The sequence below is a fragment of the Sceloporus occidentalis genome, unplaced genomic scaffold, assembly GCF_023333645.1.
Source record: "Sceloporus occidentalis isolate IW3139 unplaced genomic scaffold, rSceOcc1.0.p SCAF_11, whole genome shotgun sequence".
In the NCBI taxonomy this organism is placed as follows: Eukaryota; Metazoa; Chordata; class Lepidosauria; order Squamata; family Phrynosomatidae; genus Sceloporus; species Sceloporus occidentalis.
The window spans coordinates 22,908,917-22,981,005 of record NW_028316991.1 but is presented as its reverse complement, the minus strand read 5'-3'; the positions used below and the strand labels follow the sequence as shown (position 1 = coordinate 22,981,005).

The window sequence follows — 72,089 nt, the reverse complement described above, 5'->3', positions numbered from 1 at the left end:
CCAGGGATGATATGGTTACTCACGTACCGCACAGGCTAAATGGCTGATTTTAATAATATTTGCAGTTCATCAGGATTTCGAAAATTGCCTCCCTCTACCGTTGGCTAAATTTAACCCCATGGTCAAAGGGATCATAGGATTAAAAATTAGTATCGGCCATTTTTAAAAAGGGAATGTAACTTTTTATAGCTATATGATCGCTGTGGTAACATTGGCTACCACAGTGATCATTTAGCTAGAATACTTAATTTTTTTTACTTAATATTTGTTATTCTTTTATTCTTCTATATACCGTTGGAAAGGTGAGGCGATTACCTTTCCAACGGTATATGTTGGGGGTCTGTAGCTGCTTAGATGCCTGAGATACAGGCATCTAAGCAGCATGCCCCCATACCTCTTTAACTGACAATTGTCAGTTGTTAATAAAGTTGCGCGGTGACGTCATCGCCTCATTGCGCGAGACGTCACCGGGTGGACCTCCATCAAGGTAGGGTAGTGCTAGTGACGGCACCATGCCGTCGTTAGCAGTCAAGGGGTTAAAGTCCCATTGCGGGACTGTCCTGGGTGGTTACAAATTCGGCGAGGGGGCAACAGGGGGGGCAAGGAATAACCTAGGGGGGGGCAATTGCCCCCCTGTAGCGACGCCACTGCTTACGAAGCACATTCATATGGTTTCTTTATTAGTGGGGCTGTGTTGGGCACTAGACAGTCTAGACTAGCCCTTCAATCTAAATAACAACAAAAATAGAGGAAATCTGCAAAAATACAACCATTTTGTAGTCTGGTCTTCCCGTTTCTCCTGCTGTAAAGACCCAAACCTTAATCAGTCGTTGGTCTCGTCTTAGATTCAGAAGCCATACGTCTATCCCGTGCATGTTTAAATACCCTTACTGTAGTAGCCTCTAGCTCTTCTACTGGGAGGCTCTTCCACTTATCTACCACCCATCACTAAAGAAAAACGTCCTTACAGTACATCTAAAATGAATTAGAAGACTAGCAGAGAATGCCTTTCATGTTCTCATGTAATTATGTTGGGGTCTTGCCGTAATTTTTGTGCAGTCATCCCTCCAGCGGAACACCAATAGTCATAAGGTTCTTCCAGTTTGGTAACCTTTGGTAATGAGACAGTTGGTAGGTATGCCTCAGGTGCATGGGACGAGCCCATTATGAAACCCATCACATTTTCCTTCTAACACATGTAGCCAAACACTCTGATTTACACGCATTTCTCTCCCAAATTACCTTTCATGTGTTTATACTGTTTAGCACCATTTTTTTTAGCATATTTATATGAGCAATCAAGATCTCAGGGTCTGCGTAATTGTCTAATTAGCTTTCAAAATATTGCAATTTAAATATAGAATACGTTAAAATTCATCCCCTTATGCTGCGTACCTTGTACTATGAGCACGGCAGCGCTTATAATCCGCTCTGAGATTGTATTGATGTGCAGATAGCAAGTTAATTTTGAAAATGAATCACTCGCTAATGTCATGAGCCAAAAACAAATTATAAATCATCACGAGAATGGGGCTGGAAACGTTTCTTCTATAATTTAGTCCATCCTAAACTAGATGATGATGCCGCAGTATGATCCTGTCCATCCATTGGTCTTTTTTTCTCCCCAATTTGTCTTATAATGTGCTTTATTTTGTTATCTATTTATTTATATAGGGGAGGGGTATAAGTATGTAAGCAGGGATCTGACATTTTTCCTTGAGCAGTGGCCAGTTGGTCTGACCATCTGATCAGCTGATCCATCTCTCTGCCTTTGTAGGGCCAGACTGGTGATTTAAACCAGACTTTCACCTTTGACTGTATGTATCCAGCCCTTGACCGCACATTACAGGACCCAATTTGCCGTGTTAGGGGCAATAATAGTGCCATCTTCCACCAGCCCACCAGATATTTTTGCCAAATTTGCCAGATGGCCAACGTGGGCCGGTGTTTGTCGGTCTACCCATCTGTCTACAAGTCTTTACGGTGTCCCGGTCGTCCTTCCTTCTTCTTGCCTGTCCGTCGATGTATATTCCTGCCTGTCTTCCCACTCGCCAATATGGCTACCTCTATATGGTCCAGAGTCCCTCTGCGTTGGTCGCCCTTGCAGCTGCATCTGTTTAATTTACGTTCTCTGCCTCGTATTGCAGACTCAGTGTTATCAAAGACAATCGACCTTGTTCTAACATTGCTATGGCATTATTTGAATTAAATAGGTACGCCGGCCCCGTATTATATTAGCAGATTTATTGTCGCTGCCTTATGTCTCCACCGTTGCTCGTTCTTGTCTGAATTAGGCTCTTAACATGCACCACCCTAAATTTCATTTGCCGCCATAATTGGTTCTGTAATTGGTTTTCAAAGGATCAGCGGAGTCTGACTCCGAAGTGGCATTCTTCTTCGCGGTAATTTCATTAAGCCCAGGATCTCTGAACCAGAACTCTGGCGTTATTGTCACGCATTCAACACGAGAAGAAATAAGCCTCTCCACATCAAGGTGAACAGGAACAATATGTACTTCGCATTGCGTATTTCTGATAAAAACTAAAAAAAATACAGAAAAATATTTGCCAGATGCATCCCTATTAAAACGCATTTATTTTGTGTTTGTTTTTGTTGTGTTGGACACTTATGTTATGGGGGTTTTTTTGTCCGTATAGAAAAAAAAAACTTTTTCACAGTAGAATTATGGGGTTTTTTGGCTCCTGAATCTAAGACGAGACCAACGGGTGATTAAGGTTTGAGTCTTTACAGCAGGAGAAACGGGCAGACTAGACGGGGGCCGGATGGCGCCGATCTGCCAGCAAAATTCTTTATTTCTATGAATTCATTTCAGGGCCACTGTGGGGGAACTCGAGTTGCTGTTATATTTTAGTTTCCCTCGAGGTAAACTATCCAAAGCAGTTCATTAACACCGAATTCCACGCGGTTTGACCTTCTTTGTGACTGCCAAGTTCTAAGTCCCGGCTTTTCTTATTCCAAAAATGACCTTTTTTTTTCAGGATGATCAAAATATAATTCCACTTGCGTTTGTGAATGAAGGAACATGAGAAATACTTGCTGCTGCTCTAGATTGATGCATGTGAACAGATTATCATTCATGCGCCCTTTGAGGTTCTCTCCCTGAGTGTACACAGAGTGGGTTAAAAATAAAATTGAAAAGATCTAATGAAAGGAGATTATACCTAAGAACTTAACTCTCTTTTCCTCAAGTTTCCCAAAATAATGAAATTATTATGTCTTAATTTTGTATCCATGTTAAATAAACATATTCCTCTTTTAAAATAATGTACTGTAGTTTTTAGTTGAGGGCCTTTAAGTGATGCCCCTTGATTGGTTCCCTCTGCACTGCTCTGCTCTGGCTGCCAATCACAGGCTGTCAATCACAGTAGGGGGCGTTTGCTTGCTATTAGTTTAAAGGGGACTAAGAGCTTTTTATAGGAGTTTAGATGGCTGTGATGTAATACATAGAGGAAGGGCTTTGGAAGAATGACAGGACTCTATTGCTAAGCAGCTCTAGTATCTCAATAAACATTTTAATACGGTTTTTAAAGGACAGGGAGGGTCCTACAGCTCTAAAAGCCCCACTCGCCTCTTCAACCCCTCACCCTTCATCATTTAGGGCAAATGGGGGGCTGTTGTGACAGTAGGGTGCCTGGATCAGGGGGGTCATATTTGAGGGGATAGCAGAAGGATTATTAAACACTAATATACACAAACCAGCCAGGTGGTAGCCCGGGTTAGCCATGCCTCTACTACCCCTTTACCCCACCATAACTTATGTTGTGTGTACAAACCAGCCCTTTGTCTGGAAATGAAATTGTACTCTGTTGTCACTAAATTCCTTTCTTGTACTGCATGTCAATTGCCTTGCGTTGCGATAAGGTACTTATTAACGTATGTAAATATTATGTTCTATTTAATTCTTTTTACTTTTGACAATGTAATGTTGGATGACCCCACCAAGCCACCAAATGGATACACATTGCCCACATTTTTATGCTCACATACAATACTTATCCAGCCGGCGGCCACTCATCGCAATCTGCTGCCGGACCGGAAGTATCCACCCTACTGGCCATGAACGCATCTGGCATTTGCCCGGTGCCCCAGATGGCCAGTCTGGGTCTGCTTTCAGAGATTATCCGTCTTCATCTTAGTCGTGATGTTCTCGTTTACCCTCAAACATTCTAAATGCTAGTTTCCATAACTACTTACTCAGATTTTTTGGGGATTTATTGTCCTTTAAGAATTTTGTTTTGTTACCAAGGAACGTCAGCCCTGCTTAATGTTCTTTATTAGCAAAAAAAAACAGAAAACAAAACTCAGCCAAGTCAATAGTATTTACTTTTCAGCTTTATCATAAGGTAATTTATTGTGGTGGTGTCACAACATCACCGTAATCAATCGGTATACAAATTCCCAGAATGAAAAACTGTTTCTCGACTGAAAGTGCAGATACAGCGTCTCTCCTGCTTAAGATGTAAATTTACAGAGGGTCCAATTGATCCAAGGTGACAGCTCTTGGGGATTTATTATCGAGAGGTACTTATTAACCCTAGCATGGGAACACCTTCTTAAATGGTTCCATAGTCTGGTGCAGATCCGAGTCTTGATTCAAGGCTGTATAACGTAATGTAGGTTAAACTCCATTTATCTGCAGACCTGGAGGCCGCCATTGTTGTCAGTCATGTGATATTTTGGGTGACTTTCACCACACTGAGCTGATGCTTTATGGCAATGCTAATGAAGTCCGTTCCTCCATAGACCTTCATTAGTCAGAGTATCCAGAGATAGTGGCCATCTTTCTGCCAAGGTTTTTCACAACAAATCAGTCCTCACCCATGTTATGCGGTTTTATATATGATGCTTTAAGTCACAGCAGCAGATAATTCCCCCTGGCCAGGGTTTTTGCAGGGGTGCTTCATGGTGTACTCCCATGGCATGTCCTACGGGCAGTTTTTGGTACCTCTGAACCTGCATACATGGCATTCTCATTGGGTAAAACTACCTACCGGGGCTCTTGGTGGGTTATTAAAAAGGTTATTTGATGTTATTGGTCAATGGAGACTGGTTGGAGATGTCATTGAATAAAACTTCGGCCAATGGTGAACTCCCAATATGTTTTTGAGGTTGGCTGAGTGGAGTTCGACAGGCCATGGCTTTAATGGCGTTCAGGGGGCATCTCTGGTGGACATACAGGAACCAGTAAAGAAGTCTACCCTGGAGGTATCTGATCACCTCAGATACCTGAAGAGAACTGTTCCCAATGAACAGGAAATAGTTAGACTACCAGTCACAGAAAATCATAAAAAAATAATAATCTTAATAAAAATTCATCCATCTTTAATTTGTCCATTGAAGCTCTTTGCTTATAATCTTCATTTCGTAAAATTGTCAAGTTCGTTAAGATGGCAAAAACTCGACATTAGGTTAAAAATCTAGACACTTTGATAACAAAGCACCTATTAATAAATAAAGGCTCCCCATGAGAATCTGTCCGTTGCAGTAAAGCAATCAAATATTTATGCAGACATTACCAAACAAGTCTTACGGATCGTGTCCTTCTGTTGTAGAACATAGACGCAGAGTCTTTTTACCTACATCTTAGGTCACAAGATAAGCATCAAAAGAAGGGTTGTTACCTGCCAACGAGTGCCTATGGAGTGTACTCACAATTAATTAGATAATAGAAGAGGAGTTCAGAACCGACCAGATTTAACCCCGAATCAGTGAAGCTTCCCAGGGCTTAGGGTTAGAGCCCTCCACCTTCAGACTTGGTTTTTCTAACGATCAATTAGCCTTTTAAACTTAAAGGGCCATTGGAACACAGGAGTGATGGGAGTGATAAAGGGCCATTGGAACACAGGAGTGATGGGAGTGATAAAGGGCCATGGGAACACAGGAGTGATGGGAGTGATAAAGAGTCATTGGAACACATGAGTGATGGGAGTGATAAAGGGCCATTGGAACACAGGAGTGATGGGAGTGATAAAGGGCCATGGGAACACAGGAATGATGGGAGTGATAAAGGGTAATTGGAACACAGGAGTGATGGGAGTGATAAAGGGCCACAGGAACACAGGAGTGATGGGAGTGATAAAGGGCCATTGGAACACAGGAGTGATGGGAGTGATAAAGGGCCTCTGTACGCCTATGAAGAGATTCCATTAAAAATCAGCTGTTTCCAGCTACAATAGTCATTTACAGCATTAACCTCAATCTGCGCTGGATTTATGATCCATTTCATGTTATTTGAATGGGAAAACCCAAGGACATTTCTAAGTGACCCCAAACAGTAGTGTATATTTTGCATATTTATAATTATAGAAACTGAACAGTCATATAGTACTGAATAAGTCTTCATTTACCTTTTGGGGATCAAATAGCTATTTTTTTCCTCCCAGTATTACTTTATTAACAGACAACACACAACTTGTATGTACATGTACGTTCAAATACAGCTTGCGAGCAGGGCTCTCTCCACCAAATGTATCGGTTTGTCTTAGTCTGTCAATTCTTGTCTTGTCAGATCCCTTGAATTTATGTATTGTATTAAGCGCTGCGTAAACTGTTGGCTCTATATAAATAAAGGATAATAATAATAATAATAATAATAAATACACATCATAAATATCATGTGCACATACGTTAGAATTGAATGCATTTGAGATAATCACTTTCCAGACTAAGAAAGGAAATTTGATTAAATATGCTATATTTGGAGACTCACCTTGCTTTAGCAATAAAAAATATTCATACATTATAATTGTAGAGAGAGGTTTTGCAAGGACTCCGATCCATTAATATCCTCGCTAATGATCTACTCAACCTTTAAGACATATCATTAATAAGTACCTTCCACCTGACATTGTCATAACCGAAAATGCCAGAAGACGAAGACATGATATGAATAGTTTTTCTAATTAAACATATCCTAGAACCTTTATTTCTACACCAGAAAAATGTATGCCTTGTCTTAAACGAATGAATACGTATAAAGCAGCATTATATATTACACCTAAAGCTTTGGCAGCCATACATGAGCTAAATATTTAGTATCTCGTCTGCACTCTTCTGAAATACAAGCAGAATTCTCCCAAGGCATTGGTGCTGTAAGGCAGTGTTGCTTAGGGGCTGCCATCTTGTCATAATCGCAAGAATCCTTCCCAAAGAACAAAGCAAAGGTCAAATAGGAGCACTAGGCGGTCATGTGGCAGTTGGGATTTTATGTTGACAAATGTAAGGTTATGCATTTTGAGAAAGAAATACATGTGTAAATTATAACTTAAATAGGGTCATATTAGGGAAATCATTAGATGAAAAAGATATGGGAATAAGTGTAGACAATAAACTTAGCAACAGTGCTCAATGTCAGGCAGCTGCCAGTAAGATGTTGCCATGTATAAAAAGATATTGAATCATTGGAGGAAATTTAGCATTTGCAGCTAAATTCAGTGAAGAGACAGTGATCTACATTCTCAGTACATTCTCCCATACACATGAGCATACCTGGGAACTTCTCGGCTCCGGGTACCCGGAGCCTTCCCTTGCTGGACACGGCCAGTACTGCACACTGACGTCAGCGGGCAGTCCTACTGACGTTGGTAGGCGGTCCCTCTGGCGTCGGTGGGCGGTCCATAATGGAAAAATGGGCGGGGAGCGGGGCTCACCCGGCAATCTCTGGGTCAAACCCGGAGAGTTCCCAGGTATGCACATGAGTTAGGTGCTCAGCTTGGCCGTCTGATGCTACATTACGTGACCCTGTGCTCAGTGATGCGTTTACCTTGAGCATTTTACAAGGTACAATTTTACCTGCCATATCCCAGTGATCCATGTTTAACCCCTTGATGACAATTGACGGTCCGGGCACGTCACCGGAAAACAAACGGTTAACGACAATTGACGTGCCAGGACCGCCAGGACTTTAAATGGGTGCAGAAAGCGGTCTACGTTCGCTTTCTGCACCCAAACAGTGTTGCTGTAATGCCTCGACCTCGAGGCATTCAGCAACGCCACGATCGCCACTAGGGGCCATGTCTGGCTCCTCCCCGGGGCGTCAACATCCGCCATACAGAAGGGACACCCGTTTTAAAAGCGTTTAGGAGGCGATCAACGATCACCTCCCAAACTTAAATGGTGTCGCTGGAATGCCTCGATCAGGAGGCATTCAGCGACACCAAACACTTACCCCAGGACGGGCAGCCGCAGCTGCACGTAATCTTCACCATCCGCAAGATGGCGGCGCCCCGGGAAAAAAAATAATCAAGATGAAAAAGTTTGACCATCTAGAGAACTCTGGCTCCACTTACAGGTTGAATACAGGAACTGCATTCAACCATGCAAGTCAATGGAGCCCAGCTTTCTAATCACTGTGTGATTAGTAAAAATAAATTAAAAAATAAAATTAATAATAATTAGAAAAAAATAGTTAAAAAAACAGTAAAATGTAAAAATAATTTCCCACTGATGTCACTATCAGGGGAACCTTCAAGTTGACAAAAATGTAAAAAAAGGCAAAAAAAAATAAAATATATACATATAAAAAATATATTTTTGTGATCAAGTCCTAAAATTAGCACATTAGCTCGCATGGAAAGCGTTAAAACCAATTCTCGCATGGAAAGAGTTAAAATACTGGCATATTAAATGCCCATGGGGTGTCTACTTTAAAAAAATGTATGATCTGATGGGGTAAATTGAATTGGCCGGGTTCAACAATGTCCCAATTAACACGGGGGGAAGCATGGCCGCACATCTAATTTCCAATTACAAAAATGCACACAAATGTGGCCTTTTAGTTCCCCCAAAAAATGACAAACCCATGCATGTGGGGTATCACTGTACTCAGGAGATGTTGCTGAACACATATTGGAGTGTCGTGTGACAGCGGAATATACCAGGAGCTGTAAATTCATACATAAAGTGTAGGGGGGGAAAATACACACAAAAAAATACTACTGCAACATTGAAAAAATGCTGGTGGTAAAATGTGTGCATGTAAAGAGTTAAAATACCATCATTTAAAATACCCTGGGGTGTCTAGTTTTCAAAAATATATGGTTTTATTAGGCACACCGAAATGGCCCGACTCAAAGATGTACCAAATAGGGAATGGGCAGTGGCAGGCCCGGACTGGGACAAAAAATAGGCCCGGGCGTTTAAGACTGAGCAGCCCACTTTTATTTATTTATTTATTTTTAAAGCCCACCCTTCATGTACCATCTTTGCATTTCCCCAAATCACTTAAACATTCATGATAGACACAAACACTTACTCATTCACACAAATCATTAACACATATTCATTAATGCAGTCTCACAAATCATTCAAGCAATTTATCCACACATGAATTCATTGATTCTCATACGCATTCACACAATTCATCCACACATTTATTCATTCATTCTTGTACGCATTCACACTACCCCCTCTCCCCATCCCCTTCTTATCTGCCCCTTCTAACTATGTTCCCCCTTATCACTATGTACCCCCTTCCCCATTTCTCAATATGTACCCCCTCTATCTCCCCCTTTCTATCTAACCCCTCTCCCCCCTCTCACTGCACCCCCCTCCCTTACCCTACTTATCTTGTTGCCGGAGTAAGCAGCAACTGCGACCGGGTCCGCCACTCTAGGAGGCCGGGCAGCCCCCACCAAGGCCGGCCTTAAGGGTGCGCGGCCGCACAGGGCTTAAATTAAAACATCGGGGGTTTTTTTTTTTACTTTTCTTAACATCCTCCATGTTAAATAAAGTTAAACAAACTTTTTTTAACATGAAGGATGTTAAATAAAATAAACAAAAAATCCCCCCCCGATGTTTTAATTTAAGCCGTGGGCGGCCGCGCACCCCTAAGGCCGGCCCTGGTGGGGGTTGCCCGGCCTCCCAGAGGGGCGGACACGGTCGCAGTTGCTGTGGGCTTAAGGGGCAGGTGCCCCTTATGCCCTGCGGTAATGCGGCCGCATAGGCCCAGTCAGTCCGGTTCTGACTGAGCCTATTTTAAGGTAGGTGCCTGGAGCTGCAGCTCCATCAGCCCCTACGTCAATCCGGCCCTGGGCCGCCCGGCCCACCGAGAAAATGCCCGGTGTGCTCGATGGCCAGTCAGGGCCTGGGCAGTGGATCCCCAAATGCCAAAGTTCAACATTGAAAAATGCACATACCCCAAATGTGGCCCTTTCCCCCCCAAACAGCCAGGCAAAATCATTCATGTGAGGTATCGCTGTACTCGGGAGATGTTGCTGAACACATATTGGGGTGTTTTATGATAGTGACATATACCAGAACCTGTTTATTCATACCTGAAGTAAAATGTGTGTGAAAAAACAAATGCCACAAAGTTTGACAAAGACTGTAGGTAGATATGGTGCATGGAAAGAGTTAAAATACTAGCAATTGAAATACCCTGGGGTGTCTTGTTTTCAAAAATATATGATTTGATGGGGTAAATTGCATTGGCCGGGTTCAAAGATACCCGAAATGGCACATGGGGGGAAGAATTACCAGATTTGGAAAAAATGGCTTTGAAATAAAAAAACGCTACCTGTACTTATTGCCCCATAACGTGTAGAAAAAAGCAAAAAAACATAAAAACATTGGGTATTTCTAAACTCAGGACAAATAGTAGAATCTATTTAGCAGGTTTTTTCATTACCTTTTATAGATGAGTAAAAGATTTTTCAACTAAAAGTTAGAAAAAGTAATTTTTTTCAACATTTTTCACCATATTTTATACTTTTTTAATAGTAAATAATGATACAATCAAAACAATGCCATGTAAAGAAAGCCCTTCTGGTCCTGAAAAAAACAATATCTAATGTGTGTGGGTTCAGTAAACGGGAAAGAAGAAAATTACAGCTAAACACGAGCAGCACAGAAATGTTAAAACGGCCATTGTCACAAAGGGTACAAAAAGTAAAATCAGCCTTAGGGGTTAAAAGGCATACTACCAACTATGGAAGCTGGGCTAGTCCTCCATAGTGTAAATGGGCTAGTTGGCTATATTGAGCAGCGCTGTCCAGGGGGAACTGATCTCCCAATAGGGGAACTGCCCCCTAGAGTTGAGTGTTGGCCGCCCCACTGAGCCTGAATACACCACTGCCTTTGCTAGTGAGATGAGGATGCTCTCTGAAACCAGAATGTAAAAGGCTGAGAGTGGGGTGTATGTCTCAAACATTTGTTGAAAATGGATTTGTATACAATCTCTGAATTTCCCAGGCTGTCACATAAGCACTTACCCACATAGTGGGCAATGTACTAACTAACAGCACTCCCATAACAACGAATGCTGTGTTTGGTCCAGGTACTGGATCTGGATTGGTTAATCTGCATATACCTTTGAACATGATACATCTTATAACATGTATGAGTTTGAGTGCTATAGTAGTGTTATGAGTGGACTGTGTGTCTGAGATGTGTATCTGTTTGAACATCCATACAAATGACATAAACAACTTAACCTTGCCCAACAATAGCCAAACAACCTTCCTTGTACTGACCTCCCCCCTCATCCAATAACACCAGCAGCTCAATACGTTGCCAAACACACCAGCGCTAACCACCAGCCGACCATAAGCCCGCTGGGCACAACCAAGTCGTTGACCTTACCACACAAGAGGTTAGGGGAGGACTGAGACCCGACTTGCCATATTTATAACCAAACTCCATCACCACCATTTACACTCCCTGACCGGCAAGAACACGCCACCTGCCTGCTGTGACAAAAATAAATAAATCTTGGAACAAAGGAAAATAATGCACATATATAATCTAGTCATTTTCATAACTATATAAATGAACAAAAGAATCTACAAACATTTCTTCTTCTGGTGCCAAAAATGACAATGAGAGATAAATTATTCATTATAACATTGTCAAGACGGTTTTAAGCAGCAGAACACACTGTTTTAGTAATTATTCCGCATTAACACATGAAAGGCGTTTGCAAGCAAAGAATCATACCGTGCGACATTAGAACACGCATTTAACCCTTAAATTAAAGCAGTTCACCAAAATATTTGGTTTCCAGATATAAGTGTTTGTGGCCCATAAAGATCTGGATTCTATTAGTAACTATGAGACATTTATCAGATTTATAAAAAAAAAAAAAAACTACTAAAAAAAGACTTTCAGTGGAAGTTACAGATTGAAGTTTCCACTCACAAGTCGAGTGGTTAATTAAGGGTTAGCTCCATTGAGTAGACTCGACTCCGGGCACATGCCCTTGCATGCTAAGACTTGCAAATCAACTCACAGATTCACTATTCTCAACTTTAAATTGCCTGCGACTTTAAATTGCCTGCGACTTTAAATTTTGCAAATTACAGACGAGGACATGCAGTGTCAATGTGCACTCGCATATACTCACCTGTAACTTTCAAAGCCTGCAAAATAAATAAATAAATAAAGAAATATAAGAGGGGGATACTATAGAGGAGGGACTCACAAGTCACCATGCAACCCTCTGGGTTTGGGAGGTGAAGTTAGAGTGTTGGAACTAAAAGTCCAACTTGCATTTAAAGGCACAGGCAACTCTTACAATAGTGAATGTGTGAATTGCCTGATTTTTATACTCACATGCACTTGTTTTTTTAAGTTTGGCAACCTCACAGAAAAATCTCCTATTAAGTCCATCAAGTTTGACCCTTCCAAGTACCAATATCTGTTGATCCAGGTGGCTGCAAAAATATGAGATTTTCATTCAATGTTTTTCCAAAGAAGTGAAAAAAAAAAATCCTTACTTCCAAAGGTAATCCATTGTTCCGCTGGATCAGTATTACCTATGCTAAAGTTAAATTCTTGAATGCCTATATTCCATAGAAAGGCACCTAACTTTAATGTATTGATAGAATTTATCAAAATTGTATCACTTGGCAGTGAATTCCAAATCTAAACGGTTCTGACTGTAATATCGTCATATGAGTGTAAAGATCCCCAGACAGGTACCGACTGTCCTTTAATATGCTTATATTTGGTAATCATATCCCTACGTAGGCGTCTTGTCTCAAAGGTAATTAAACACAATCTGGAAAGGCTGTCATCATAGCTGGGAACTTCCATTCTTTTAATTATTTTTGTCTCTGAATCCTTTCCAGTTCAGTGATGTATTTTTTTTCTATGAACTGAAGCCCAAAATAGTACTACATACTCAATATGTGGTCTTACTAACGGTATGAAGAGCCAATATCATGTTCTAATTGTGTAGTAAAATTCTATCACTGATTTATTTCCATATATTCTATAGGCAATCATTGTGAAAATGTAAGCGTTGGGATCCTGAAAGGTTTTGTTTTGATGGTCTCTACACTGCATTAAAAGGTGCGCCGTACCTTTAAGACACAAAGCCCCGGGATATGTCATGTCTTAAAGGTACATGGCGCTTTCTCATGCAGTCTATGGAGGCTGTGTCTCCCCTGTAATCAGCCCATTGAGCAAATGAATATTGAGGGGGCCTAGTCGCCCAAGAGGGTGATCTCACCCCCCTCTCGTTTGGAAGTAGGACAACTGGTCCCCTCCTTGGACCTGCCACCCTAGGCCAGAATATGTCACTTTCTTTAAGGCAAAATTCTTCAACCAGCCCACTAGCGGAGGCAGGAACATAGCAGGGTCTCGTAACACAATGCCTTGCGAAGGGGGTCATGAATGATCAGTAGGACCTGCAAATGATGATCATATTATTCTGAGCCTCTGGACTTTATAGTCATGAAAGGACCAGATTTTTATTACAAGCAGCTGCTATTTAGACTAATATATTGTAACAATTTCTAAAAAATAAAGAACTATCAATTTATTGGAATTACTAATCTGTTGGCACTAAGGATCCTTATTGAATTATTCAAAGTTTTAACACTGGCCTCCAATGCCGTTAATAATGAACCTGTACATTTTACTCTTCATTTCCAGACAAACCTCCAGACATCCTCTTACCGCCATCTGTGACTTTTGTTTCTCCTATTCTATGTATTCCTCCATGTATTCCATGTCTACAGAATTTCCTTTCCGCATATATTATTGATACTTCACCAGCCCTTAATAGCTTCAAATATTCATCCAAAATCTTTTTAAGGAGGCTTCTCATCCACATACCTCTAGAATAATCAACATGGATGATGTCTTCCACAAACCTCATACCTGTTCCTCAGTTGACTTAGGGTCCCTCGCCCTCCAGCCATCATATACACATCTGAGCTCCTTGACATGTCCTGCTAGCCAGTGCACAAGCCAGGTCCTGTGCTTGCCCACGAAAGAGCTACTGGGGTCTTACAAGACCCCCCGTAAGCTTGCATAGGAAGCCTTCTCATTGATTTCAACAGAAGCGCTTTAATGCCAGCTGCTTAGTAGCAAAACTGGCACAAAAATCGGATTAAACTAGGTACAGGGCATCTGCAGATCTAGAGCTGCAGCTTCTCCTAAAGGTGAGTGTGGTTCTAAATATATCGTTTGTCGATACACACTAACATAGCGGGTAGCCCAAGGCAACAAATGTTAGAGACACCTACACCCTACATTTATGCATAGATCTCCGACTGTTCATATATCAAATATACCCCGTGTTTATTTATAGATGGCATTTCTATCTTTGCTAGTTTTCCTTACGCACGCGTTGTCATGGTTACCATGGTGTTTTGTTTTGAGATAAATGCTAGGTGCCTTTTTTATATATATGTATATTTTATTATCATTTTATAAATCGTGCAAAACATTTAGCAGACTAATGATCTGTCAGAGATTCCTGTAGTATGTACTAAGCTCGAAAACACATAGGTAGAAAGCATTCAGTGTTCTTTTTTCTTATAAATGATTCTCATTTTCATTAATTACTGCAATTTTTACAACTGTAGCTGAAATAATTAAAGTGATATACTGAATAATGAAGACAGAATTTCAATTTTAGAACTACTAAAGAAGGACCTTAAAATGGGCAGCTTAAGACCTCGTATGTCCTCACCAACAAATAACATTTAAGTACTTTTGAAGTGCTCAAATTTGCATTATTTATCTGTAAGAAAAAATAATCAAAATCACTTTCCTTGCTAAAACAATGCAGTCCCAGAGCTGCAGCGCGCCAAACCCTGCCGCAGTCCACTTTTGGCACCAGTATTGGCTGTCAATCACCATCGGGATAGCGCTCCAATTGACTTCAAAGAGAGCACTTTCTGCACACGTGTGCTCATTTAGAGCCCCCAGATATTGTATGCATTTGTCTTTGGAAGCTGTAATTAATAATTATGTGTTTCTGTTTTTGTTTGTTTAGGTAATGAGCTCAAAATATAATGTCTGAAGTTCAAGGAACAGTTGAGTTCTCAGTGGAGCTTCATAAATTCCATAACGTGGACCTATTCCAAAGAGGGTGAGTGTGCGGTAGAACAGGGTCTCATATATAATTAAATAGGAGCCATTGGCACCAGCTAATTGCATAATTACATTCATTTATTAAGTCTACCTATATTAGACTGGGATATAAAAATTAGCCCTGGTGCTTCCACCAAAGGGATGCAGTCACTTATCAAACAAAGGTTAATAATTATACATTGAAGCTGTCGCCCATGATTCCAAGGCTTTTTAATCTTATGATCTCTGGGTAAATGGGTAGATTCTCAAGCTCACACAGTCTGAAGCTGCCTCTTTGTATTAAAATGAACGCCTCTCTTACTGCTATGGAGGCTGAAATCCCTGCTTGAATACAGGTGACGCAATTCAAATTATCTTCATACACAATGCAGATAATATTGTGTATGATTGTGTTGATCGGACTGACAATGATAGGCAATCAAAGTAGCTTGTGTCTGACCCACATAATGGTCAATCATTTTTTGGCTAGAAGATAGACTGCACCCAAGCGGACAAATCACTCATTTGGCTCTTCTGAGTGTGAAAGAGTAGAGAGAGACTTTAGTCGAAGCTCAAACCTATCATGGGGCCAACTGAAAAAGAAATGCCACATAAGCTTTCAGGACCATAGACCTTTTTCTATGTTGGCCCAATAAGACATATCAACTTTAGCTAAAGACTCTATCTTCTCTCGGGTTAATATAGCTATGTTCCTTTTTCCTACAGTAGAGGTTACCTCAGTCAGTCTGGAATTAAACATAGTTTGGCTTCCTGATGTCTGGGCACAACAGGCACCCCTGTTAGTGGAAAATGATCCTCCTCATTTCTGAATCTGTCTTGAAGCTCCAGGCTTGAGCACTTATTCTGCGGATGGCTTTTATTTATCCTGCCCCTGGCTTATCGGCAGCTTCTGGTCCTATACTCACACCAAAGCTTATTGAATCCGCTTTGATGGGCTTGTAGAACCTCCTCCACCCTACCAACTCTCCACTTCGGGCCTTAAGGATCCTCAGTTGTCCTCCATAGTGGCTCGGAGCGCCAACATCTTCTTGAAGCCACCCAACAGAGACTCGTTCCTCTCATCTCAACTATTTGACCCATTTAATCTACCTATTTAACTAGCAGAGACATCTTCCCTCATTGCCAAAAAGTTGAAAAACCCCAAGCTGTATGTAATTTCCAGACAACGGGAAGTTACGTTAGAAAGTAAAATGGCAAATGTTAATTAATGCAAGCATCGTCAGGCTGTTAATCCAGGGAGGAATAAAGCCATAATGGATTAACAAATGTATGCTAGATTAAAAATGTATTTATTGTGGAGATTTATAAAGGGATAAAATATTTGACCTCAATTACAATGTTACTGTGCGGCTTTCCCGTCCACGAAATATAATCAGAATATTTTCAGCGTGTTTTACGTGATAAATTATATATACTGTATATATTATATAATATTATATATATATATATATACATTTATATAAATTAAGACGGGTTGCTCTTGCACCTCTGTGTCGCTTTGTATTGCGGATAAGTTTGCTGCCATGGCGACAGGCTTTATGTATGCGCGTTTGAATGTATATATATCATGAGCGGTAGGTTAAATGAAGCAGCACGGACTCACCATGTTAACTGTCTGCGTGCGAGGCCCGCCATTCTGGAACCAGTAAAATTAGATATATTTAGAATAAACTTTATATTTTAAGATATTTTTAAAAATTATAGACAGGAATCAGTAAAATTATTTTTAATAATTCATTTCTTAGGCATAGCTGCCAACAGTCCCGAATTTTCTGAGTATTCAAAGACGACCAGGTTTAAGTCAGCAGAAGATTGTAGGACTGCTGGAAGCTGCCTGAATCACGTACTCTGCGTGAAGAAAGGAGATTAGGCTCGGTTCGCTAGAGCAAGAGATTGCCAGAGAGTTCTTTTTTCAACTCCAAGTCAATGTACATTATGAAGGGTCAGCCCAAGTGAGCTTCTACTACACCAGCATAGACTGCCATTGATTTTATACTTCCGTGGGCCGGTTAGGGGAGGTAAGAGGCCCTTGAGCCTCACTGCTTCCAAAAGTGAGACAACAGGACAGTACCCCAAAATCGTGACTGCCCCCCTGTAAATCAGGACAGTTGGGAGGTACGGTATGCCTGCAGTACAATTTAAACACATAACGGAGGTACAATATCTGGGGGGAAAAATATAATTTAATTTAGTTAAGAGCTGTGGCTGCAAAACCACCCCTTTAATATATAGAGAGACATTAGCAGACGAATATATTATCGATTGCAGAGAGAACGCTTCAGTTTAATCACTGTTACTGCAAAGATTGATAAACACGCATATAAACGTAGCATATCAATAAAATTCTGCTTTTTTAGATAACAATTCCTTTAATCAGTTTATAAAGGTAAATAATTTGATGAATAAAATTTTATTGTTATTTTGCTGAGCTATTAAAGCATACCAGGCCCCCCAACTGTCCCGCCTATCCCTACCACTGTCCTGCGGGCGGGCCGGTGGAGCACAGAAACTGGGCGATTTGATGCGGCCCCACCCCCACCTCCTATTGGCCCACCTCCAATTTTGTGTGCCGTGCCGCTTATGCTTCAGTGCGGCTCTTTGTCCCGCCCCCTTGGAGACGCGACAATAGAGTCAATAGAGTTCCTCGCGGGCGTGTATTTGGGCCCTGGTGTGTATTTGATCATCTGTTTCCTGGCACTTTCCTTTCTGTAGAAATAAATAGATCTATTTATTTTTTACTTATTCAGAGATAAAACGCCCTCCTGAATTTGTAGTGACTTCAGAGGACAAAACGATCTAGGCCCTGAAATCAGTGAGAGGGAAAGTAAAGGTTAAATTTAATCAGTGGCAGTAAATTGTGGCTTCACGCGTCCCGTGTATGATGACTTTTTTTGGAGTACTGATTACTCCCACTCCCATCACATCACTTCAATATGTGTTAGAAAATCAGGAAAAGATGGGCATAGATGGTGGGCTGATTCGGTGGTGCAACGGGCCACTTGACTAGACTTGCCCCCCAGGCCATAGGCTGGCAGCCCTCCCCTGGTTGCGCAAGAGCGATTTAAAAAAAAAGTGCCCCTCTTTCACATTTTGAAATGTTGGGAGGTATGCATGGGCATTTTCTTGTTAAAACTATTTTTAAAAAATGTAGCAAAAAAGGTTTTTTTTAATATAAAACAGCAAATATATTCTATTCGTGTGTGTTGTGTTAAAATGATATGCTTTGAAAACATTTTTTATTTCATGTTTGTCATTATATTAAATATCTTAAATTAGGAAAAAAAACAACATTATTTTTTCTATTCTACCCCCACAGGTATTATCATGTAAGAGCCACTCTGAAAATATCATCCAAGACACCTCACAGACTGACGGCAACACTCGTCGGGCAAACAGGTAAAAAATTTAGTATTGATTATTAATTGGTCTTAATGGGGAAATTATCTCTTTTTTCCCAAATTAGGTCAGACCCCAGGTCTCAACCCCAAATGCAATATATTAATCATGTGCCGATTCAGTATGAATATTAAAATGTTATTTTATTTTTATATTCTAGTTGTGCTGGATGTGGGAGCTGTAATCTTGCTGCCACATGACATCTAATCCTAAAATACGTGTGATTGTAGCTTTATAGATAAACCGCACGGCTGCCACCAATCTCTAGCGCTAGAGGGTCCTGCTCGCTCGGGTAAAACAATGTCCAGGAAGTGGCTTACAACTTCCTGCTTGGAGCGAAAAAAAACAGTGTTCACTGTGAGGTCATGCGAAGTCAAAAAAAATAATTGCACAAAACCCCCAAATAAATAGGAAACATAAAACATATGACCAGAGATTTAGCTTTGTCTGTAAATATTGTGTATGAGAGGCTACAAGCTGTATAAAAATAGCTCAAATCTGTGAAACATTGTATTTGAATATTTGGGAAGCTGAAAGAATGAAACTACACTTAGAACAGGCATTCAGGATGAGTACATTGTTACCAGTGGGCTACCTCAGGGGTCTGTACTTGGACCCGTTCTCTTATTAGGGATATTGCAGAAGGTCTTTTATGATAAGGTATGTTTATGCAACAGGGTTGATGTTCCTGGAGGGATAAACCAAATGGCAAATGATTTAGATGAACTAGAAAAATAGAAATACATGACGCAGTAGAGAGGCAGCAGCTCACTGCAATGGAGATAGATATCCATGTAATAAGAGGGAAGGAGAGCAGGAGGGAAAGAGGAAGAGAGAGAGAGGAAGGGAGAAAGAGAGGGAGAGCGGGAGAGAGGAAGGGAGAAAGAAAGGGAGAGAGGGAGGAAGAGAGAAAAGGGTAATAGAGAATGTGTGGTAGTGTACTGCTTTGGGATGCAGGTCCTGCCAAATAAGAGGAAGGGAGAGAGAGAGAGAGGAAGGGAGAGGGAGAGAGGAAGGGAGGTAGAGAAAGAGGGAGAGGGAGGACAAAAAAGAGAAAGGGGTAATAGAGAATGTGTGGTAGTGGACTACTTTGGGATGCGGGTCCCGCCAAAAAACTTGGGCGCGGGCGGTGTTTCGGGTGTTGCGGGCGGGAGCGGGCGGTCAGGCACTGTACCTGCTGGTCCCAGTAATCCCGCGCACTCCCGCAAGGCTGCCTTCGCGTTGCTCCCTCACAGCGTTTCTTCTCTTGTTCCTCCCAGGAACCCAGCGGAGTCACGTGATGTGACAAAAATTCCCGTGAGTCCGCGGGGTTCCTGGGCGGAACAAGAGAAGAGACGCTGTGTGCGAGCATACACTATAATACACTAAAGATCTTTATATGAAGAATTGAAACTTGCTACACAAATAGGCGTTCGACTGATGGAATGGCGGTCCTGGTCTAAAGTAATAACTCACCCTTTCTAGGTGAACGAAATGCTTATGGTGTTTTGGGAGTAGAGCCAGAAACCGATGGATAATTATGAATGTGCGACCGTGAAATTCAATCGATTTATGCTTGATTTCACCAACTGCTCTCCTGTTCCCAGACGGGCTTTCTCTGAATTTAAATGAAGTGCCTGTTTAGAGGCTTTGGGCGGAATGCTTTTTCATAAATCCGATATAAATGCATTTGTTGACTGTTTTTCTGTCAAACTGTTCCGAGCTGCAATATTAAGGAGGCCCTAAATGACTACGTGTTAGCCAATCCAGTTGTATCTTATTGAATTGATTGCCATATATTTTGGGTCTGGACTGTCCTGATGGGTGGGACCAGTCTGATATGCTAATGAGGGGGTAAAAAAAAAAAAATCGGTGATGCCATCTGTGGAAGGCCATTTCAGCTCTGACCGGTCTTTCGGTTTTATTTCATATTTCTCCAATAAACCCCCTTTATCTGCAGACCTGGAGGCCGCCATTGTTGTCAGTCATGTGATATTTTGGGTGACTTTCCCGGCTCAAACACCACACTGAGCTGATGCTTTATGGCAATGCTAATGAAGTCTGTTCCTCCACAGAATCTCATTCATCACAGTTTATGAGTGATTAAGACTGAGCCATTCTATTGTTTCCCACAGGCAGTATGGTAAGGAGTCAAGGTTTTTGTCTAGTAGATTGGGCTCAGATAGCAGATAACATGCAGCAACATTGTCCTTCAAGCTGCAAATGATCTTGGGTGACTTAATGACTTAATGAGTATCTGTGGTAGATGGCTAAGGGTAGCCATCTAGAGACACCCGATAAGGTTGAGTATGTAATGTATAACTTGTGCATGGTAAGTAATAGCAAAAGGGTTAAACTATTGATTACATTGATAATAGAAAAGAATTGTGAACAATACATTCTGGGTTCGTGGGGTGGAATATCCGGCAGTGCAGGGTGGGCCTGCTCTCCATCCCACTTTCAATAAAGAGTCCAGGCCGGGTTTTCTATTATACCCTCAGGGGTTGCAGGTAATGAGACTCACCTGATGCCTGTTTACCTGGGGCTTTATAGCTGATGAGGTCACTGGGCTCTGGGCCAATTACAGACCGGAGCAGCCTGGGGAGAGGCTGATAGCGACCGGCACGAAATTCTTTGGGATTGTCTGTTTTCACCATTCTCAATTGAATCTTTGTAGTCGGAATTACGTCTGAGGCTAACAATTGCACTTAATACCTAAAGCTATAAAAATGTGAGCATGCTGCTTATTTGTGTGATGCAGGGAGAATAGCTTAATGGAAAACATCAGCGGATGTAAAAGGCATCATGTGACCTTCCCTTGTTTCTGAAAAGGTGGTAGATGAGTGGCACAGCCTCCTAGCAGAAGTGGTAGATGAAATTTAAATTTATATTAAACTTTAAATTTATATTTATGGGGGTCGTTTTTGCTGTGTTTAGTTCATGTGACATCTTGTGATGTCACAACGCACCATATTTCAGGAAAAATCGCGCGTGTTGTAAAGTTAGATCGCGGAAACAAAGTTTTGTGTTGTATTCACAGCAGTGCCTTCTTTTTTTCTATACAGCGCTTCTTATTACTTTGTAGAGTTTCACAAAAGACAAATGTTTGGCAAAAAAAAAACCAAGAAAATGGTTTGTCTCGTATAAACAAACGTGTCATGACGTCCCCTGGGGACGGAAATACAACAGAAACACAAGGAAGCTAATCTTTCTAAATGAAAAAAAGTAATTTACAAAACACAAGGATGTTAGAATCAACGCGATTTATCTTTGAAGCCAAACAAATATTACTCAAGAACGACAAAGAATATAATAACGGCAGAAAGTGACTGATCGGCTAATTTAAAAGGAGAATTCTATGTTGTATTAAGTGAGACGGTTCCAAAACGCGAGGGTTAGACACATCGTTTGTTAAGTGGAGACATGCGGGGAGATATTAAAGAGACAAGAAGTCGGATTATATGACTGATTATAATTAAGATATATTTTTTATGCAAATTTTAGGCAAATTTATATTTTGACATAGAATTTATGGCAGACAAGATTCATTTGATTCATTTTTCTGCTATAAAAACTCAAACCTTAATCAGTTGTTGGTCTCGTCTTAGATTCAGGAGCCGTATGTCTATCCCATGCATGTTTAATACCCTCACTGTACTACCCTCTACCACCTCTGCTGGGAGTCTGTTCCATTTATCTACCACCTTGTCAGTAAAGTTAAACTTCCTTACATTCCATCTAAGCCTCCGACCCTCTAGTTTTAGATGATGACCTCTTGTTCTAACATTTCTCCTCCTTTGAAATAATCTCCCCTCCTGTACTTTGTTAAATGTTTCTAATCCCTCCCCTCTCTTAGCCCCCTGGAAGCCATAAATATTGTGACACGTTAAACTTCTTTGGTTATTTTTATTCTGCAAACCATTCATCATTTTAGTTGTCCTCCTTTGAATTATCTCCAGAATATCTATCCTTCTGGAGATGGGGTCTCCAGAACTGTCCCTAATACTCTAGGTAAGGTCTGACAGAACCTCCTCCCTCTTCGTGCTATTCATGCCACCAGCCATACACCCCAGCACCCTGCCTGCTTCCGACACTAATGAATGGGGAGAGGCCGCTCCGTTGCCACAGTTTGCAAAAGAAAGATTTGTGAACTTCTTGGTCCAGATGAGTTATTGAGAGTTTTGGCTGTACATTCTGTACCGGGCATTCATCACATACATGCTCTGTCAGACAGACACTAAAAGTGTCTAAAAAAATAAGTTATTGCTGCTACCTTGCCGGATTCGGGAACATCTTTGTAGAGCTAAATCAATATAAAGCACCAGGTGCTTTAGGATATCCAATTCTGAGACCAATTATGTGGGATCTCGTGTACAAGTAACGCATAACAATACAAACAGGCCAGTAACAGGAATATATTTATGGTAGGTGCTGGGTTACAATTTATGTAATATACCCCCCAGTGCTGTATCCAGTAATAACCCCCCAGCACTGTATCCAGTAATATAACCCCCCAGCGCTGTATCCAGTAATATAACCCCCCAGCGCTGTATCCAGTAATATAACCCCCCAGCGCTGTATACAGTAATATAACCCCCCCAGCGCTGTATACAGTAATATAACCCCCAACACTATATACAGTAATATAACCCTCCTGCTCTGTATACAGTAATATAACCCCCCAGCGCTGTATCCAGTAATATAACCCCCCAGCGCTGTATCCAGTAATATAACCCCCCAGCGCTGTATCCAGTAATATAACCTCTCAGTGCTGTATACAGTAATATAACCCCCAACACTATATACAGTAATATAACCCTCCTGCTCTGTATACAGTAATATAACCCTCAGTGCTGTATACAGTAATAACCCTCTTGCTCTGTATATAGTAATACCCCCCTCCAGTGCCGTATCCAGTAATAACTCCTAGTGCTGCAGACCTGGAGCCGCCGTTGCTTTCAGTCATGTGATATTTTGGGTGACTTTCCCGGCTCAAACACCACACTGAGCTGATGCTTTATGGCGATGCTAATGAAGTCCGTTCCTCCATAAACTTTCATCAGTCTGAGTGTCCGACTGGGTCATTTATTCAGCTGCCTGAAAACATTTATATTATCCAAAAACTAGAACAGATTCATAAAAGAAGACAGTATTTTAGAAAACATAATTTTAATCGGATACTAGTGATACAGACATTTGACAGGAGTTGCACTTTAACCAGTTATACGCCATGGTATGGGGGTGTGCAGTACATTAGATTTGCACCAATTGATTTCAGCTACTTTGACTTTGAATCTTTAATTCCAGTGATTTCCCATTCATACCCACGCAAGCACTTGGTGGATTAAACATAATTAGCGATTTAATATATTTTATATAACTGGTGATAGAATCAGACCTTTTTTTAAGATGATATCATGGAGAAATAGACTGTTTTGAATGGTTGGATTTGGTTATAACCGGATATGTAAAATGCTAAAGAGAAAGTGTCCATGTTTCTGCTATTGACACGTTCCGGGTGTCTTCTCCTCACTGACTCCACAAATTTAGGACAAGCCCTGTGGACTCGATGCCGGTCAGGGTATAAAGTATAAACCTCTAATAGAACTGCTGAGGTATGCGGAATTCCAGGGATTAAGCTTTAACCTTGAATACCCAACTGAACGATACGTGTATTTATCACGTATAATTATGATCATTATTACTATCACAGTGGATTCAGTTTAAATACGGGTATAGAATGACATTGTTTGTTTTTGGATGAGAACCTTTCATTTCTCATCCTTCCCAAATAATGAACGAATCATCATTTTTCAAGCAAATCGCATTAAAAGTCAGGCTCAGCCACTATTCACGTTGAACCTAATTTAATGATCTTTCACTGGCATTCTTCAGCATTCTATCCATTATTATCGAGGTTAGTGTTCTGCAGCTAAACATGGCCTTCTTTCTCTGGTTTTCAAGTGATGTTCCTAGGCCTCTTGAGTATTTGTTGAAATTATATATATACTTATAGATATATAACCACCACAACCCAATACACATATTTACATTTAGATGGGTATTGGTTTAGAGAAACAAATTTCAGTTTGACTTTTGACATTGATGGAAGACATCATGGACTTTTGGCAGACCCCAGGCTCAGGGAACGCGTCTATCATGGCTGGCTGGCTGAGGCTGGTTATGAAGAATGCATTCAATATATAAAACTTGGAGTTCCATGCAACAATATAAATTGGAGTTAGGAGGTTTCTTATTTTTTTTCCATATTATTAAGTTAGCAGAACACACTCTAGAAGAGAGCAGCGCATTTTTATCCAACTGTACACGCTTTCCCTTTGTGATGTGGTTACCTCCTCATGATTGGGTCCTGTAACTGTGGCAATGGAAATAGTTTAGGAAAATATAATCATTTTTGGGCCAAATACTGTAAAAGAGTGGAGGGGTTAGGACTTAAATAAGGGAAAACTGGTGTAAAAGCAAATGGGGACCTATATAAAATTAATCATTTAGTGCATTGTGGAGTTTCCTGAGCATAATTTTCTTGGTACACTTGCTGACCTTTTCTGCTTATTTGTGAGTAGATACCCCAATATGAAGCAGAATGGGGTCTTAAAAAAGGTCTAAACATTAGGTAAATACAACCCTGAACAAGAACACGTAACCTACTACACTGTGTCATAATTTATTCAACAAAAATAAAGCCAAAATGGAGAAGCCATGTGTGGAAAAACTAAAAACCCCCTTACTGCTTCTTTTGGAATTAATTCGTCTGAAGTTGTATTTACCTACTTTTTAGACCTGCTAAGAAACAGATGATTGTTATTATGTCCTGATATGTAAAACCATAGAATTCAAAGAGAGTGTACTTTCTTTTTCACACAACTGTGTGTGTATATATATATAATTACAATTAATAACAATTATGTATGATTAATCACAATTCTGTTATTTGTTTCTATAGATGACAGCGAGCTATACCCAGCATGCGTGTACGACAATGTCGTTTACAGCCGAGTTTTTCAGATCCTTTACAGAAACGAGGACCTTGTAATCAATGATGTCATGACATTTAAAGCCCACCTGCTCTTGGATGGAGAAAGGGTTTGTATTTATATAATAATGTATTATTCCTTATCAATATATTATACCATAAGCTATAAACAGCGGGGGAAGAGCTGTGAATCCTTAAAAAGCAGAGCGGCGTTGGCTGACGTCTCATCCCAGCGCTTAGCAGTCAGAACAGCAGTGTGAAGGGGAGGCTACCGGCGCTCTCTTGGGTTAAAGTGACAAATACCCCTTTGCTCTGGGTATATGGAGGTTGATTTATAAATATGTTAACGGTGCAAAAACACAACAAAAAATACGCACACAATTCTGTAAAGGTGCACCTATGCCACATGCCGACCAGAAATTTTGGGTTTTTATGCCTCCAAAATATGACAATTCCAACTGCGCTACGGAATGTAATGGAGCTATACAAAACAATATATAATAATAATATCCCCAACCGCAATATGGCACCAGGAACAGGAGTACGTATGTGCCGCAAGCGCGATTTTAGGTACATTTTAGGCCACCCCCTACAGATCCACTTTTCTGGATGAGATCCCCGAAAATCAAATAATAAAAAATAAAACAGAATGTTGCTGAATTACTCATGATTTTTCAATTAAGGGGAACTTTTTGTTATAAAATTGTTAAAAATGTTTTATTTGTTGTTTTTTTTTCAGGTCGAAGACTCACTGAGTGAAGCAGATTTCCAGTTGAAGTTAGATTTGCATTTTACCGACAACGAGGCACAGTAAGTGAAAGGACTTTATACAGTACAGTATGGCATATGAGAGGGGGTCCAAGCGGTCCTCACACATACATCGAGGGATAAGAAAATTAGTCTGCCAGAGGTGTTCAGAATGGATCGGAGAGGGTGAATTTAGGATACCAATTAGTAGGAAGTTTCAATAATCCAGGTGGGATATCGGGAAATCTATTAATATTTTATTAGTCTTTTGTTTGAGGAAAGGACTTGATATTCCGCAGGTACAGGTGGAAAGATTTGGTGACCACTTGGATGTAAGGGGTGAAGGAAGACCTATTGTATTTTTATTTCTTACAGACTCAAAGACATTTCAGGAGTACCGTTGATAAGCAGCCGTACCCTCGGCCTCCATTTTCACCCGAGAAGAGGACTACACCATCACGTCCCTGTCATGTTTGACTATTTCCACCTGTCCGTGATTTCCGTTACAGTCCATGGCTCTCTAGTAGCCTTACACCAGCCGCTGATAAGGTAACACACACACGTCTGGCCCGATAATGTTAATCAATCATAGTTATTAATGCGTTGGCCATAAGGTTAGGTGCGAAATACAAATTATTGGTCAAACAGCAGGAATATTTTCTTGGTTTCCATGGTGACTGGCTTGCCACTAGATTGCGTTTTATACCTCTCAGAATCTTCCCTGTGAAGCCTTTGGAAACGTATTTACAAAGACCTTGACCTCAAAGTAAGAAGAAAACACAAGCAATGAATTGCTTGCATGACCAGCACTTAAAGGATTTAACAATTAATACTCCCTTTTGGAGTAATCTGCAATGGGATAATAAATGTGATTTCCCATTTTTATCGTAGCTTTGCTCGGCCAGTCAAGGGTTCGTGGTTGGGGAAGAGTAGCCAAGAATTGGTGACGGACCAGGCAAACATTTCACTGGAGAATCTTGTGTTTGGTGCTGCGTATTGTAAACCAGCTTCTTCCGAGGTAAGCAAGACCTTCCAGATTTTGGCCGACCCAACATGAAAATGTCCCCAATTACAGACATTTTGAAACAGATATCAGATTATAAATGTTTTCAGGTGGTTTGGATCAGTAGGGAGTTCTTATTTCGGGTTACCAAGAGGTCCACATCTACCCAGCCTCTTTCACAGCATTGTAAATGGAAGCCTTCGGATGTATAATCACAAAACAGACGAGTGAACAGGATAGGCGTAATAGGCAGTTATATTCACTTCAAGACAGCAAAATGTCCATTCACAAGAAATTTAATTGGAATCTGTCGATTTCGACGTTGCAAGTCTTCTTTTGAGTCCACTTGTCGATGTCCCTATGCAGTTGATTAATGAGACTCTCGGGTTGAGCTGAGTCGAAGGTTGAGTCATACGAATTCGGCTGCCCGTTTATGACCGGACCTCGTAACGATGTCGCTAATAGGGAGAAATCTCTTCAGCCATTTTCAAAATACTTTAAAAAATGATTCCAGCGTCAGAGCTGCAGCAGCCGCAATCTGGCACGTGAGCCCTGTTGTTGCGACAAACATCTACAGCTTCTCCGAATCGCTGCGTTAAACCTATTTCCCCATCCTTGATCCACTTCTAAAACAAGTTTCAAATATCTAAAATACTATTTTATTATTATTATCATTTTTTTTATTTTTTTTTTACAAAAAGTAGCCAGGAAGGAGCAGGATGAAACAGGGAGTGTAGAAAACATCATCTGTACAATTACAGTGCAAGTGCAAATCTGTCATTAAAAATCTTGAACCAATGGACCAGTTGAAAGGGGAATTGAGCGCTTTGTCCCCCAAAAAATGCGCTATTAGCTCAGCCTGGGGAGAGGCGCTTTGTGGCGAAATGTGTTCAAACAGAACGCTATTTAAATGAGGGGCTAGTGAAAAAATAAATAATTTCCTTGTGATCTATCCACAAAGGTTTGGGTTGTATTGAGTTGACCGTAAAGTTGACTAATAACATTATTAACGTTAAATACTTATTATTTCGCTCCAGGGGAAAAAAAACCTAGGTTATTTTCAGTAACACGTAAATAATGTATGGGGTTCAAGTACAGTTCCAAGCTTAAAAGCCCCGTCCTCTTTAAGTTTCTGTTTCGATTATTGTATGGTCCCTGCAAATTGTCCAAAACCCATAAATTCTTACTGGAGCTCACCCCATAGACCAATATATAACAATTATTTGTTTTGTTTTGTTTTACACTACAGAACCAGAACAATTTTCATGTTTCTGTTATGTCTTTCTTCAACCATTATTTCCCTTTTTTTTAATGAATAAAATAAAGAAAACACATATAAAAATTATACACCAGGTAAAAAAAATGGGGGGAAAATACCCAAAATATATTTCACTTGTCTTTACAATTTTTTAACCCCTACCACACTAACTACAAAATATAAACTTAAGTATATACAAAAAAAACCAAAACAACCTAATACTAATTACATTTTATATATGTGTGTGTGTATATATATATATATATATATATATATATATATATATATATATAATTTAATTTGTCTTTTTGTGGGGTTTTTTTTAACCTTAAAGGTTTTTTTTTGTATATACTTTTAAGTTTATATTTTGTAAAATATAACATTATATATATATATAAACCTGCTTCTTGGAACCCAGGAATGCTATTTCTTGCTCTGTCTCTCTCCAGCTCATGATCGCAATGAGAAGGAGAAAAGCAGAGAAAAGAGACAGAGACAAAGGCATTCTCATTGTCATCTGACCGTATCCATGCATGTGATTGGCTGTAGAAGCGATCACACGCACATAAGGCCAGGGAATTTGCTGTAGAATGACCGCTCCGGTCTCTGGCGGGTACTAGTACAGTAAGTACATCACGTGCCAGGAGTTGGTTGGCCAAACCCTACAGCCTCTCAATGTTGGGAAACGCAGCGCGGCTTGGGCATATAACCGATAAATGGTTTCACATAAATCGCTTGATCCAAATAGTATTGGTTTTTTTTTTTGTCCGCAGGGGAGCTGCTACGTCCCACCGGAAAATTGCATCCAACACGCTTACAAATGGCATAAGGATCTATGCCAACTCCTGCTATCTGCGTATAACGGGCTTTGCTCGTATTACATCAGCATTTTAAAGGAAATACCAGAATTATCACAAACTGATATAGGTAGGAGTTTATTTACAAGAAGCTGCCCCTGGGGCAATCAGTTTTTTACTTTACTGACAGAGTGGTAGATAAGACGAACAGTCTCCCAGCTGAAGTGGTAGAGGGTAATACAGTGAGGGCATTAAACATGTATGGGATAGACATTTGGCTCCTGCATCTAAGACGAGACCGACGACTGATTAAGGTTTGAGTCTTTACAGCAGGACTAATGGGCGACTAGACGGGGGCCGGATGGGGCCGATCTGCCGGCAATTTTTGTTACTGCACCTAGAGCTTCTGGTTCAAGTTCGGAAGAAAGTGCACCTGTTTTAACAATATTATAACATCCCGGTTTACTAAGCAAACAGAGAGTTCTGCCATTACCATACCTGGGAACATTGAGGCTCCGGCTACCCTGAGCGTAAACCTTGCAGGACGCAGCCAGGACTCCCCGCCGACGTCGCGGGACACATCCCCATTTAAGGGGAAAATGGGCGGGGAGTGGGGCGTGTCAGCTTTGTGAATAGGGGTAACACATGGTATTTTTATGTATTTGGGTGACCACATTTTAGACACATATCACATGTTGCTGAACAACACATGCAAAGTGCTGCCCCCTGCAGTATGTAACATGTATAAACCCAAACAATGGAATCGATCGGTTATACGTCCTACATACTGCAGGGGGCAGCACTTACATTGCGTCCTAGTGACGGCAGAAAAGAACCATTGAGCCAATCGCCCTGCCCCAACATTTCAGGTGCAACACCACAGACCTCCGCTGTTTTCTTTTCACTTATGTAGGTGGTCAGGGCAGATCTGAGGATCTCCCCAACCAGCCCATGCTTTCCACTGCCCCGCAAAATTGGGAAAGTGGGGCAGCTACCTCGGGACGGAAGGAAAGTGCCTGATAATCGGACTGTCCCACAAAAGGTGGGACTGTTGGGAGGTGTATTATCCTTTCATTTTAAAGCCCCTTTCTGTATTTATACGGTTGTTTAAGCGTTTCTTTGGAAAGCGCGCTGAATTGGCACCTGTATCTTATAAATGAATGATAGTCTGCTTTTGTTTTTCAGAAGAGCTTGTGACTGAAGCCACGGTATCGCAACTATGTAACCAGCTGCAGGTAATGCGATAGCAATTTAACCCCGTAACACCCAGAGAGACAAGAGAACAATACCACTGGTTTGCTTTTCATGTTCCTAATTTAAGAGTTTGGGGTTTTTTTCTCCCCAACAATTTTTTATTTAATTTAATTTCTTTACAATAAGCAACCAAACATTGCCATCTTTTATCTGTTGAAACACCCCCCCAAAAATGCGAAATATCTACAAAAATGAGAAATGTGTCACACTTCTGCTTAAAGGACCAGAATTTAGGAAATGTAAATACATTTATTTAATTACAAATATCTTTAAAATTACCTTAAATCATGCTAAGATTTTTTATGTATTAATTAGATTAGTATAGTTTAATACAATATTTCCCACACAAAATGTGTAAGAAATGGTAAGTTCCATCAAAATGCTAAGGTAAAGAGGCAGACAAAGTAACATTATATCATAATGTAATGGGACGGTCTAGTCCCAGATCTTTTTGATGGGTTTCAAGTTGACTTGAATGGACCCCATAGTCTTAAATGGTCTCCGTTGACTTAAATGGATCACATTAAACTCAGTGCAGGGTGCAATATATCTTCCAAACACTAGAGGCCGCTGGAGCATGGGAGTGGATATACATGCAACCTCGTATCCCTCGTAGACCATTTTTTGGTCTGCTGACCGGGTGTAGATGGAATATAATTTTTCAGGGGAAGCATGTTGTTTCCTTCCATGTCTTTTTTTTTATGGCCCCTTTCCTTGGGCTAAAAATGAGGATCAATGGCTTCACCTACTAGTTTGTATGCCAATGCAGTGGACCACCCTTGTGATACCCAAAGGGTCTCCCCAATGGGCCTTATCCTTCCTACCTGGAGGACTTGCAGATGATCCCCAAATCTACCTGTCTTCTCCTGATCTCTCTCCATCTCTCCTGTCCCGTATTACCAATTGCTTGTCTGCTATTTCTTCATGGATGTCACAACACTACCTGAAACTTAGTCTTCCTAAAACTGAACTCATTATCTTCCCTCCCTCCCCTACCTGAATTCTCTATCACCATTAACAACACGACTATCTCTCCTACTAACCAGGCCCGATGCCTCGGGGTCATCCTTGACTCTAACCTCTCCTTCATCCCTCACATTCAGTCCCTCGCCAGATCCTGCCTCTTGCACCTAAAAAACATCTCTCCCATCAGCCCATTCCTCACCCAAGAATCCACAAAAACTCTGGTTCATTCACTTATCATTTCCCGTGTTGACTACTGCAACACTCTTCTGGTTGGCGCTCCACTGTCTCGACTCTCTCCTCTACAGTCTGTCCTAAATGCTGCTGCTAGGCTTATCTTCCTTGCACGTCGCTCCTCTTCTGCTTCCCCCCTCTGTGAAACCCTCCACTGGCTCCCAATTACCTTTAGAATTAAATTTAAAACCCTGGTACTTACATTTACGGCCATCCATAGCACTACCCCCCATAACACTTCCCCCCTAATACTGCCCCCTCCATACATTTCTGCCCTCAGAATACTCAAATACTCTCCTACTTGATCCCTACATTCCTCTCATGGGCTAAGGCTCTCCTCCTCACTCATCACCTCTTCCTTTTCCCGTCTACAAGATTTCACTCGAGCTGCCCCATATCTCTGAAATCTACTCCCAAGGAACCTTCAGCATTCTCCCTCCCTCCCAACTTTCAAGAAACATCTAAAAACCCACTTCTTCAGAGAAGCCACAACCATCTTAGCTGCTAGAACTCCCTCGTCATCGATACAAACACCACACTACCTCTCACCCTTTCTCTGTGCCTTATGTTTGTCACCCCATTTCCCTCCTGATTGTAAGCTTGCGAGCCGAGCCTCTCCACCTAATGTATCGGTTTGTCTTAGTCTGTCGATTCTCGTCTTGTCAGACCCCTTGAATTTATGTATTGTATTAAGCGCTGCGTAAATTGTTGGCGCTATATAAATAAAAGATAATAATTAATAATAATAATAATAATAACTTGCAGGAAAAGGTTGGTAGGTAGGGACTTTTTTATATTAACGTTATTATCTCTACCCCACAGGGTAGGGTTGGAGAGGTAGGTATCGCGTGGAATCTGTACATATCGAGAGGTACATTCTCTAAAACAAAACTAAAACTGGTTGCTCATCGTAATAACCGATAATGCATATTTACACACAAACTATTATTAAACGAAAACGCAAAAAAATTACAAAGATGCATTAAAGTACATGCAATGGACAGAGCGCCCCTTTAAATAACACCACAATCAACAGGTAATTGTAATAAAAGCAGATAGTTATTCCAAATCCAAGTACATCAATCCCTGGACCCCCCCATGGGGGGATTTGCGTATCCATGCCCTTGTGTCACACAGCGACGTCTGTCACCAAAGCGAGACGTACCGCGGGCGTCCCACGTGTCAGCCTTGGTGGCCAAAAACCCCAGAACAGATTTTTAACTCCACCGAAGCGTTTGTCACCCAGATGATGCTGACAACCCTCCACGATTTACAAGTGTAAACATTACATTACGTTTTAATTATGTTTTAATGAGTGGGTAATTAATGGGCTAATAAAAAAGATGACACATTTAATCACCAATCTTAATTAAATAAAAGGTAAATATGTCCTCCTTTCTCACAGCGGCTGATGTATCTCCATTGAGAAATTGCGATATAAAAGCCTCCGAGGGGCTGACCGCAAATGGGGACACGGCGCCACCTAGTGACGAAAACAGTAATAGCGCACTGGAATGCATGTTTTTAGAATAAAAGAAATAAGAAAAAAAATATACAATATGAGGCTGCATATTTATTTATAAAAATCACGACTATATTTACGATTTAACCCATTTTAGAACACTTGCAAAGAAGTGGATACATTTTATGCAAAAAGAAAAAAAACGTATTAAATGTTTGTTATTAACAGTAAATGTCGCGTTATATAAATCCTATGCTTTATATGAATGAACGCATTGGAATTCTCAAGGCAGAGATACTAATGAATTAACATCGTGCAGTGCTGTGGAATATGAACAAAGTCATATTGTATAATAAGTATTTTGCATGCAAAAGCTAAATTTAAAGGATTTGAACAGAAACCAACTGAAGGTCTTGTATACAATTCCCTGATTATATATATATATATATATATATATATATATATATATATATATATATATAGATAGATATACATATATACACATATATTGTGTGTGTGTGTGTGTGTGTATATATATATATCTATATATATATAGATATATATCTATACACACATATGTGTATTCTTTTTATGTGCGTTTGATTAATGGGAAGGATTCGTTTAATGTATTTTTAATTCTTCTTGTAGAAGCTGAACAGCCCAGAGAGAATAACCGAACAGATCCAGAAGGACATTGCCTGGCTGTGCTCCCAGCTGTTGGTCACGTGGACCCAGTTTCTTGAAATTGTGACCCTTCAGCCTGATGTCACCACCTACCTCATGCAAAAACATCACACCTTAAGGGTAACACCGTTCTTATAGTATAACGAATACAGGTTTTCTTTGGTCTCTCTTCCTTCTACATGGGAGGCTTCGTGTTCCTCTATTAGAAGACCACTTTGTGATGACAGCACTTGGCTTTTTCCAAACACAGGGTGATTTCTAATGGTATCACAGGTGTGAAAATGGAGGGGGTAGATAAGTGGAACAGGCTCCCATCAGAAGTGGTAGAGGGTAATACAGCGAGGGGATTAAACATGCATGGGATAGGCATACGGCTCCTGAATCTAAGACAAGACCAACGACCGATTAAGGCTTGAGTCTTTACAGCAGGAAAAATGGGCGGACTAGACGGGGGCCGAATGGGGCCGATCTGCCGGCAGGTTCTATGTTTCTAGAGATAAAAGTATATACATAACAATTTACTAAATAATCCAAAATTGTCTTCACTTCGTTTACATCGTTTCTCTTTTAGGTAAGAAGATTTTCGGAAGCATTCTTCTATACTGAACACGAGAAATCAGCTGTAGTTACCTTTCAGGAGAACCTGTAAGTTTTTCTTTCTTAATTTAAAAACTAACATCGGTTAAATTCCCAATTCACCCTGGAGCCAATTGGTCGCCTTATATTCATGGGAGGATATATATATATATATATATATATAACACATCACATTTGTCTTTGGACAACACTTTTAGTCTAGTATTAACCAAAATATGAGTCCAGCTTAGCCGCCAATCTCTTTATACCAATTGAGAGGTTATCACATTATGTGATAAAGAACTTTTAATAGTATCAGAGTAGATACATTAAAGGCACAATAAAACAAATAAAAAAAACCTAGACATTTCAATTGTGGACAATTTTGTGTTCTATTCAAAATGTTATAATAACTATTTTATTTCAAGCCAGTCTGTTATAGTTCAACCTTACAAAAAACAGAAACTGTCTGCGCTTCTTACCCTAATAAAGTTGGTAACAAATACATAAACATAATATAAACGAGAGGTTTTGGTTATATGAATTGGCCAAAGCATAATTAAGCTCACCCGCCACGTCAAGGCACACTCTCAATAGGGTGAGATCCTACTCTCACCTCCTACATAGTGGGCACACAAAGCAGTTTATACTGCTACCAAAACTTTATTAATGTGTTGGGGGAGGTGCAATGAAACCTCCTCCCTATTAACCCCTGGACAGCAAGCTGCAACCAGACTGATGAGGAGCCAACAACCTCAAATGTCGGTGCGCTGAGCTAGTCACAGGCTCAGATAATACAAATGTATAATACGAGGCCTACCAAACAGGTGTAAGCATGCTGCAAAAACCGCGTATTGGCTGTACAATGTATACAAAAAACAGAAACTGTCTGCGCTTCTCACCCTAATAAAGTTGGCAACAAATACATAAACATAATATAAATGAGAGGTTTTGGTTATATGAATTGGCCAAAGCATAATTAAGCTCACCCGCCACGCCTGTGACTAGCTCAGCGCACCGACATTTTTTCTTTTCCCTGTTTGCACATATTTGAGGTTGTTGGCTCCTCATCAGTCGGGTTGCAGCTTGCTGTCCAGGGGTTAATAGGGAGGAGGTTTAACCCCTTCAATCCCAGGGGTTTTTGGTACCTCAAAGCCCAGAGCAATTTTGCCATTTTTGGGGTATGTCGGTTTAGCGATTATTCTCTGTTCCTGTGAACAGTGTACCCATGTAAACTATATATTGTTTTTTCAAGGAGAGATAGAGCTTTCGTTTGATACCATAGTTGGATGATTAGCTGAAAATTTAGAATGAGAAATTTAGTAAAAACTAGCGAAGATTAGAAAAATAAACTAATTTTTTTTTACATTTTCCCTCTGAATCCTCACAAAATTAGGTAAAGTGATGGAAAATCCCCTCCAAGTTTATCAATTCAGGTGTCCTGATTTCAGAAATACCTAATTTATATAGATTTTCCATACTTTCCCAGCACCAGGGAGCATACTATTAGGTGTACAATTTTGTATAATTTTTATGCCTATGGCTTAACGGGTTTGGGGGTTGTAAACGGGGGCAGGAGGGTTATACTGGCTAGATGTTATGCTAGGGCAATGGGAAGTAAGGTTTTTTTAAGAATTTTTTTTATTATCTTTTTTTATATCTTTTTAAAAAAAAAAAATTTATTAGTTTTTTTACATTTTTTTGTATTTTTTATATATTATTTTTACACAGAAATGGTTAGAGGTCCTCCTAGGGACCTCCTGAACATGCCAGTGATGTCACAGTGACATCACAGCTCACATTATAATTTTTTTTAGTATTATTTATATTATTATTTTATGATTTATTTAATATTATTTTTAAATCACTAACCGTTTTTTTCCCCCAGCTTTTCTGTTACAGGACGGGAGGGGGAGTGAGAGAGGTGGTTTCTCACTCCCCTCCCCGCGATCCCCCTGCACCGATCACACTGTGATCTCTATGCAGGTCCTCATAGCAACCCGGAAGGGAATGCCCGATCGCGTGTTTGCAACTGCGCGATCGGGCAGTTTACACTGTAACAGCTTCATGCCGGAAGCTGTTACAGGCGATCGGACAGGAGAAAGCCGGCAAAGTTTATTAGGGTATAAGTAGGCCTCGTATTATACATTTGAATTATTTGAGCCTGTGACTAGCTCAGCGCACCGACATTTTTTCTATTCCATAGTTCAACCTTTGCAGGATATCCCTAAGCGCACCGATCCCATATAAATCCACCTTTTCTCTCTGATGTTTGAGGACCGTGAATGACAGAAGACAGGGAGATGTTCCATCGAAACCAACAGTATTTTTAGGGTGTGAATAGACCCCCCCAAAAAATAAATATGTGAATCCCTAATTATTTCCATATTCATTCATTAGGATTCAAAGTCACAGCAACTTCTCAACAGAAATTAGAAACTCTGAATACTTCACCAGCATGCCTCCTCTGCCTATTGAATGTATAGACATCGACGGAGACTGGAGCTCTCTTCCCATTATTTTTGAAGACCGCTACGTTGAATGTCCAAAAAAAGGTCTGTATAGATAATTCCGACAGGTGTTTGGCCTGTGCCAGGAGTCCGTCCGTCTTCAAGTGTTTTATATATTCGTTGCTAATTTGTTCATGAATTTGCCAGCTTAGGGTGTACAGGAGATCTGAACATTTCATCTTCTTGACTTCATGATGCCCACCCCTGGAAGAAAGGTGAAGCTGGTCCTGCAAAATGCAATTCATGCGCGGAAATTCCATAAATGTTATCTTTCTGATTTAACTATACATTATACAGGGCCATTTCAGCCCTTCCTACAGGAGAAGCTCCCTGAGGTTTACCCTTCATAGTGAACTTCATCTCATCTGCAAACTCTTACTTTACTGTCTCCTGGTTAAAATATTGTTTTTAGATGGGAAGGTCTGGAAAAAAACAGAAAATTGAGGGGGGGAAAAAAATCCCCGTTTTTTTTATTCTCAAAGCCATTTTGTATTTTTCCAGAAAAATTGAGTGCGTAATGATAAATAATACGTTTATGACACGGCCTTCAAAGTGTATTGCATGAAGACCTTTATGAATGATGCAATGAGGCACAGATAATGCTGGTTACTTCACTCTTTGATCTGCAATTGGTGCTAAGCTGCAACTCTGATTGGGCGATTGTGATCGACCTCCCTGTCCAATCCATGCAGGAGGATAAGGAGATCTTTTGGTTTTTTTTAATGGTTTCTTCATTTATTTTGTTGCATTCAAGACAGACCTTGTTGTCCCATTTGCAACAAAAAAAGCAAATTTAGTTTATTATTTACTGAATAAGCTGTACTTTTATTTCAAGCATTTTACTTATATACACTGCATTTCATGTTTTCCGAAAATGTAAATTTTTTCAGAAAAAAATACTTTTCTTTTGGAAATCTTACATCTCTAGTCATTACCAATAACAAAACGATAAAAAGTCATTCTTGCCCAATAAGAAAACGCTATTATTTTTATGTAATACAATACCGTCTTTTGATAAATAGACCTCTTTTTCAGCTGTCGCTATGGAAAACATGCAGCTGGAAATTACGAATGAAAACAATCACAATTCTGAAAAAGAAAATGAATTAGAAAATGTTACCGCTTCTCGCAATTCTCATGTCGTACAAACCACGACCGTTCATGAAAATGCCTCCTTTGAACAAGCGAGTGCCATGATGTCAGAAAACCATGATGTCGGTCACAATCCAAAACAATATCTGAATCTAGAGGAGGAACCAAGGAACGACGAGTCTGAATACGTAACATGGTTTTCTACAGCGGACAGACCTTATTCCACCGACGTTGACCATGGAACAGAATTAACGACAATGACAGAAAGGAAACGTGACCAACTTGACCATACTCTTGGTAATCGTCAAGAGGCCAACAGACCTACGGGTGTTACGTATATTGAGGTAAAACAAAGTACTCATGACCAATATAGGGGAGAAGCAGTATTGGTTTTGAGTCCCTCGCATGGAGAATTAGGTTCTTTGTCCAACGCAGAAGATAAAACACTTCAGACTGAGAAGGAGACCATCAAAACCAAAATGGACACCACTTGCTCAGAGGAAATGATTCTACATGACACGAGCAGCTCTAAAAATGGGACAGTCCCTGTGCATAGGTCATTAAATCAAAGTATGCACATATTACTAAAAAGTAACAGCACTGAGCTAATCAATAATCCTTCAAAATATACTTCATTGACGAAATGTTTTCCCAAGGAAAGTGGGGAAGAGTTTTCTCCGCGTTCCGAGGTTATCAAGAGATCCTCATCCGTCATATCGGACTCGGGTATAGAAAGCGAGCCGAGTTCGGTAGCGTGGTGCGATATACGCAACAGGACAATGGAAGTACCCAGCGATCGAGATGGTCTTCAGCAGTTATCCAGAAAATACGGAATGTACAGAAGCTCTCTAGAAGGAATGCACGCAGAGAGTAATACTAGCTTGCCAAGTGGTATTCAAGCCTCGTTGACTTCCATTAATTCTTTGCCTTTTGAAGAGGAAGAACGAGAAATGGAACTTTCTAAACTAACAAAGTCTGTTTCCGCGCCACAGATCAGTAGTCCAAAGGAATCAGTGGATGACATGGACTTAACGAACAAAGAGGTTGCTGATATTGGTGAGAATACAAGTCCACGGGGAAGTGAGCTTTCTAAAAATCCTAAAGCTGGAACTTTGAGAAGAAACTCTGATGAAAAATCAAAAATCAGTGGCCAAGATTCTGACATCATATCCTATTCTTCTACGAACAATATGGCTGATTGCAACGAGACCCCACCAACAGAAACTACAACTTTAGATTCGTACGCAAGATCCAACAGTAGTGTTGTAGCAAAGTGCACTTTAACAGATCGGAATGTTTTTGGAGCGGTGGATGATCCATCAACAACTTCAACGCAAACATCAAGCCTTCAAGACTCAGAGTCCTTTTCTGAATGTGTTAACACAAGGCCGAAATCTGCTTCTTTGTCTCTGGGACCATTGCTGGATACAGACGTTACCTTACAATCCAGCATATCGGAGTCTAAAAATGCACTTGATGGATTCCCAGCTTTGGAAGAAATCGAACTCGATGATGAACCAACTAATGGGCAGACGCTCGGTGGCTATTACCATTCTGTACCCAATACTGACCATATGGGTACAATCAGAAGTTCTGCTGCTCTCGCAGAAGCCAACTCTAGCACTTCTGCTCTCACTTTAGAAGGGAGACGCGGTGTAGAGATGGTTAACCTGTCCGTGTCTTGTACAGCCACCTGTCTACCATTTTCTTCGGTCCAAAAAGACGCTCCGATGATTCCTGGTTTCTCGTCAAGGCAGGCGTTGTTTCCGATTACGAGACAGCCTTTGGGATCGTTCGGGGTCATAACCAGCAGCGAGGAAGCTGATAAGGAGATCAACGAGAGGATGCTTAGGTGAGATATTATTATAAATTGGTTACAGTGCTGCTTTTTTAGTTGATACACCGCATGCGCTGATCTGAGTGCCGAGTGGTCTCCAGTATGGGCTGGAGGGTGGCAGACGTAGGCGTTGTTAACGAGTGTGTTTTCTAGTTTTCATCAGGCTAAAGAAAAATTCAGGAAGCAGCTGCCGTTTGACGGTTTCCTATACAGCGACCTGTCCATTCTAGCCTCTGACGGCCCCTACTTTCCACCGGAGGAGGAACATGCAGAGGATGGAATCCATCTGGTGGTCTGTGTGCATGGACTAGATGGTAACGCATCTTTAATATTAGGGGGTTTTTTTAAGCGTGGGAGAGAGATTTATTTTGAGTTACAATATATTGTTGGGGAAGTTGTCCTGGATAGCAAAGACAAAATACAATGGATAATGTTGCGCATGTATTCAAGTGTTTTAAAGATCTATCACCGCGCCCATTCAATACCCTGAATACGCCAATGCAATGGTGTTTAAGGGTTAAAACGTACGTGCTGTGAAAACAAGCTTATGTGTATACCAAGGGAGCTGTCATCTGAACTTCTTGTTCTCAGGATCTGCATAGTTTTTTCTCCCCTGTTACGTTATCGATGGCTGCTTGGGTCTGTTGAAGGGACAGGTAAAATTACTACGCGTTAGTTTTGCCACATTTTGCTACTGATTTACGCTTTAATGGAGGCAAGAAAGGTAAGAAAGTCCACCAATTAATTATCTCCAATACTCCAAATAAATACATTCAGCTGGACTAACCGGACAACGCGTCCAGTTAGTTTTTTTGTTACAAGTGGTGTAACAAAAAATCCCGGGCCCGTCCTGTGAAACCCACACACACACACAAACTGTAACACACACTAATACAGACATACTAACATATTTACACACAGACACTGTAACATATTTACACACTAACACATACACACACTAATACAGACATACTAACATATTTACACACTAGCGCATACACACAGTAACATAATTACACACACTAACATACTTACACACACTAATACAGACATACTAACATATTTACACACTAGCGCATACACACAGTAACATACTTACACACACTAACATACTTACACACACTAATACAGACATACTAACATTTACACACTAACACATACACACAGTAACATACTTACACAAACTAATACAGACATATTAACATATTTACACACTAGTGCATGCACACAGTAACATAATTACACACACTAACATACACACACTAATACAGACATATTTACACACACTAACATACTTACACACACTAATACAGACATACTAGCATATTTACACACACAGACACTAACATATTTACACACTAACACATACACACACTAACATACTTACACACACGTACCTTTGCTGGCTCAGGAGGGAAGTATCTCTCCTGCTCCCTCGCGGTCCTCGCACGGTGCTTACGTCTGATCACCAGGAAATCACATCACGCAGGCATTAAAGCTGAGTCTGATTTTGTCTTCCCTGTTAAATTACCGCTGACATAAATAATAGAAATGATGCTATAAATATTAAACATTTTAAGAAATGACAGCAAAACTTTAAAAAAAAAAAAAGTCTCCCTCTTCTCACCGGATGATTACCAGGATTATTTTCTGTGTGTATCCCTCGTGCATGTTTGTATTTTACTTCGCGCTGTAACTTTATTGGTTCTGTCTTTTTATACCGTTAGGTAATAGCGCCGATCTACGGCTCGTGAAAACGTTTCTGGAGTTGGGTCTCCCTGGAGCCAATCTTGACTTCCTCATGTCTGAAAAGAACCAGGTATGCGACACATTTCAAACAAACGTACCCTGTCACCTACCAAGGGAGGGCAAAGACAAGCCCCTTCCCCCTCCCCTGTGTACAGATATACATTTACGTCTACACATGAATGAAGTAACGTCCAGTTTCGGTACCTCTTTTACAAATAAAACAAGAGACACTTCTTTATTTCAAAAATTTTATTAAACGTCAGATATGGAATTATTTGTCCGCGGTGCGGACTTAAAATAACTTCAGCACCGCGACACTCAACCTTTATTAATATGTTACAAAGTGTCAAATATTATTAACACAACCAATTTGACACAATATATATCAATAATTTATTGTAAAATGAAAGCAAACATAACCAATTGTAACCATTTAATAACCACTTAATAACCAAATTAATAACCAAATAAGTAACCTGCTGGTATGGGCGTAACCACCTGTATCCCTGCTGGAACTGCCGGCGTCCCCTAGCGCGACAGTCACATGACCATACGATTCACAGGGGCGCCTGCCCCTGGCGCGTCCGGCACTTACACCTCTGTGCACCACAAGTAACCGCACCTAGATGGTTAACTCCTGGACCGTACCAGCTTAAAAACCCAGAGTACCCGGCAAATGCCAAAATTAGGGGAGGGATGGGCGGGAAAATTTTCTTTAAAATGATTGCCCCTATAGGCCACGACCCTTCCTTATATACCCCCCAGGGAGGGTAATTACCCCCTCCCCTCTGGCCCTGCCACCAATACTTAACACTTTCAGTGCCAAAATTTCCGCTTAGTCATGCCTTAACCCCTTAAACAGGCTTGACCATGGGTACCTCGTCCGCACTACATTCATGTGGCCCCTCTGTCCAATTTTTTTCCTCCGGGGCTGTTCTTATGCACCCATTTGGCCTGTCTATCCTGCTGTAAAGACTCAAACCTTAATCAGTCGTTGGTCTCGTCTTAGATTCAGGAGCCGTATGTCTATCCCATGCATGTTTAATACGCTCACTGTATTACCCTCTACCACTTCTGCTGGGAGGCTGTTCAAATCATCTACCACCCTCTCAGTAAAGTCAACCTTCCTTACGTTACATCTAAAATACATACACTCTCTCTCACGCTTGCACAAAAACGTACCTGATGTGTGCCCTACCCAAATGGGAATTTGCAGAGTGTGCTAGACGGCGGTCTGAGCCTAAACTTATTACCTACTTATTATTGTCATTGCTTTTAAAAGATGACCGCAAAATGTTTTTTCTTAAAACTGAACGGTAAATTACCGTATTGGCTCGAATATAGGCCGCACTTTTTCCCCCCACTTTAAGTCTTTAAAGTGGGGGTGCGGCCCATATTCGGGGTCTAGCGCCCGACGCCCGGGTAATGCAGTTCTGGGCGCCGGGCAGGCAGCGGGGTTAGGATACAGATCCCCCGCAGCAGTGCAGGGGACCTGCATCCTACTCCCCGATACACTTAGACAGCCTCCCCTGCCAGCACTTCCCACGGGGGGGGCCACACGGGAGGTTGTCTAAGCGCATCGTGCGGACGGTCACCCGCGATGCGCGCGTAAACAACCTCCGCTGCCGGCACGTCTGCATGATGTGCTTTAACAATCTCCCTTGCCGGGAATTCCCACGAGGGGGGTGCCAGCACGGGAGATTGTTAAAGCACATCATGCAGACGTGCCGGCAGCGGAGGTTGTTGCCGCAGCCGGTGAACGTCCGCACGATGCGTTTTACCTCTGCCCCCAAGACTTACCAGAGCAGACTCGCGGGGCCGGCGGGGGACATCTACGCAATACGAGTATACAACGTCCGGTGCCGGCACTCAGGGGAAGTGCCGGCAGCGGACGTTGTATACGCGTATTGCGTAGATGTCCCCCGCCGGCCCCGCAAGACAATCGGGAGTCTGCTCTGGTAAGTCGGGGGGACGGGACGGGACAGAATGGCAGCATATCTCGGGGGTGGGGGGGGGACAGAGTGGCAGCAAATCTAGGGGGTGGGGGGGACAGAGTGGCAGCATATCTATTACAAAAAATGTTCTTTAAAAAAGCATCAAACTTTTAGGGTGCGGCCTATATCCGAGCCAATACGGTATTTGGCGGAATGTATATTCATCTCACCCCAAGATTTATTATTGGTCACCAGTATTTTAGCCAAAGCCATTTGCTTCTCAAATACGCCCTCAAAAGACCACCAATGGATGTGGGCTTAGCTACATTCCAATGGGGACATAGAACTCTATATCAAGTAACTATTGTCGTTATTTGATGAGGAAAGATGTCTGGGAGCTTGGATCCTCCTAAATTAATAAGGCTTTCTGGCTCTGAAAGGTCAAAAAATATACAAATTCGTTTAATTAGTTTAACTTAAGTCTAGGAAGAAACAGTCAAGATTTTTTTAAATTTACTTTTCTATAGTGTCGTCACATAAAATTATGGCAAATCTTACGAATATATATATATAATCTAAATAATTGTTCACTTTTGAAACCAGTTGTTTCTTTTTCTTTCAGACGGATACATTTGCGGACTTTGATGCTATGACTGATAGACTTATCGACGAAATAATCCAACACATCCAGCTATACAACCTGTCAATTTCAAGAATAAGGTGAGCCGGGTTCATTCTTATACGTCTTTCCCAAAGATAAATCGCATCTTTTTTTTTTTTAAGGTGTGATGGTAAGCTTTTAGAAGCTTTACATAAAATGATGTTTTCTTTGACAGTTTTATTGGACACTCCTTGGGGAACATCATCATTCGGTCTGTACTGACCCGTCCCCGATTCCGATATTATCTCAGCAGACTGCACACCTTCCTCTCCCTGTCCGGACCTCATCTCGGCACGCTTTACAGTAACAGTACTTTAGTGAGTACAGGTAAGATGGTCAATAAATCTACCTTTTATGATCTAAATTGACTGTTTTTTGTTTTTTTTAATATATATATATATATAGTTATATTTATGTCTGTATATATAAGATATCATTATCATTGAGAAAAAATAAACTGATACATCAAGGGTATAAGCAAAATGATCTTACTTCTAATGCAGAAAAAGTATCAAAATAAAATTACACGCCATACTACTATCATTTCTAATTTTAAATGGGTTTATTACTTACCAAGTAGCCAAATTTAGTCGGACTCCATTTCCTTTGAGCCTACTGAGACTCTTCCACAAGTTAAAGCGCCCTCTGAATGAGTTGGCTTATATGGATCCACTCAGCTAGTCAGTCATTTTGACTGGTTCATTCACCAGGTTGAGTCGACTCAACTCCACTTCTAGCATTGCAATGACGAGCCAAGCAAGTTGTCTGTTGGAATGGAAGGCAAGTGAAGCCAGAACTGATCAAATACGGATTGACCAACTCACCTGCCAATGAAGCCGCCTATTTTTTTTGCAAACTCAACTGATCAACAGCTGTCGAGTGACCATCTCGATGGTAACCTAATGGTTATTGGGTACAACTTGGTGGCACCTCAGCCGTCCAACTCAGAAGCACTTAAGTTGCAACACAACCTTTGGTAACAGATGAGTTCCCACTCAAATTGAGTTTGCCAAAAACTTTGAATTCATGTGCATTAGAGGTTAATTTTATGGACACCTTGAACTTACACGATGAAGAAGCTGGCACCTTATCAGCTAGTGACCAGAATTACTGAGATTTGGGATTCCATCTCGATAATTACTGGCCATTTTCTTTTATTATCTAGGGACGGTCCTGATTCCTGCTTAAAACCGGGAGTCCTGCGCTGCACTTTTTATCTCTGACAAAGAGACAAATCCCTGTCCTTCTAGAAGAGACCTCCTGAAGTTCCAAAAACTTACGTGGCTCTCTACGGTTTTAACACATTACTTCCCATTTGAGTTTCAACTTTATGATAAACAAAAAATGACCAACTCTTCTATTGAGTGTTTTCTGTATGCGTGAATGTAAATCCTGCCATGGACTATTTGGTGGGATGAGAGGATCTTCTGATAATGTGCTCTGAAATCCTGTGGCTTCCACAAGTGTCTTTGAACCACCCCACAGGATTCAAGAAGCTCCTATACCCTTCGCATCGCAGGTTACTACAACTTCTACCCAGCTGTGTTTGGCATATTTTGAAAATTGTTGGGTTTTTTTTTTTTGCCCCTAGGCTTGTGGCTAATGCAAAAGCTGAAAAAGTCAGGATCCCTTCTGCAGCTGACCTTCCGGGATAATCCAGATCTGCGAAAATCATTCCTGTACCAACTCAGCCAAAAGCCAGGTGCGTAGAGACAAATTCTAGGACTAAGACTAAGAGATTTGAGTTCCGTCATAGAATTCTGAAAATCGAATTATCTCCTGGATTTTCTTCCAGCCCTGCTTTATGTATGATTAAAACAAATGACCTATATCCTCACTACTGCCCCTAGAAGCTGATATATTACACTCACTTGCTGTGTAGCTTTGGTGTAGAATGGCTTTAGTTATTTTTTTCTTGAATATTGTGACATAGTTTTCTTATTTTTATGACTTGTTAAAAAAAAAAATAAAAAAAAAAAATATATTTTTATAATGTTTTGGGGCAGTATTATAAAGTATTTTTGTTTTTCAGGCCTCCAGTATTTTAAGAATGTTGTTTTGGTGGCGTCACCGCAGGATCGATACGTCCCATTTCATTCGGCAAGAATAGAGATGTGTAGAAACGCCATTAAGGACAAACACACAGGTAAAGCACATTAATGCGCGCCGCGGATGCAACGTTTATCATATCAGAATACGTTTTCTTCTGGGGCTGAAGGAAGTTCTGCTTTTTCTTCTGCCGTCAAAACATTTGGAGTTTGGAGGGGCATTTCTTAGATTGTCTCCATCACATTCACACTCGGAATCCCACCTTTATATTTTATTTAAAAAGACCCCCACTAAAGAAGAATGCATGTTTAAAGTACTTTGTGAGTAAAAAAAAAAAAAAAGTAAGCACTTACTTCAGGCTGAAGATGAAGCCCTGCAGCTGCAGCTGCCTTCCTCCTCAATGGTCCAATGATTCTTGAAGAGGTCAATCACTGGCAGGAGAACACTCCAATGGAGATCAATGGGAGCGCTTTCCACGCATGGACTTGGGGGGGGGGGGGAGAACCTACCCTCGCCCGCAGGGTTTGTTGAGTTGATGCTGAGGCTGACTGGCATTGAGTATATGTGGCTTGGTTGGGTATATAACGTGCGAGGAGATGTATTCGGCTGGCATCTCCTTCATGGAAAATAGCTACGGGGCGGGCAAAGGGGCGAATGCATATGGGGGGGGGGTTTCCACAGAATCCCCCCATATATACGCAAGGAGGGGGTATCATGACAATTTAAAGGGGCCACTCAGTTATCATTTGCATGAAAGTGTGTCTGATGACTTTAAAGATGACTTTTTTAGTATTCTAGTTACAATATGGATTTATATTCTGATTTTGGGCCCATTGTGTTATAATACCGGACACTGAGCGCTCTGAACGGCCCGCTCTATCGTTACATTGCGTTCCGAGGGTTATTGAAGTATTTTATTTACTGACAAACGATCGTTCCCAGGCAGCGGATGTATCGGCGTACATTTTGCTCCCCGCTGCTTTGGGCAATCGTTCCACCCAATTGCTGCATTTAACTCGTTACAAAATATACCTGCAAATTGTATCTCATTTTCTGCACATAAGGGAGTAAACAGCAAAATCAATGGCTTGATTCCGAACGCTGTTTAGCGATAATACTGTTGTAAGAGGCATTGTAGCCATTTTAACATCGATTACGGGTGTTTGCAAATGAGTCCACGCTCGTTAACCGAATGGAGATCGTTACATAAACAGGGTCAGTTACCCGGCTGCGTTCAAATGCTGGTTACAATCCCCCTCGTTGTAATTACCCATCGCGGCGCGGATCCTGTTAACTCTGGATATAAAAAGACTGCACATCATTACTGTTACCAACCGAATCGGGTATTTTTGTAACCGGTAGGGAGCTGTCCTGTTATGGCGTTAAAGGGGAAATCCTACCAAACAGGCTACCCATCTGTCTGTCCGACAAAATCTTCTTCTTATATTACTGTATACAGCCCTGGGGGGGTTATATTACTGTATACAGCGCTGGGGGTTATATTACTGTATACAGCGCTGGGGGTTATATTACTGTATACAGCGCTGGGGGGTTATATTACTGTATACAGCGCTGGGGGGTTATATTACTGTATACAGCACTGGGGGGTGATATTACTGTATACAGTGCTGGGGGTTATATTACTGTATACAGCGCTGGGGGGTTATATTACTGTATACAGTGCTGGGGGGTTATATTACTGTATACAGTGCTGGGGGTTATATTACTGTATACAGCGCTGGGGGTTATATTACTGTATACAGCGCTGGGGGTTATATTACTGTATACAGCACTGGGGGTTTATATTACTGTATACAGTGCTGGGGTGGTTATATTACTGTATACAGCGCTGGGGGTTATATTACTGTATACAGCCCTGGGGGTTATATTACTGTATACAGTGCTGGGGGGGTTATATTACTGTATACAGCGCTGGGGGTTATATTACTGTATACAGAACTGGGGGTTTATATTACTGCATACAGCGCTGGGGGTTATATTACTGTATACAGCGCTGGGGGTTATATTACTGTATACAGCACTGGGGGTTTATATTACTGCATACAGCGCTGGGGGTTATATTACTGTATACAGTGCTGGGGGTTATATTACTGTATACAGCGCTGGGGGGTTATATTACTATATACAGCGCTGGGGGTTATATTACTGTATACAGCACTGGGGGTTATATTACTGTATACAGTGCTGGGGTGGTTATATTACTGTATACAGCGCTGGGGGTTATATTACTGTATACAGCGCTGGGGGGGGTTATATTACTGCATACAGCGCTGGGGTTTATCCTCCAGGAGAAAAATATGCGTTTCCCATGTGACTCCCTCTTTATGGAGTAGAGAGGAAAGGGAAAGTAGCTAAGATTCCTGAGTGCTGATTTTCAGTTCCTCTAAACATGATATGACAGCCTACAAGCCGGATTTTTATTGCTTTCTTAGAAAATGTGAGACTGTTGGCAGCTATGCCTAGAGTGTTTAGCCCACTTCAAAATGCACATAACACAAGAGCATTACTGACCTTTTAAATATCGCTTTCTGAAGCAACCATATCTTTTAAAAATCAAAATAATTTAACGTTATTGAAAAGAACCTTTTTAATCTTTACACCGTAGCTCAGTGTATATCTGACACGTTGTGCGTACATATACGTCCTCCCCAGTGCATCCTACATGTGACAAAACATCCAAACATTGATACATGATCAATACATTTATATCCATTCATTGTAAATGATACTAAGTAATGTTCAGTTATCTGGATGACATCACTCTAACATCATTTTTTATCCCGATATCGCTATTTCAGGTCCTATTTATACAGAAATGATAAACAACCTCCTACAGCCCGTGATAGACGCGAAGGACTGCAGGTTAATTCGGCACAACGTGTTTCACGCTCTCCCAAACACGGCAAACACGCTCATCGGACGCGCAGCCCACATCGCCGTACTGGATTCAGAACAATTTCTGGAGAAATTCCTCCTCGTTGCAGGACTCGGTTACTTCAAATAGCTTCTTCTAATGGTGTCATTGGGTCAACGGCATCGCAAAACCAAAAAAAACTCCGAGAAAAACGCCCGACGTTATCTGAGGACATCTTGTTACATTGAATATGACGCTCATACTGCATAAAAGTGCGCATGTCTTTTTTTGGCTCTTACGTCGTGTATTGTACGGGCATGCTCAAGGGCAATTCTTTTCAAACTATGGTCTGAGGACCACCCGTCGCCCCTAGGACCTTCTCACAGATCCCAAGATACTAGGAGTGTGACAGAAAGGGTTCTCGCGAGTGTAGGGAGCAGGAACTAGAATGGTATTCTATGACATTTAAATCACAAAATATTCATTTTATTTACATTTATTAACAAATACTTGGGTTATGAGGTGGTTATGAGGTCATACTTGGAAAATCTCCTGTGCAAAAAAGACATCCTTTATTGTACAAATGGGCTTCTTTTTGATGACTGCTCAGTCAATGCACTTAGATTTCACATCGGAAGGACGAAATCATTGAATGCTTGCATTCTAAATCTGCTTATTCTAGACATTCTGCCCAGAACATTCTAACTCATTAGATAACCCCCCCATGAATGGTTCTGTTTGTAGTCATTCTATCCGTTGATTCTATTGTCCCGTACTTTCTAAGCACTTTCATTAGTATGTACTGCTCGTTCGCTCTAATGTCGCACTATATAATTGTCACCCTGTCACGTACGTACAACTATCCTCAGATAAGGCTCTGAACTAATGTGCTGCAATAGTGCAAAATTAAATTGATATAGACTTCTAGAAGAAAAGTTTGATTGTCAGCTCAGTAATCCAACTTATAAGAATGTAATATTAATACTGTGTTTTTTAATTATTTAGAATGTTTACCTAGAATGTGCTTTATCTATCTATCTATCTATCTATCTATCTATCTTATATATCATATATATATAAATATGATATATATATAATATATGATATATATATATATATATGTGATGTATGATATATATATATATGTGATGTATGATATATATATATATATATGATGTATGATATATATATATATATATATATATATATATATATATATATATATATGATGTATGATATATATATATGATATATCATATATATGATATATCATATATATATATATATATATATCATATATATATATATATATCATAAATATATATATATTTTGATGTCACCTTGTTCTTTTTTTTCTTTCTTAAAAACACACAATGCTTATTGCTGTACGTTCAACTTCTTCAATCAAAGTTTTTACTTTTTGGGCAGAAAAGTGTTGGTTTGAACTCATAAAGAGTAATTCCTAAAGTAATGCTGCATGTACAATTTATTGTATAATATCTGTTGACCAATCAAAACTTGTTCCAAATAGTTATCTTTGTGAATATAAAAAATCCAAAACCTGCAAATATTTTTCTATGTACATTTTCAAAACATAACCCATATTTTTATTTGATTAAAATATTATTTTGTACCAATAAAAAGTAATTTCACCGTTAAATATAGGCAGGGTAATGGCGAGTACGCTGTATCAAATAGCTTGAGTATAACAATTCCATTTGTTTGATGGTCATTATGACATGGCTGAATGATAACTAATGAATTATTAATGAAAAAGGTAGTAAAAAAAAATACAATAAATACAAAATAGATAGAATTATGATATATATGGTGTACATAAATCAGAATTCCATATTTTTTTAGGATATAACTGAATTCATATGGATCACGCTAGCAATAACTGTTCGATATGATATTTAAAAAAAAAATGTTGAAAGGCGCATATTTCAAAGGGCATTTAAAATCTGATGTATATGTATATGTATCTAATCTGTATATAATGCATTTACCTATACAAATAATATGTACATGGATATGTTTGAACGTGCTATTTATGTATTTATCAATATTTTAAATTGCCTTTTGATGTTAATTTCTAATATGTTGCTATTTATTCAAGAAAAAAAACGACGTTGCAGAATATACTATATTTATATACGGAATAGTAGATTTTCATGTATCGTTACCTTGTTTCATCATTTGCTATCAATGCTGTTTAATGTTTGTGCCGCAGAAATGAAAGTATTAAAATTTCTTTCCAGATATACCCATGGGCCATGTTTATTCTATTGCTAAACCCTTATATGATGTCAAAGTGAGTTACTGTATGTGTAGGAACTTTCAGAATGAGGTATATATATATATATATATATATATATAATATATATTTAGATAATATTTATATAATATATATTATATATATTATAATATATATTTAGATAATGTATATATATTATCTAAATATATATTATAGATAATATATATTATATCAATAATATATATTTAGATAATGTATATATATTATCTAAATATATATTATAGATATAATATATATTATCTAAATATATATTATATATTATTATTAAAGGGACAGCAAAAAAGTGCAGGGTTGCCCCTTTAAAATAAAAAGTCAATACTCATTTTTTATTCATTAACCAAAATGCATTTTATAGATTATTGCCATTATGACACTAATATGAAGATACTATGGATATACCGTTGACGTTTTAACCGGTCCTTTTTCGGAGTTTATTAGCTTTAATATTAAAATGTTCCTTTTTAAAGACTAACCTGATCCCATTTTACCCCTTTTTACAGATCACAGTTTATTTTCCCTTTTAATCATATTTTTTTAGCTGTTGCATCAGGTTTTTTTTTTTGCACAGCTGTAAACACTATAGACTCATGAGCAGCCAGCTAAAACAATGCCAGGAGACTACAGGAAGTGGGCCACAACTTCCTGTTTGGGCTGACAATAGAAATGATTGGGGGAAATGAAAGGAAAATAAATAAAAAAAAAACAAACAGACAAAATGATAGATGGTCTTTGCTATTGATCCAGTTATAGCCATAAAGACAGCAGTTAACCTTAAACAGAAATCGTGTTGAACAATTGGGAATATATTCACTAAATTATTAAAGTGTAGAATTTTAGGTTTGATTCTAGACCTTAGGAAATTGCTAAATCACAATAAAAACAGAAAAAAATAATAAAATCCGCCATTAGGATTCCATTGATCTAAATAATAACCCAAATTTATACCAAAGAGCGTTAAGAATGTCATCTATTTATAACGAACCAGCGAGCAGCATGGAAATTATTTGTTAATATTGGACATTTCATGTATTACTTTTTGACCGAAAAAGATATTTATGTGACCCACAGAAGAGAAGAGATTATCCCAACCCTTGGGCGTTTTAAATTAGAAATGTCAATTGCGACGTAAATACTTTCATAATCTGTTCTGTTCTGGACTATTTGGCTCTCAAGGACACAATACTCGTCTAATCTCAGTGCCCGCGGTGATTCGCGATGGGAAATGTCAATGGTGTAGGACGCCCAACAATAAAAAAAAAAGCCAAGCATTGATACAAATACAGAAAAGGTATTGTCTGTGCAGATTTGATGGAGTTTGAAAGGGCTTTAAAACTAAATTATGAACTGGAAGCATAATATGTAACAATTCAAATAATTAAGCAGGTTTTCTGGCCTATTTAAAGCTGCTGTTCCACTTAAACAACAACTGAGCTCTTTTAATATGTAAAGAGGGAACTCACACCATTTTGTTATTACTAGTATCTAAAAAAATGCTTGCTCTGTTATTTTAGCCCAATCTACTAGACAAACACCCTAACTCTTTATCATATTACCCGTGGGAAACAATAGAATGGCTCAGTCTCGGTCCACAATCAGGACTCTTTGGCTAATGAAAGTCTTTGGTGAAACGGACTTCATTAGCATTAGCTATTATTGTATACAGCACTGGGGGTTATATTACTGTATACAGAGCTCGGGGTTATATTACTGTATACAGCGCTGGGGAGTGTTATATTACTTTATACAGCGCTGGGGGTTATATTACTGTATACGGAGCTGGGGGTTATATTACTGTATACAGCACTGGGGGTTATATTACTGTATACAGCTCTGGGGCGTTATATTATTGTATACAGCGCTGGGGGGTATATTACTGTATACAGTGCTGGGGGGTTATATTACTGTATACAGCGCTGGGGGTTATATTACTGTATACAGTGCTGGGGGTTATATTACTGTATACAGCGCTGGGGGTTATATTACTGTATACAGCGCTGGGGGTTATTACTAGACTTGTGCATTCGTCTTCGGGCGAACAGGGAAACGAACATGAAGAGTCCGTTTTTTTGTTCGTTGCGAAGACACGAAGAAGAGAATACAGTGCCGGTAAAACGTAGGCGAAGAGGTGATCGTGAATCTTCGTGATCGTCTTCGTCTACTAATCTCCCCGGTCCCTTCCCCATCTAACTTACCTTATCGTCACGGCATCACAGGAATCGATAGAAGCTGAAATCTGCAGGTTCGCCGTCAGGGGTTACAGGGCAGCGCGAGTGAACCTATCGGTTGCCTGCAGGGACCAATTGGTTGATGCCAGAGGAAGACCCTGCAGGTGACCAATAGGGCTCACTCGCACGGCCCCTTACCACTGGTTGCAGAAATAAATAAATAAAACAACCTGGGACCCTGCTGCAACAGTTAAATATCCATGCCAGCGACCAACAAAGTCGATGGTAAGGACATTTAACTGACACAGCGACGACACCTCTGGTCTCCCCGCTGCAACAGTTAAATGTCCGCGGACATTAATTCTCTCGAACTTGCAAACTTTTTTTTTTCTATTTATTTTGGGGGTTTTTTTTTGTATTAAACTGTTAGACGAAAGGATCATGGGAATATATTTTATTTGAATAAATGCAAATGAGCACACTGCCACATATGGCTAATATATCTTCGGGCAGAATGCTGCCCTCTGTTGGTAAGATACATTGAGTAGCATAATAACTTTGGATTTCTACTCAATGTAGCCGGGATCTAAAGAAATTCAAGACGAGAGGAGCAAGGTGACCAAAAAAATATACAAAGGCTCATCTCACATTTACCAGAAAACATCTTGATGACCCCCATGACTTTTGGGATAATTTTCTGTGGACTGATGAGTAAAATGAGGACCTTTTTGGAAGACACGGTTCCCGTTACATCTGCCGTTCCACCATAAGAACATCATCACACCAGTCACACGCGGCGGTGGTCGTATGATGATCTGGGGCTGCTTTGCTGCTTCAGGACCAGGTCGATTTACCATAATTGATGAACCCATGAAGTCTGTCCTCTACCAGAAAATCCTGAAGGAGAACGTCCACCCGTCGGTTCATGATCTCAAGCTCAAATTTTGTGTTTACTCTCGTTGTCTTTAAAAGAAATGGGCAAATACTTTTTTTTCCCCAGCACTGTAGGCGTGACAGTCAAGTGTCAACATACATACTCAGTTAGCCAATAAAGGTATCATTCTAACTCTCCTGAACAGTCTCCTGAACATACATTTGGTCATATAGTGTATAAAGAGTTAAACCCGCGGCCTCACGCAGAGAACTTTATATAATAGTTTTCCACGTGACCGCTGAACACGTTTACACAGATGTCAGTGCACCACGCCGTTCACAAAGGCAATCAATCTCTTTTGCTTATGAAGCCAACGCTAAGCTCTGAAATGAAATCTGTAAGCGGCCCGGTTGATGTGATCCTTTATCTTTTGGAAAAAAATAAATAAATGTGATGTGATAAAAAAGCTGAAAAAAAAGGGGTTTTTTTTCTTCACAGTTTGAGAAAAGGAAACCTTAAAAGGCAAAAGAGCAGCTGAAGAAATGGCGGCCGTCCATTAGAATGTCGGCTGCTCAGCGGGGTAGATGCTGTCCTATACGCTTTTCAAACGTCTCGAGACGGATCAAACAATGCGTGTGTTACATCATTTATGAGACAAAGTTAACTTATTGTGCTATTTTTAAACATCTTATTCTTGATCTCGGTACGCGTCGAATGCCTTGATGACAACCCACGCGGGTAACGCAGATGTTGCAATTTTCCCCCAAAGTTTACACGCTAAGCGGTGACATTTCAAATGATTTTTTTAAACAAAAAAAAGGCCTTTTTTTTCTAGATGTATCGCCGTTAGAACGTAGCTAAGAACATGAAGACGCATCTGCGCTTTGGAATAAGTTCTCAATCATTTGTTAGAAACGTGGGATGAATTAACCCCTTTCGCGACCGGGACGTGCCTGGTACGTCCCGGTCCACAGTTACCATGTGACCATGAAGTACCAGGTACGTCCCGGTCGCGAAGGGGTTAATTAATTCCACGTTTCTAACAAATGATTGAGAACTTATTCCCAAGCGGAGATAATTCTTCCAAAAAAAACGGTGATCGCAATTTCAGCTGCCACAAGCAGCGTCAGGGAAGGGGGTTGTTTGTTGATTGGGTCCCCACACTTGTGCCACAACATACCCCTGCTGCCTGATGGCTCCATAAGAGACTGTCCATCTCTGGAGGGGTGCCGGCGTGGTGGCTCCCCCCCTGATGAGCGGCACCCGGGCCTCCCCGCCCCCGCTAGGTATGCTACTGCTTAATGCGTGTATGTCATTTTCCTTTTACATTGTCCTTGTTAAATATTTCCACTGACCCCTGTTGTAACAGCGCTACAGAATCTGCTGGCGCTATATAAATAAATGTCATGTAATAAGAACTACACTGTGGGTAGTGTTTTTTCTAATTAACATTTATAGGCTCCATCCCTCGTGAACGCTGAATATGTAAACAGGAAATACAAATACATTTTTTATTCCTATTATATTAACACAAAAGACAACAGAGAACATTAAGTCATTCATTTGTGATATGAAACAATAAGCATGCCGATATTATTATTATTATTATCATTATTATTAGGGTTATTCAAAATTACCACTGTGCAAAAATATTAAGTAATTCAATTGTGATATGAAACAATAAACATGTTATTATTATTATTATTATTAGGGTTATTCAAAATTACCATTGTGCAAAAATATTAATTAATTTGTAATATGAAACAATAAACATATTATTATTATTATTATTATTATTATTCAAAATTACCACTGTGCAAAAATATTAAGTAATTCATTTTTTATATGAAACAATAAACATGTTATTATTATTATTATTATCATTATTATTATTCAAAATTACCACTGTGCAAAAATATTAAGTAATTAATTTGTGATATGAAACAACAAACATATTATTATTATTATTATTATTATTGTTATTAATATTATTATTATTATTGAAAATTACCACTGTGTAAAAACTTATATTTATACTGTATACTGTACGGGCACGGGCCGCGGCAGGGCCGGATTGACTTAGGGGCTGATGGAGCTGCAGCTCCAGGCTCCTACCTTAAAATAGGCCCAGTCAGGACCGGACTGACTGGGCCTATGCGGCCCCTAAGTCAATCCGGCCCTGCCGCAGGCCCGGTCGCAGTTGCTGCTTGCTCCGGCAACAAGGTAAGTAGGGTGAGGGAGGGGGGTGCAGTGAGAAGTGGCAGAGGGGGGTTAGATAGTGAGAAATGGGGAGAGGGGATAGATAGTGAGAGGGGGTACATATTGAGAAGTGGGGAAGGGGGTACATAGTGAGAAGGGGCAGATAAGATGGGGAAGGGGGTTGTGTGAATGCGTATGAGAATGAATGAATAAATGTGTGGATGAATTGTGTGAATGCGTATGACAATGAATTCATGTGTGGATGAATTGCTTGAATGATTTGTGAGACTGCATTAATGAATGTGTTAATGATTTGTGTGAATGAGTAAATGCAAAGATGGTACATGAAGGGTGGGCTTTAACAATAAATAAATAAATAAAAATGGGCTGCTCAGGCTTAAATGCCCGGGCCTATTTTTTGTCCCAATCCGGGCCTGTATATATATATATATATATATATATATATTCTGTTTTACTTTATAGCCTAACTACATTAAATATTACAGCGACACATATTGCTTAGTGTATTACATATACACCAGCAGTCATGTTACATTTATTACACCCAGCAGGAGTTTGGGGGAGGAAAAATACATATGAATTGTGTTGTTTGCAACATTAAGCATACTGGACCGTGTTTTAATTGCAATTTCGCAGCAGAGGGACTGTGGGTTTGCTTGTATGTAAGTAATTATCCCTGCCGGTCTCTAAAGACTTTAGAATTGGCATTAATTTCAAAAGAAAGGACATGAACATTTCCTCCAGCAAACATTCGCGTAGATTCATGCTGCACGGCGTGCAAAGGGCGCAACGTTTTAATTAAAAATCGCATTTCACGGCTCACTTGCAAATGGAACATATGAGTTTATGAAAACAAAACCTTTCAGTAAGCTGCCTGTGAAATCCAGCAAACTGACGTAGATATACAAAGCCGGGTTTGTTGTAGAAGCCGGGGCACCAGCATGGCCGACCGGAGATAAATTAATTTTATATGTCATTTGGAGGAACGAGATTTCCACCTGTAGAGTTCAAGTCTTCAATGAGACCGTGGGTGCAGCAAATTACGCAGGGCCTGACAAACGGTGTTTTTGTTGTTGACCACTAGGGGGCAGTGGATAATAATCACTTCTTTTATGCCGAGCTTTCCTCTCCGTGTGGGATTTGGAATTAGGGCAGACCTGTCAATAAATAAATAAACTTGACATTAATCAGTAGCAGAAAAAAATGTATGTTGTGCTAAGAAAATATAGAGAGAGAGACTTTAAAATATTTTGTTATAAAGGTTTTTCTGTCATCAGGAAATATGGGCAGACTAGATGGGCCGAATGGTTCTTATCGGCTGTCAAATTCTATGTTTCTATGTCTAGAGAAAAATGTTAATGTTTTAAGCAATTATTTAATTCTATGTCATGTATGCCGACAGCCTTAAATGCACTAGGACAGCCCTGAAGGCTTTGGGAAAAGTGACAGATCCGGTTTAATTTTTAGATGTCTCTTTTTTTTTCATGACGTCCTTACATGTTTTGTTAGAAACACAGAATTTGCTGGCGCATCAGACACATTTGGTCCATCTAGTCGTTTTCCCTGCTGTAAAGATTCAAGCCTTAATCAGTCGTTGGTCTCATCTTAGATTCAGGAGCCATATGCCTACTCCATACATCAAATGCCATTATCATATTAGCCTCTACCACTTCTGCTGGGAGGTTGCTCCATTTATCCACCACCCTCCCAATAAAGTAAATCTTCCATAGAAGTTAGATCATGGTGTGACAGGGCCAGGCTAGCTGGCTCATATGTCATATGAAGTTTAGCCGGGTCACGGAGCACTTTTGTGTCCGGTTCTGTATACTGTGACCCGGTAATATATTATATTGTGTATTATTGTGTAACCGGCCCAGAGACTGATGTGGATTCAGCCCCAGCCTTCAAAGAGACAATCCTATAATCTGGCTGGGGCTCTTAATCAGCCAGCACAGCCCTGTCTGCCCAGACGGCACCCGCACTACAGGGGGGATAACACAGGTGGGGGAACCCATTGTATTCTGTAATCCCCTCACCTGATACATCCCCTGTATACTGATGGGATTTGTGATGGGATGTGGCTGATGGGATTGGGGGTTGGGTTCGGTACACATTGCATTGAGATTGTATATAAGTTCTGTGTGTTTGTAATAAAGAGAGTTCTTCTTGGTTTACTACGAATGGTGGTCTGGATGATCCGTGGATAGCTGAGTGCTATCCGTATGAGGGATTGACTGGTGATTCCTCAGCCCTCAAACAGGGGTACCCAGCCTTGGGTACGGTGACCCTGTAACACATGGCCTCTTGTTCTTCCATCGAGCACTTTGTTAAAGTATTTATATCTTTTTACCCCATTCCCTCTCTCTCTTCTTTCCCCAAAGTACATATTGAGTTCCTTTAGTCTTTCCTGATAATTTTCATCCTGCAAACCATTCAACATCTTAGTCACCCTTCTCTGAACTCGCTTCAGAATGTCAATATCCCTCTGAAGATGAGGTCTCCAGAAATATACACAATGCTTTACACAGGGGCAGGCTGGCCTGGGGGGCTAGGGGGAGAATGCCCAGGATGGACTGGACCTTTGTGAACAATTTGGAACTGGCACAGGGAGGCAGGGAAGCAGCAGGGTCACATAATACCAGGTTAAGTGACCCTGTGAGGCTACTTACTCAGTGTGTGAGTGGCCAGAAAACAAAGCTGCTAGTGACGTAAGGAGGTGCAAGAGGGAGTGAGAGAGTAAGGGGGGTAGTATGTATGTATGTATGTATGTATGTTAGAATGAGAATGTGTGTATAAATGTGTGTGTGTGTGTAAGCATGAATGTGTATGTGTAAGCATTTATGTGTTAGCATGGATGTGTAAGTGTAAGTAATCTAGCATCAATGTGTATGTTTGTTCGTGTGTTAGCATGTATGTGTATGTATAAGTGTTTGTGTGTTAGCATGACGGTGTAAGTGTGTTTTAGTGAGTATGAGTAAATGTATGTTAGTGTATGTGTGTTAGCATGAGTATACATATGTGTGCCGGTGCGCATGTTGGGGGATGAAGGGGCATATCAGACCGCTTGGCTTTACTTGCCCCCTGGGCCAGAAGATGCCAGCCCTCCCCTGACGCTGAACTGTAATTTTCACAAGGAATATGTATTGGAACTCTTTGGCTGTTACATAGAAAGTCCATAGGATCCTCTTTGGAATAGCTGATGTCTTATTTAGGAATCATTCCAAACATTTTCACTATTTGTAATCATATATCAAGAAATACATTTTTATTTATAAATAGTTTAAAATAAAAAAAAATCTTGACCCTGGGTCTAATTTTTCCATTTTATTAAGAAGGCTATTTATCCAAACATTCTGTGAAATGATATGTTTACATGGAATCATTTTTAATTAAAAATCACTGCATCCATATAATTGAGTTAAAATGGATGCCTGAATTGACATGTCACCGTAGACCGAGCAAAACAGGACTGGCCAGTAGATGGAGATCTTTCTTCACAAACAAGGATACATATATATATATATATATATATATATATATATATATTAATATTAGATATGCTGCCAGGTTATGGTAACAGACTTGATTACAATGCTTCGCTCTACAAGTCATAATGTTGTCGCTAGAGTGTGACAGCAGATGAGGACCAATGTCTTAAAGCATCTTTTGTGTGGTGGTTTCCAGCTGTGTCCAAAGCCAAGGCTTTTAATGTAAACCTCCTTCCATTTCCCATGATCCTCCAGTGCAGATTTCATTGGAATCCTAATGTCAGCCCGAACAGGAAGTTGTAACCCACTTCCTGGATTCTACCTGCTTTTTAACGTCCCTCTGTATCTTAAGGCGAGGCAACCATTTAAAATGTGATGTGACAGTAAGATGGCCGCTCCTACATACCGCATATAGAACAGAAAATAATAGATGAGGGGGTTATCTTTAATACTGAATTAAAAGTGAGCGGATGGGAGACTGCCTGGGAATACCCGGTGTTGTAGGCCTTTACTTTTTGCCCTGTGTTTCTTGCTCATCAACAAAGTTTTAAGCCCTTATTTGAGCCTTCTCACCTTCTCACCTTCTCGGTCCTGTCCCTTCCCAGGGCTTAAGTAGAAGAGGAGTAAAACAAAAAGTTTCCATGCCTGCTGCCATGCCACCCTGAATGCGCCTGATCTTGTCTGATCTCTGGAGCTAAGCAAGGTTGGGCCTGGTTGGTACCTGGATGGGAGACTGCCTGGGCAGACCAGGTGTTGTAGGCTTTGGCTTTTCCCCATGTGTTTCTTGCTCATCATCAAAGCTTTAAGCCTTTATTTGAACCTTCTCACCTTCTCTGTCCTGTCCCAGGGCTTAAATGCTGCCTGTGTGAAAAGCAGCAGCAACAGAAGAAGAGGAGTAAAACAAAAAACATCTATGCCTACATCTATGCCTACATCTATGCCTACATCTATGCCTACATCTATGCCTACAGCCATGCCACCCTGAATGCACCTCATCTCATCTCTGAAGCTAAGCAGGGCTGGGCCTGGTTGGTACCTGGATGGGGGACCACCTGGGAATACCAGATGTTGTAGGCTTTTGCTTTTCTCACAGTTCGGGGAGAGCTTTGTCTACATGTCATGCTCATCAAAAAATGAAAACCCTAGATATCTAACAAAAAAATCTTTCCAAATATGTCATTTTTGTTGCTGCCTTTTCCTCTTCATCTGTTTTCTTTTTTTACAACATGACAAAAATTGGCTTTATAATGGTTTTCAATGTAAGCCGTATATATACCGTAAATATGCAATGCATTGAGATTATTGGGGTATAAACACTAGGATTATGTCTATATTAATTCTCTGATTTAAAGCGTTTAGTGCTTTCTTATTCTTTGAGGATATGTAAATTATTAATATGACACTATATGGGTTATATGTTCTACATTTTACACGTTTTCTCCCATTATCCAACGTAATAAAGCAATAACTATAGGATTACGGTTTTATTTCCTCATTTACTCGGCTGTCCTTTTTAAGAAGTGTAGTTTAAGTCTTATTTCTAGCCATAACCTAAGGCTGAAATAACGAGGAAATAGGTAGAAGAAATTAAAAATGCATTATTACCACTGAATAAATGGGATGTTTTTTATCACTGCAGCTTCTTCTACAAAGGAAATTAAGGGGGAACCGTCACCTTACCAGGGCATAACTATGTTCCTTTATGAAAAGCGACGTATCTTCTGCGTTTTATTTTTAACACAAAATGGAAATTGCTATTTTGGTCCCAAAGGATATAAACTCCTTGTCCACAGAGTAAGATATAGAGTCACACAAACCTTTGAGATCTCAGAGGTCCTTCTTTAGATACTTTTACTTAAGTGGTTCCCAACCTAGTCTTTAAGGAACATTAACGGTTTCCCGATTGGAATAGGATGTGGTAATTACTAAATTCTGCCTCGTTAGTTATCTGCTAAAAGATAGATGGGTAAGCTGAAGTAGTCTTGAGCCCAATACCTTGATTGGTGTGAAGAAACCTTCTGGGACCTTCTTGGTCCTACTTCAGACCCAGTCTATTTTAGTGACTAACAACTTCTTTTGAGTATCTCGCCTGTCTTAGACCTAAAGAACTTCTGGATCCTAAGTTGTGCAAGGAGCCTAGTCGATTATTGTCTAAAGATCCATCTCTTTCTGTTCAACCCTCTCTCTAGGCATAGGACGGTCTACTGTAAGCACTCTTGGTTACCTTGGTTACAGAAATTTGGTTTCAGTCACACATTTTACAATACATTATAAAGTGTTTGTCCTGGTAATGAGGTGACTCTAAACGACTATGCAGTATGTACGGACAACCAAGTCCAACTGGCAGGTGGAACTCACTGGAGTAGGCCCTTCATAATGCATTGTGAAGTTTGGGGCGCGTCGAAACCTTAACTCTATTTTCAACTCTTGCGTTGGTAATTAACACTTGTGACCCACAGAATGGGCTTCCATAGATTGATATAAAGCTGGACAAAGACGCCATGGTTTATCATACTATCATACATTTACCACCAAGCATGGAAACAGAAATACGATGACAAATATTGCAGAAACACACGATATATTATTAAAGCCATTATTATGCACAAACATTTCTTAATTACTTAAATATGCACAGGCCACTTACCAAGTAAGAAATAAACCCAACTTCAAATAACAATTTATCTTACTCAACGATAAAAGATCAGTTGTTTCAAAATATCCTACATTGTAAATTATGCAAAGCATTTTCCTGAAGCACTAGGTGAATTATTACCGGATTAGGGTTACCCATCCGACAGTCTTTTCTTTTAATTACAAAAGAGTTGAATGTAAGAATACAATTCTTTTTACTAATTCTTTGCAGTCAAAAGAAAATGCCGGATATCTTCACTTTTTTTTTTTTTTTTTTTTTTTTGTTTTCATGGGAATAAACATTTTTAGTTGCTGAGGTGAAGCTGCGTTGAATTGTGTTGTGCAAATAATGTCACACTATGTTAATTTCATTGATTTTTTTTTTTCCTTACAAATATCCAAAGCCCTATTTCTTTTCACATTAGTTTGTATCGGCTTGATGGTGGTATATTACAAAAGAGGTCAAGACGTGGCGTGGGCTGCATGGGTAGATGATGGAGACAACTGTTTTCCCACTGGGAAGGCTAGGGATAAATTTATCACAAAGCAACTGAAAAAACAATCCTCAAATATAGTAGATTTTAATTTTTTTATCTCATTTTTTAAATTATTTTTGACAAATTTATCTCTAGAGTTGAATCCAGCCCATTGTTCCTGAAATGGTCTCTGGGTCTGTATCTTCAATTTCAGGGCATGGGGAGCTCTGTTTGGTCACAACCAATCCCTGTTCACATTCTGCCCGGTCCCACCTACTCTCCACCCACTGGTCGCAGCCACATTCCCAGGAGAGGGGGAGCACCAGGAAGCCCACCCTGGTGAAGTTTTTTGGTATGGCCCTCACATTTCATAGGACTTCAGGATTGAGAATATCATGGCGGCGTGACATTATGTCTCTCAGAGGTAACACAAGCTCCAAATAGCCCATGTATTAAAAGTATGAAAAAATGTCAAATATAAAAAAAAAATAAAAAAAAACTTAACACACATTTCTGGTATTGACCCCAAACAACAAAGCTTCAAAAGAATAAAATAGCATTATATTTGGAATTTACCGTAATTCCCCTACTGACATCAGACCGTTGACACAGAGAACATAGCAGGTCAACAATATTCTTCTCTCTGGCACTGAAAGGTTAAAACTAAAAAAAAAAGCAGAATTCTATACAAAGATACATTCAGTCAAGTGCATAATCCAGCGCACGGTTATACCTTTTGAACCATAACTCCCGCCCGAGGAACAAGAGGCGCGCTTCACATTTTTAGTGATTGAAATCTGATCTGATGAAGAACTCAGTATGAAAAAATAGTTAAGTTTCCCGTAGTTTTTTATTTTTTTTTTTAAAAGGAGGTCATTGACTAAAAATACCATCTCTATTTAAAAAATTCAGATTCTGTCAAGGCAGCCTTGGTCTCAAAAAGCCATTTGAGTTCATTTTAGATGCTTATTATTGTCCGTTTCTCCGAGCTGAATAAGAGCTTGTTGTAAAGGTTTGCTTGAAGCGGACTCGTGCTATCAATTGTCACACCGGCTAACAGTCCCGAATCAAGATGCTCCCTGCCATTCGAGACGTTGACCTTGTCTGGATAGCTGAAAAAAAATAAAAAAAATTCTTCTGGAAAATGCAGCCGAAGCAGCTATACTCTCATGCCGACATCAGAAAAAAAAATCCATACTGTACTTTAGTAAACGCATGATAGCTTTCTTAGAATTTGACGCCACTGCGGAACTTAATATATTTACAACTAAATGTAACAGAATCCCAGGAAACTGCATGGAAATAATTCTTCAAGCAGATCGAACTTTCTGGGGGATGCTTAATTCTAGCCAGTAGTTGCACAATTCAGGAGAGTATATTGGTTGGCTGAAGTGCTTTGTTGCCATAGCAGCAGAAAAAAACCTCGGTGTTGTGTTTTGTTTTTTTACATAAATCCTGCCTGGAGTCACAGAGAGAGAGAACATCTCTTCTAGATCACCTGTTCTAGATTCTTATAGATTATGCCAGCTAATTTTCCATAAATCCATACTGCTTTTTATGTTCAATTTTATATATTATACAACATTTTAAGAGGATGTTAGAGCATATTTTACAAAAACAACATAATCGCGTCTACATATCCACAGATATAAAACCTCATATTGGATGAATAAAGCCCATCAATGATGGACTATAAATCCACTTTGGACATTCTCATCTCAAAGATGAAAGGATTCCGTTGCCACTTAAGGAGTATAATCTGCCGCGGAATGTACAATTAATGCAAACAGAGAACAGAAACGAAATCCATTTGCTTTGTATAACAACCGAAATTATTTAAATGTCTTGTTTTTTGGAAAACAGATAGCCGTACCTCCGACATCTAGGGCCGTTCTAAAACAGAACGGAGTGTGCCGTTGCCCAGCGTCCGCGTACATTCATTTCATCCCGTCTCGAGTGCTTTCTAATCAAAATACACAAATTAACAAATTCAGAGGAAAATGGAAATGGAAGAATAAGAGGAAACCTAAACAGGACATAACGGATCAGGTGTGTTAATGGAAACATGTTGGGGTTTATTAACTGGGAAATATAATAGAGACTAGCGAGTCAGCTCAGACGTGAGAAACGTGTCAAGGTTCACTCCTCATAATGCATAGTGATGGCTTTTCAAACCTTGGTGAGCTTCTTCTACATAAAGGGCTGAGCCAGCCCTGTGTAATGTATGGTTAAATCAGAAAGGAGAGCCTTTAGAACTCTCCGTTATCTAGATTTTTCTCAGGGTCAACTCAGATCTTCATTGGGGACCTCGCTTTTTTTTTGACCAGGATAATCGCATAATGATACCAGTGAGTTAAAACGTTCCGGTGAGTTGAAACCGCCACCCCCCACTTGACTAAGCAAATAAACTATGTTGTTTTCTGAGTGTAATTGAGTATAAAATACTAAAGATCCTTGTTGTATCTCAAATCTGCAGTCCTTAGAAGGTCGTCCTCCCGATAGTTCACCTTATTGATGACACCATTCAAGACCAAATGTACAAAATGTATTCGTAATTCATTAATTTGTGTTTTGGAATACTCAGAGGAAGTGTGAGAAGGAAGACCCAGGTGAGTTGAATCACTTCTGAGTTGGAAGACGGATGTTGCTTGTTGAGGTCATCATTTAACGAGCATCTACCGGTCAGTGGACATCTCCATGTCCTTCAATGGGACTGGGAAGGGTCTGGACCTCCAAGGGACCTCATTGAGTTTGCTGGATGAGAAAGCCTGCGTTGACCCTTCTGAATTACAAGTTGAAGGTTAATGAATCCATCGAGTTTGAATTTTTAATCCAAGACATGCTTTAGTGAGGGTAATTTATAAGGCTGAGCAACAGGGAGATAAAATAGCCCATAAATGCTACAAACAACCTAAAAGGTAACACTGTTTCAAATACTAGACGCTTTAGGCAGAACAAAGTATAAATTTAATGCAAAAAATATTTTAATCCTAGAGATCCGGCTATGAAATAACTGTGAGAACCCAGGTCTGCTGGAGATACATAAGAAATTGTTAAGAGATCTGACCCTGAGACGCTGTTATAGCCCATCACAAATATTTTATGGTAGTGGATTGCTAATGTTGGCGGCCAAATTTCCAACAGGAGCCCTTATAAATAAAATATGGCTTGTCAAGATGTAAACAAAATCTGAATGGAGTCACCTGTGTTTAAGCAGGGATTCCAGCTCTGATATAGCAGTGAGGAAAAACGCCAAATATATTTCTTGGATTCCATTAAATCAGAGGAGAATACTAAGGAGTCAGTTGCCTGTGTGGCTCTGACATTTTTTCCGTTCACTCTAGAACCATGAAAAGGGGGAAAAGCCTTGAGAGCAACCTAGGTGTGCAGGGACTTCGGCACTCCCCAGATCGTGTATGGGGAGCTCTGTGAGTGCACAAGGATTTCGCACGATTCTCATTATGTTCATGAATCAGCTGGGGCTCTGGCTTGATTTTTCCTCCTGTTTATTGCTGGACTGTCCACTTCCATATGGAAACCATGACCCAACTCATCAGAAAGTTGCATGCTCTTATATTCATTCCCCGAATAAAGGTACATACATTACATTTTAGCACTATAACAATAGGGGGCAGTGAAAATTAACAATCACATTAAATATACAATTTGACAAATATAACACACTTACAAGACATACAAATCCTGAGAAGGAGAAGGGAGACCTGCTCTTGCAACCTTACAATCTAGAGTAGCGTTATAGTAGAACTATTCTGTAATACTATAGTATATGGCTCCCTGGAATACCGAGAACTATTTTTAAATTATACATCATCACATTAGTCCTACATCTAGCACACTAGAAAACATTTTGATTATGTCGGTTATATGAGGATTACAGGGAAGGGCTGAGGGAATGCCCAGTGGGAAGTATCAATTTATTTAATCTTTAAAGAGAATGTGCCTACCCATAATTCTGGATTTGGTCAACATGGCACACCTAGAAATCCACCAAGCTAGAACATCCCTGAGCTATTTGTAGAACCTGATTGTGCATACCTATGGTCATGAATGCTCAACTATCTCAGTAAAAAAACAAATAAATTATATTTATTATATATAAATATATAGATTTACTCATAAAGTATTGGGAAGTGATAAAGGGCCATTGGAACACAGGAGTGATGGGAGTGATAAAGGGCCATTGGAACACAGGAGTGATGGGAGTGATAAAGGGCCATTGGGACACAGGAGTGATGGGAGTGATAAAGGGCCATTGGAACACAGGAGTGATGGGAGTGATAAAGGGCCATTGGGACAGAGGAGTGATGGGAGTGATAAAGGGCCATTGGAACACAGGAATGATGGGAGTGATAAAGGGCCATTGGAACACAGGAGTGATGGGAGTGATAAAGGGCCTCTGTACGCCTATGAAGAGATTCCATTAAAAATCAGCCGTTTCCAGCTACAATAGTCATTTCCAACATAAAGCCCCTCTGCGCTGGATTTCTCATCCATTTCATGTGATTTTAATGGACAAAATTACGGACATTTGTAAATGACCCCAAACTTTTGAACTATAGTGTGTATATATTTAATAATATTATAATGTAAAGCCCCTTTACCTCCCTGCTCCTGTAACACCATGATATAGCTTCTTGTCCGATCCTCCATCTATACTCACGCGTCTTTTCCAATTGGACATCAGCAACTGTTTGCCAGCGCACTCCTTCTAACTTTAACCCTTATGATGCCGAATGCATATACAACACAAAGGGTTAACACTAACATTTCCCCAACTTTAATTTTTTTTTCCCCCTCTAACACTCCTACTCTTTTTTTCCATTTCATTATTAATTGCAAACATAATGTTCTATTGTCGAGTGTTCAACATGCATGATTTCCTAGCGCTGGTTCACAGATGGCCAAATCATTTCCCAGGGTAACCCCCTTTTGTTATTAGAAGAAAAAATTATTTATATAGCCTTACACCGTTCGATTTATCAATGTGCCCCTGTTTTAGATACAGCCTACCTCCGAAGGAACCTGTTCTCCCTGCTAATAGACAGAGATAGGTACGTTGCGAATAAAAAATGAACAATGTCACAATTGCCCCTTTTGTAGACCAAGAATTTTTTATATGTATTTTTTTTTTTCTTAGATTTGTTTGACTACATTTGGTAAACAGAAAGCACAGATGTTGGCAAGTTTATGATTGAAGCAACCGCGTTACACATGGTACCCCCTGAAGGTCTCAAAGGTCTCAAGCACCACATGTCAATCTATAACTGTTTTGTTTTGATTCCCGGGTTAGGGAATAGGATACTTTGTGCTACGTGATCGGCACAAGAATAACGCTGCCAACACAAAGCCAAGCTGAACGTATTAAAGAAAGTATTTATATAAGAAAACTAATTTAAAGGGGCGCTCCAGCCATCATTCTCACTTTAATGCATATGATAGCGGCGTGATCATTTCAAATTTTCTGCAGATCTCCCCAAAATGCATTTGCCCCTTTCGCTTCCCAGCTATTACCCATGAAGGACATGTGTTCGGCTGGGTGGGGGTCTGCTCAGACCCCTGTGTGCGCATGTATGGAAAGACCTCCCGTGGATTTTAATGTGGGCACTTTGCCGTGCCAATCGGTGGCAAGAATAGTCATACCACAGAGGAGGACAGCTGCAGCTCTGCAGCTGAAGTTTCTCTCTTAGATGAGAACTGTTTTTTTTTCCTAACTTGAGCAATGTCTATAGAGTGCCCTCCACCATTAAAGAACGACCGTGAAATACGAAGGATCTGGAGAGGATTCCGTATGGAGGAATGGTCTCTTATCGTTTGCCATGTATTCTCCAACCCCATCAGGCATTATAGGAGAAGACACACTAGAGCTGTTGTCTTACCAAAGGGAGGTAGCATGAAGTATTGACTAATGGGGTGCCAACAATTGTGCCACATATATATACCGTATTGGATCGGATATAGGCCGCACCCGAATATAGGCCGCACCCTAAAAGTTAGGGGCTTTTTTAAAGAAAACAATTTCTTAGTAAAAAAAAACCACACTTAGTGGAACAGACATGCTGCCACTCTGCCCTCCCCAGATATGCTGCCACTCTGCCCTCCCCAGACATGCTGCCACTCTGCCCTCCCCAGATATGCTGCCACTCTGCCCTCCCCAGACATGCTGCCACTCTGCCCTCCCCAGACATGCTGCCACTCTGCCCCCCCGAGATATGTTGCCACGCTATCCCCCCTACGATATGCACTCTGCCCCCGAGATGTGCCCCCCCGAGATATGCTGCCACTCTATCCCCCCCTGAGATATGCTGCCACTCTGCCCCCAAGAGGTCCCCCCCCCCTAGACTTACCGGTGCAGACTCCCCTGGGTCTTGCAGGGCCGGCGGGAGACAGCTACGCAGTACGCGTATTCAACTTCCGGTGCTGGCACTTCCATGGGCAGGATCCTAAGCTTTCCCTTAGGATCCTGCCCATGGGGGAAAAGGCCTACAACCTCCACCATCACCAGCATGGTTCCCATGCCTACTATACAAACAGTAAAACACTCCCAGGAACAATCATGGGAACATTAGTTCCCCTCTGAAAACATATCCCCAAATCAAGGCCAGATCATGCCGCCCCTTCTCCGAAGTTTGTCATTCTGTCCTTGGTCTCGTCGTAGATGGTGGATTAGTCATACGATGGCTGCCTTCATGCATGATCACAAAATATTTTGCTGTGCTTTCTGAGAAATTGTGTTTTTGCCAGGAGGTGTTAATTCAATTTTATGTACGTTCACGTTGAAAAGAAAATGTATTTTCGAGGTATATGGTCTATAAAGAAAGGAAACAGCTTCTTTTACGTTCCATCGCCCGCCGAAATATCAGCATTTTCCCCTTCTTTATAGTTATAACATTATCAATATTTAATTGAGAACAAAGAATATTAGTCGGCTCTGCCGGGGACGAGTTTGGGATCATTTTTTATCGTATATAATGTGTAAAGCTGGACTTTAAAGATCATGGTGAGATTTAACCCACTGAGTGCAAGAGAGGTGAGCAATGGTTTAAGCATTCATTTGGAATTAAAGCAGAATATATTAAATTGTACTTTTTCTGTCCCGAGACTCTGGGTCGACCCGGGAGAGTTCCCAAGTATGATGATGGGATATTAGTCTATGAACCGTGGACGATTAACCCAAACGTGATAATATCTATTGGAAAGGGACAGTCACCAGCTGCAGCACCGAGGTCCCTCACCCAACTAGGTGGCCAACAGTGGTTCCTGGAGCCTACAGGACAAACTTTGTGAGTTCCCAACTAGACCATTACATTTGTCGCTATAGTTATATACAATATATATTATATAGTTATATATAATATACTTATAGACCTTGAGACTCATTCAATATTAACCCTTTAATAGCCCATAGTAAAGATTCTATGTAGCATATTTGTTACCCAAATAGCTCTAATACCGGCCCTCACGGAACCCTTAACCTGTAATTATTTAAGGACACACTTAATTGGGTCACCTGCATTCAAGCAGGGATATCAACCACGACATGCTGGTTGTAAAAACACCTACTGGGAGTCTTAGATATTATCAGAGCATTGTGGAGTATAAAAGAGTCAGCTCCTGAGAATCTGCCCCTTCACTCTGAGATTGGAGCAATGACGTCCCAGTCGAGTGGGCGGTCCCGCTGATGTCGGTGGGCGGTCCTGCTGATGTCGCTAGGTGGTCCCGCTGACAACGGTGGGCGGTCCCGCTGATGGAGGTAGGTGGTGCCGCTGATGTCAGTGGGGAGTCCCGCTGATGTTGGTAAGTGGTTCCGCTGATGTCGCTAGGTGGTCCCACTGGCGTCGGTGGGCAGTCCCGCTGATGTCAGTGGGTGGTCCTGCTGATGTTGCTAGGTGGTCCCGCTGACAACGGTGGGCGGTCCGGCTGATGGAGGTAGGTGGTCCCGCTGATGTCGGTGGGGAGTCCCGCTGATGTTGGTAAGTTGTTCCGCTGATGTCGCTAGGTGGTCCCACTGGCGTCGGTGGGCAGTCCCGCTGATGTCAGTGGGTGGTCCAGCTGACATTGCAGGACAAGCTGCTCTTTTAGGAGGAAATGGGCTGGGAGTAGGGAGTGTCAGAACGCCGCTCCCAGCACCCAGAGTTTACCGCGACGCTTCTCCCGGAGTCTTCGGGCGAAACCTGGAGAGTTTGCAGGGATGAGTATAACCCCCAATGTATATGGGGGCAGTAGGATTTAGGTTTTGACAGCTTTCTTTCTCTTGCTGCTGATAAGGTGGACAGTTCTGCTAAATAGCTAAGAATTTTAAAGACGTAGCACGAAGCGCATGTATATCAGGCATCGGGCGTTTAATTATTCAAAGCAACCGATGTACAAGACTAATGTGAGCCTGGTTTTTACTAGACCTAGTTAACACACTAGTGTATAGCTGTCTGGTGTGTGACATATTTTGCCGTTTTCTACTTAATTATTACTATGGGAAGTGTCAGGAGATGGAGAGGCCA

The 72,089-nt window shown here is 40.4% G+C and overlaps 1 protein-coding gene and 2 pseudogenes across 1 annotated transcript; all 3 read left to right on the top strand.

The window, feature by feature from the left end:
• Window positions 1-15,266: 15,266 nt before the first annotated feature.
• Window positions 15,267-49,549, top strand: LOC149305702 (protein FAM135B-like). Its single transcript, XM_089477297.1, has 19 exons — window positions 15,267-15,343; window positions 18,662-18,741; window positions 25,685-25,824; window positions 26,454-26,524; window positions 26,837-27,010; window positions 27,353-27,479; window positions 29,496-29,649; window positions 30,705-30,754; window positions 34,081-34,236; window positions 34,688-34,761; window positions 37,093-37,247; window positions 38,238-40,146; window positions 40,285-40,445; window positions 41,859-41,950; window positions 44,437-44,534; window positions 44,651-44,802; window positions 46,067-46,177; window positions 46,508-46,621; window positions 49,344-49,549. The coding sequence occupies exons 1-19, from the start codon at window positions 15,267-15,269 to the stop codon at window positions 49,547-49,549; spliced, it is 4,101 nt and encodes a 1,366-aa protein (XP_089333423.1).
• An 11,557-nt stretch (window positions 49,550-61,106) lies between these two features.
• On the top strand, window positions 61,107-61,225 carry LOC149305701 (5S ribosomal RNA; annotated as a pseudogene).
• A 201-nt stretch (window positions 61,226-61,426) lies between these two features.
• LOC149305700 (5S ribosomal RNA) lies at window positions 61,427-61,540 on the top strand (annotated as a pseudogene).
• The last annotated feature ends 10,549 nt before the right edge of the window (window positions 61,541-72,089 follow it).

Bases quoted from the DNA above. Each gene is read 5' to 3' on its own strand.
- LOC149305702 (XM_089477297.1), top strand. From the start codon at position 15,267: ATGTCTGAAGTTCAAGGAACAGTTGAGTTCTCAGTGGAGCTTCATAAA. The intron at 18,742-25,684 runs GTAAAAAATTTA...TTGTTTCTATAG, and splicing joins AACACTCGTCGGGCAAACAG to ATGACAGCGAGCTATACCCA. The intron at 40,147-40,284 runs GTGAGATATTAT...TGTGTTTTCTAG, and splicing joins ATCAACGAGAGGATGCTTAG to TTTTCATCAGGCTAAAGAAA.